This window comes from Gossypium arboreum, chromosome 11 (assembly GCF_025698485.1).
Source record: "Gossypium arboreum isolate Shixiya-1 chromosome 11, ASM2569848v2, whole genome shotgun sequence".
Lineage (NCBI taxonomy): Eukaryota > Viridiplantae > Streptophyta > Magnoliopsida > Malvales > Malvaceae > Gossypium > Gossypium arboreum.
Genome location: NC_069080.1, coordinates 18,988,589 through 19,060,677, shown reverse-complemented (window position 1 = coordinate 19,060,677; position 72,089 = coordinate 18,988,589). Strand labels below are relative to the sequence as shown.

General features: G+C 33.7%; 5 protein-coding genes and 1 long non-coding RNA gene across 12 annotated transcripts; 1 reads left to right on the top strand and 5 right to left on the bottom strand.

Moving 5' to 3' along the window:
* Positions 1 to 16,338: 16,338 nt before the first annotated feature.
* LOC108471630 (exopolygalacturonase-like) lies at positions 16,339 to 18,186 on the bottom strand. The gene is made up of 4 exons (XM_017773219.2): positions 17,896 to 18,186; positions 17,496 to 17,804; positions 16,896 to 17,411; positions 16,339 to 16,814 (listed from the first exon to the last, which is right to left on the bottom strand). The coding sequence occupies exons 1-4, from the start codon at positions 18,121 to 18,123 to the stop codon at positions 16,452 to 16,454; spliced, it is 1,416 nt and encodes a 471-aa protein (XP_017628708.1). The 5' UTR covers positions 18,124 to 18,186; the 3' UTR covers positions 16,339 to 16,451.
* A 1,101-nt stretch (positions 18,187 to 19,287) lies between these two features.
* Positions 19,288 to 27,167, bottom strand: LOC108471132 (uncharacterized). 4 transcript variants are annotated; one of them, XM_053020870.1, is made up of 4 exons: positions 27,039 to 27,167; positions 25,782 to 26,006; positions 24,241 to 25,438; positions 19,288 to 19,714 (listed from the first exon to the last, which is right to left on the bottom strand). In XM_053020870.1, the coding sequence occupies exons 1-4, from the start codon at positions 27,063 to 27,065 to the stop codon at positions 19,701 to 19,703; spliced, it is 1,464 nt and encodes a 487-aa protein (XP_052876830.1). In that variant the 5' UTR covers positions 27,066 to 27,167; the 3' UTR covers positions 19,288 to 19,700. The 4 variants fall into 4 exon arrangements, with proteins under 4 accessions (XP_052876830.1, XP_017628213.2, XP_052876829.1 ...); XM_017772724.2 differs by lacking the exon at positions 19,288 to 19,714 and adding an exon at positions 26,269 to 26,415 and having other exon boundaries at positions 23,867 to 25,438; positions 26,559 to 27,161; XM_053020869.1 differs by lacking the exon at positions 19,288 to 19,714 and having other exon boundaries at positions 23,867 to 25,438.
* A 9,085-nt stretch (positions 27,168 to 36,252) lies between these two features.
* LOC108472455 (thymidine kinase a) lies at positions 36,253 to 37,703 on the top strand. Its single transcript, XM_017773980.2, has 4 exons — positions 36,253 to 36,572; positions 36,657 to 36,801; positions 36,933 to 37,054; positions 37,135 to 37,703. Exons 1-4 carry the CDS (start codon positions 36,409 to 36,411, stop codon positions 37,427 to 37,429), a joined length of 726 nt encoding a protein of 241 aa, XP_017629469.1. The 5' UTR covers positions 36,253 to 36,408; the 3' UTR covers positions 37,430 to 37,703.
* Positions 37,704 to 40,521: 2,818 nt separating this feature from the next.
* On the bottom strand, positions 40,522 to 41,826 carry LOC128283607 (uncharacterized). Its single transcript, XR_008273994.1, has 2 exons — positions 40,953 to 41,826; positions 40,522 to 40,717 (listed from the first exon to the last, which is right to left on the bottom strand). It is a non-coding gene; the product is annotated as an uncharacterized LOC128283607 (long non-coding RNA).
* A 14,107-nt stretch (positions 41,827 to 55,933) lies between these two features.
* On the bottom strand, positions 55,934 to 59,227 carry LOC108471173 (probable serine/threonine-protein kinase WNK11). Of its 4 annotated transcripts, none has more exons than XM_053020804.1 (4): positions 58,803 to 58,937; positions 58,005 to 58,044; positions 57,230 to 57,733; positions 55,934 to 56,612 (listed from the first exon to the last, which is right to left on the bottom strand). In XM_053020804.1, the coding sequence occupies exons 3-4, from the start codon at positions 57,731 to 57,733 to the stop codon at positions 56,223 to 56,225; spliced, it is 894 nt and encodes a 297-aa protein (XP_052876764.1). In that variant the 5' UTR covers positions 58,005 to 58,044; positions 58,803 to 58,937; the 3' UTR covers positions 55,934 to 56,222. The 4 variants fall into 4 exon arrangements, with proteins under 4 accessions (XP_052876764.1, XP_052876763.1, XP_017628267.1 ...); XM_053020803.1 differs by lacking the exon at positions 58,803 to 58,937 and adding an exon at positions 58,223 to 58,423; XM_017772778.2 differs by lacking the exon at positions 58,005 to 58,044 and having other exon boundaries at positions 58,803 to 59,227.
* A 7,006-nt stretch (positions 59,228 to 66,233) lies between these two features.
* On the bottom strand, positions 66,234 to 68,059 carry LOC108470436 (uncharacterized). The gene has a single exon (XM_017771746.2). It carries the CDS (start codon positions 67,943 to 67,945, stop codon positions 66,404 to 66,406), a length of 1,542 nt encoding a protein of 513 aa, XP_017627235.1. The 5' UTR covers positions 67,946 to 68,059; the 3' UTR covers positions 66,234 to 66,403.
* Between the last annotated feature and the right edge of the window lie 4,030 nt (positions 68,060 to 72,089).

Genomic DNA, 72,089 nt, shown 5'->3' with positions numbered 1-72,089 from the left:
CCCTGAGGCTCAACTCACCTCTCGCAATATGAGTTGATTTTTTTTGAAAAGCAGGAATTGAAAAGCAGAAATTGAAAATACCTCAGCGTGCCCTGAGGCTCAACTCACCTCTCGCAATATGAGTTGATTTTTTTTGAAAAGCAGGAATTGAAAAGCAGAAATTGAAAATACCTCAGCGTGCCCTGAGGCTCAACTCACCTCTGGCAATATGAGTTGATTTTTTTGAAAAGCAGTAATTGAAAAATAGAAATTGAAAATACCTCAGCATACCCTGAGGCTCAACTCACCTCTCGCAATATGAGTTGATTTTTTTGAAAAGCAGGAATTGAAAACCAGAAATTGAAAATACCTTAGCGTGCCCTGAGGCTCAACTCACCTCTCACAATATGAGTTGATTTCAAACGAAAATTGAAAATCAGAAATTGAAAATACCTCAGCGTGCCCTGAGGCTCAACTCACCTCTCGCAATATGAGTTGATTTTTGACAAGCAGAAATTAAAAATACCTCAGGGTGGCCTGAGGCTCAACTCACCTCTCACAATATGAGTTGATTGATTTTTTGGGGGGGTGACAGAAATTAAAAATACCTCAATGTGTCTTGAGGTTCAATTCATTTCTCGCAATATGAGTTGAATTTTGAAAACAAAAATAAAAATATCAAAATACCAGAACCTGTCATCTGGTGGAACTCAAGTGTCTTTTCCTTTGATTCAGTACAGCTATCATCATATCCTCTTACTCTACTAGAGTACCTGTATATGTCATGCATGATGTTATCATGATATGCATATGTTTGTCTTAAATGTCTTTATGCCTACATGATTATGCTATGCGCCTTAGGCATGTTTGTCGTATGCCCTTTCTATCATGATTTTTGATGATCTGCGTTCATTGCTTCGACTCTTGACTTTCTCTTCAGGCCCTGTACCCGTCTTCAAGCTTCACGAATAATCTGCGTTTCTCAGATATCGCTCTTTTGCCCCTGGTTGAACTTTGTCCTTGCGTTGGGGCTCTTGTACTTATCAAATTCTTATCTGAGTAATGATTAACATTTCTTTTGTTTAGAGTATGTCATTTCACTATTTATCAGGTAAATAAATCATACAATGAGGTGCATGAAATTGGTCAAGTAGGGACAAAAAAAGGTACCTCACATTTATTTATTTCAAATGTAGCAAACGAAAAAGTTAACCAATGATAGTAAGAAAAAGTCTCATAAAGAGAAATGGGATCGCATTCAATGGATACAAATGCTCTAGATATTCAACACATGAACTCTTCAATGTTTCTTAATCAAGAATCTTTTCGAGCATGGCTTCTTGCGTAGAAGATTTCGAGCTGCTAAAAATGCTCCAAATACTGTAGTCTTGCTGCCTGACCCACCATTCAAAACGCCTTGCTTTTTAAACCCAGTGTTTGCCTCATTAGAATGCCCTTTTGGGTTTTCATCCTAATCTTTCGTGTTAATCAAGACGCCCTTTTCGGGTTTTTACCTTGATCCTTTTGTTCATCAAGACGCCCTTTTCGAGTTTTCACCTTGATCTTTTTCTCCTTTTTTTATTTTTTTTTAGGCATAATATTTTTTCACAGCATCTGAATTCACTGGATTGGGTAACTCCTTCTTATCTATCTCAGTGAGAATTAAAGCTCCACCCGAGAATGCCTTCTTTACAACATATGGTCCTACCCAATTTGGTGCCCATTTTCCTCGGAAGTCTTTTTGTATTAGGAGAATCTTTCTCAGCACGAGTTCTCCTTCGTGAAATTCTCTTGGCCGTACTTTCTTGTCATGGGCCACGATCATTCTCTTCTGGTACATCTGCCCGTGACAAATTGCCTTTAGACGTTTTTCTTCGATGAGGTTTAACTGGTCATGTCGAGCTCGAACCTATTCTGCTTCCTCTAGTTTCGACTCTATTAAGACTCGTAGAGAGGGGATCTCGACTTCGATAGGTAGCACAGCTTCTATTCCATAGACCAGAGAGAAATGAGTTGCTCCCGTAGATGTTCGCACAGATGTGCGATATGCATACAAAGCAAATGGTAACTTTTCGTGCCAGTCTTTATATGTCTCGATCATTTCCCCAATAATCTTCTTAATATTCTTGTTGGCCGCTTTAACAGCTTCGTTCATTTTCAAGCGACAGGGTGATGAGTTATGATACTTTATTTGAAATTGCTCACACACCTCCTCCATCATCTTGTTGTTCAGATTCATGACGTTATCTGAAATGATTCTTTCAGGCAAACCATATCGACAAATGATTTCCTTTTTCAAAAACCTACAAACTGCAGTCTTCGTCACATTGACAAACGAAGCGACTTCTATCCATTTTGTGAAGTAATCAATGACCACAAAAATGAATCGGTAGGGGAAATTGGCCCTATAACATTCATGCCCTACATAGAAAAAGGCCACGGAAAAGTCATAACATGAAGGGGCGAAGGGGCTACATGAATCTTATCGCCATAAATTTGACATTTGTGGCATTTTCTTGCAAAACTAATACAGTCGCTTTCCATCGTCAACCAGTAGTAACCGAGTCTCATAATCTTCCTGGCCATAGTGAAACCATTGGCATGTGTCCCACAGATTCCATCATGGACATATTCAAGTATTTTTCTGGCTTCAATAGCATTTACGCATCTCAAGAGCACTTGATCTTTTCCTCTTTTGTACAGGATGTCCCCATCAAGAACGAATCCCGCTGCCATTCTTCTGATTGTTCTTTTGTCGTTCTCATTTGCTTGTTCGGGATACCTTTGATTCTTGATATATTCTAAGACATCATAGAACCATGGTCGTCCATCTGGCTCTTTTTCAATACTGAAACAATGTGCAGGGACTTCATATATGCTCATTTGAAGAGGCATTATTTCTATTTCTCTGTTTGCTTTGAACATTGAAGCCAAAGTGGCCAGGGCGTCAGCCAATTGGTTTTCTTCTCGTGGGAAGTAATTAAAAGTTATTTCTTTGAATTATTTAATTAGTCCTGCCACTAGATTGCTGTATTTGACTAATTTTGAATCTCGTACTTCCCAATCTCCACGGATTTGGTAAATCAGCAATGCTGAGTCTCCGTATACCTCTAAAGCTTTGATGTCTCGTTCGATTGCTGCACGAAGTCCCATGATACAAGCCTCATATTTCGCTATGTTATTGGTACAGAAGAAGTTTAATCTGGCAGTGAATGGATAATGGTTCCCTTCTGGTGATATTAAGACTGCTCCAATCCCATGCCCCAATGCGTTCGATGCACCATCAAAGCTCATCTTCCATGACTTCTCTTTTGATGACTCACCCTCTTTTTCTGTAATATATATCAAGTCTTCATCAGGGAAATCAAACCTCAATGGCTCGTATTCTTCTGTTGTTCGAGTTGTTAAGAAGTTAGCTATTGCACTTCCTTTTATTGACTTTTGACTCACATAGATGATGTCGTACTCCGATAGTAAGATCTACCACTGTGCTATTTTTCCTGAGAGTACTGGTGATTCCATCATGTACTTTATTGGGTCCAGCTTTGAAATTAACCATGTTGTATGATACAACATGTATTGCCTGAGTCTCCGAGCTACCCAAACCAAAGCGCAACAGTATTTTTCAATGGACGAATACTTTGCCTCATATTCAGTGAACTTTTTGCTAAGGTAGTAGACCACCTTTTCTTTCTTTCCTGACTCTTCGTGTTGCCCCAGTACGCAACCCATTGAATTTTCGAACACAGTCAAATACAATATCAATGGTCTTCTCGGAGTTGGCGGTACTAGCACTGGAGAACTAGACAAATACAGTTTTATCTTATCAAAGGCCACTTGGCATTCCTCATTCCATTCTCCCGGGTTATGTTTTCGAAGAAGCCGAAAGATTGGGTCGTATTGGTTGGTAAGTTGAGCGATGAATTGGGCGATGTAGTTTAACCTCCCTAAAAATCCTCTGACTTCCTTTTGCGTGCGCGGAGGTGGTAACTCTTGAATGGCTTTTATTTTATCTGGATCAACCTCAATACCTCTTTCGCTGACAATGAAGCCTAGCAACTTTCCCGAGGTAACCCCAAACGTACATTTGGCTGGATTAAGCTTTAGTTGAAACTTTCTCAGCCTTCCGAACAACTTCTTAAGGTTCACTACATGCTCTTCTTCCCCTCGGGATTTAGCAATCATATCGTCGATGTAGACCTCTATTTCTTTATGCATCATGTCATGAAATAACGTCACCATAGCCCTCTGATATGTTGCCCCAGCATTCTTTAACCCAAATGGCATCACCTTGTAGCAGAAAGTTCCTCACATTGTTACGAAGGTAGTTTTCTCCATATCCTCAGGGGTCATCTTGATCTGATTATACCCCGAGAATCCATCCATGAAAGAAAACAATGAATACTTTGCTGTGTTATCCACCAACGTATCAATGTGTGGTAAGGGAAAATTATCTTTAGGACTTGCTCGATTCAGGTCACAATAATCCACGCACATTCATACTTTGCTGTCTTTCTTTGGTACCGGGACTATGTTAGCCACTCATTCTGGATATTTAGAAGCTTGTAGGAAGCCAGCATCAAATTGCTTTTTGACTTCCTCTTTTACTTTCAACAACATCTCAGGTCTCATCTGTCTTAGCTTTTGTTGAATGGGTTTGCATTCTGGCCTTAATGGAAGCTTATGAACCACTATATCTTCATCCAATCCTGGCATGTCCTGATATGACCATGCGAATACGTCTTTGTACTTGCGGAGCAAAGACATGAAATTATGCCTAGTGCCCCCTGAAATAGAGGTCCCAATCTTCACTTCTTGCTTCCTTTCTTCAGTTTCCAAATTTATTATTTCAACAGATTCTTGATGAGGAAAAATCTGTTTATCCTCTTATTCCACCATTCTTAGCAAGTCAAGAGACGAGATATAGTCTTCAGCATTTTCTTCAGCTTCGAATTCTCCTAAACAAACATCCTTCTCAAAATCGATTTCAGGACTCGTAACGGGTTTGTTCATGCTGTTGATATCTGAACACCTGAAAGTTGAATGGAAAAGGAAACTATAGAGGGGCATCCAAGTATTGGAACCAACAAACGAAATGTTATGGCATGGTATGAGAAAAATGTAAGGATAGGCTATGAAATGAGAAAATGATTATGAAATTAGTGATAATACGAAAGATCGTGACAAAATGCATCTTCACTGATATTCATTTAAATGATAAAGAGCGAATGCAAGCTCTTACAAAAGAATTCTATTATATCTAAGGACACAATAGAGGGTTAATGTTTGAGCATTACTCTGAAGATTTATAAACTACAAGAAGGTCCTCGGCAGTCTAATTGTTCAACATGAAACCAGGAGGACAAGGGCGTATCGTTGAAACATCTTTAATTGCCTCACTTCCTTTGTCAATAACGTTTATACTGACATTCTGAAGACCCCTTTCAATTAATAACAGCGTGCTCTGTGTATTATCCGGTCCGGGGTATATCATCCCTGCAGATGTAAATGTTTTTGACAAAGGAGGGTATGTCATGGGCTCCTATTCTATTTCTCGTGCTAAGGTTCTTGCGATCCTTCTTTCTTGATCTTTCTTCCATTGTTTTCTTCTTTGACACATGTAAGGCTGGAATCCCAAACCGTATCGGGCCTTGTGGTGCACTAGCTTTAAAGCCCTGACTATTCCTTGCTGAAATTTTCCCAAACCTTTCCTTGCTCGGGCTCCTCTCCCCACAGTCAGCTTGATACCCATCATGGTATTTCTCGACAGTTTTGGCACGGGAATCCTGTTTCCCTCAGCGACGAATATGGCATTGACAAATTCAAGAGATCGGAAGGAACACTCTATATCATCTTTACTCACTTCAATGTATGGTGTGTCGGTAGAAATAGATGCTACAATGTCTTCTTCTCCCTCGACAGTGACTAAACAGCCATCCATGATAAATTTCACCTTTTGATAGGGGGATGATGGGACCACTCCAGCAGAATGGATCCAGGGTCTTCCTAAAAGGCAATTGTATGATGGTGTAATGTGCATGACTTGAAATTCAACATCGTATATATAAGGGCCCACTTTTAAAAGGATCTCAATCTTTTCCATGACCTCACGCCTTGTCCTATCGAATGCCCTTACCGTGGAATGACAGGGCCTTAAATAGGACAGGTCCATTGGAATTCTAGAAAGCGTGGCCAAAGGCATGACGTTGAGAGCCGACCCATTATCGATGAGCACGTTCGGTATTATGTAGCCCTTGCAGCGAGTCGTAATATGCAGTGCTTTCACTGAGCCTCTACCATTTGGCGGTATGTCATCATCACTAAAAGAAATGAAATTGTCCGCGTTCAGATTATTCACCCACCTATCCAGCTTATCAACAGATATGTTGTTTGCTAGTAAGCTTGATTTAACACCTTCAACAAAGTGTTTCGGTGTGGCTCTGAATTTAACAGTAGAGATAAAACCGAGATTCATGCTGGTTGCTTTTTCAATTGTTCTACCATATTATACTCACTATGCTTGATGAATTTTAAGAATTCCTGTGCTTCCTCCTCGTCCACAGGCTTTTTAACTTCTTGTTCAAGCCTAGTTTCATGCTCATCTTCGATCACGTGCATCGGTGCTTTCCCTTTCTGTTTTAAGTCACTTTTTTTCTTTGTCGGCTCGACTTCTTTAAAATAACACCTCCCACTGCGGGTGAAATGACCTACTTCTCCAACACTTTCAATTGCGGTTTCGGACTTTTCACCTTCAGGTATGACAATGTTGACATCGTATTTTCACGGTATCGCCTTATCGTCCTTATAAGGGAAAGGAGATGGTACTTCGATTATCACTTTTGGTTTCATCGGTTCCTTCTTCGCGTCATAATAAATTATTAACGGTCGGTCGGTGCTATACGGGAAATCTGACGATTGATTGTCAGAGGCGCATATTTCTCCTCTATCGACCTCTTCGCTTTTATAAAAAAATCCCAATCTCCTTATTATCCATCATATTTTGCAGTAATCTCCTGAACTCCTCGCATGACTGAATGTCATGCCCCTCAATACCATGGAATTCGTAAAAACTTTGATCTTTTGCATTTCTTCCTTCGAATACTCTATTAAGATGACAGAGCACCCCCTTTTCAACTAGTACCTCCCAGATTTTTTGCAAAAGTGTTCTTATTTCAGAAACCCATCTTCTACTTTTCTGTTTGTCTTCCTCTCCCACTGCGCTCACATTCCCTTCGGTGTGGTTTGGGAATGGGTTCCCGGCCGTACCGCCAGCACCATCAAATCGCAGAATGCCCGCATCGATGAGTCCTTGAACCGTCCTTTTAAAGGCAAGGCAGTTTTCCGTAGAGTGCCCCTGGTTCCCAGCATGGTATGCACAACTAGCATTTGGATCGTACCATTTCGGGTATGGAGGCTTAAGGGGTGCTATGTAATGGGAAGATATTAATTGCTTCTCCAAGAGTTTTGGGTACAGTTCCCCATACGACATAAGAATAGGAGTAAATTGCAGTTTCTCAAGATTGGGTCTTGCTGGCCTTTGTTCGTTTTTAGGCTGGCCCTGGGAGGGTATAGTATTTTTTGGGAGTGCAGTGACTGGTCTTTGGTTGTTCGTGGCATATACAGGGTAGGATGGGTAAGGAGGTGGTGTTTGATAGTAAGGGTTTTGAGGAGGGAAATAGAAATTCGGAGGTAGATAATTTTGAGGTCGGGGTTGGTTTGGATATAGGTTTGGAGTGTAATGGCTTCCAGCTCTCACCATATGGGTTTCTGGCTCTCTTTTCTTTACGGGTGCTGCCCTTCTTGAACTGTAAGAACCTTCCATCCTTCCACTCTTTATAGCATTTTCAATAAGTTCCCTGGATATCACAATATCCACAAAGTATTTTGTGGCACTTCCTACCAACTTGTCATAGAATGGCGCTTTCAACGTGTTGATGAAAAGGACCGTTATCTCAGTCTTAGTCAGTGGAGGCTCCACTTGGGCCGAGATATCTCTCCGCCTTTGCGTATACTGTCTAAAGGTTTTTGCTGGTTTCTTTTCCATCATTTGTAGAGTCATTCGATCAGGCACCATATCCGATACATGCTTGTACTGCTCACAGAATACTGATGCCAAGTCCTTCCAGGATCGAATCTTTTCCCTACTAAGCTGGTTGTACCATCGAAGAGCTGATCAGACTATATCCTGAAAACAGTGTATGAGCAGTTTATCTTCATTCACATAGCCGGTCATCTTTCGGCAAAACATGATGAGATGCGCTTTAGGACATCTTGTCCCATCGTACTTTTCAAAATCTGGTACCTTAAACTTTGGAGGCAAAACTAAATCGGGTACCAAACTGAGCTCTTTAGCGCTCAATGCAGAAAAGACTTTAGTGCCTTCTATCACTTTGAGCCTTTTCTCTAGGCTCCTATATTTCTCCTTTGCATCGTGATCATTCAATTTCAACCTGGCTATCTCTGCTGGGTCATCCAAATTTGGAACGAGTGGATCAGCAGGGCTAGCCCCCGGGTTTGATACAAACATTCCTTGCCCCAAATGAGCAGGTGGCACCGGCCTTGCTCCAGGTCTGTGGGTTCCCCTTGGGTGTACCCTCTTTGTATTGCGTGGGCATGCGGTGGAGTGAATCCTAGGGGATAGAGCGGATCTTGACTGTGATTAACTCTTGACCGAGGTTTCTCGACGTCAAGGCTCTGCATGGGTCCCTTTCCCTTAACTAAAGCGGACATCATTTCCATCATCTTGGCTATTTGGTCCCTTTGCTCGAGCGATTCTTCTCGAGATCTCACCATTAAGTCTCTTGTCTCTTGCTGCGACTTGGCCAACTGCTCTTGTAATTCCCTTTGAATTCTTTCAACCCTTTCATTGAATTCAGCCTTCATTACTTTAGCTTGTCGGCATGTCCTATACGAATGACGTGGTTCCAATCTTATGGTATTACAACTGCGAATTGTATGTTTTAACCTCAGCGAACGATTATGGGATGCAATGAATGAATGAATGAATGTATAAATGTCAAATGAATGTTAGTCATGAAAGAAATGCAAGAAATTGGTGTTGATTTCAAGATAGCCCCTATTTAGGCATTTCATTCATCAAAAAAGTTTATTACAAAACATTTCGCCATTTTTGATTCGGACATTACACGAACTTCCTAGCTATATCGATATATTTCTTTACTCGCTCTAAGAATTCCGATATACTCGATCGTTGGCTCGGCGGAAATTGGCAACTGAGATTCTCTGCTTCATCTGATAGTTGTACTACGTACATGGCTACCCCACGAATTTCATTGATCAAATATCTAAGTTGCATTTCTTTTTCTTAGAGGCCCTCTTCGTAAGTACGAATGTCTCTATCATATTGGCTATTCTTTTCTCCTAAAGCCTCCAAGAGAGTATCTAGCTATTGTTGACGATCTTGCAGCATGTCTTCTAGATCTCGTATCCTCTCTTTTAGTTCTTGACGTTTAGATCGACTAGTCATTACCTCGGCAGATACAGCTTCATATTCGGCGTTCTTCTTCCTTAGCTCCATCATAGCTCGTGCAGCCTTTTCTTCTTCTTTCTTCACTTTCCCTTTCCAGAATTCCATCTCTCTTTTGATGTTGCTAATTTCCTCCTTCCATTCTGCTGATGACTTACCCAACCCACTGTTCTTTATTGTGCCTCTTAACTTTTTATTTTCCAGATGGAGGTCCCTTAAGTCATTTCTTACGACTTTAGCTTCTTTTTGTACTTTCTCGGTTCTGGATCTTTCAATCTGAACGTCGATCTTCAATTGGTAGTTTTCCTCTTGAAGAGCACTAAGGTCTCGAGACATCTTGGCCTTTTCTCGTTCAAATTCTTGTCTTGTCATTTCTAGCTCAAATGGCACTTCTTCCGAGAAAGGATTCTGGACGGTGTAATTTGTCGACGAGACGTGCTGACTATTCACCCTTTGCTTTCTCCATATGTCGTAATCTTGGGTAAGGGTATCAGGATATAGAGCTAATTCCATGAGATAAATTCTCTTCCAAGACTTTGCGGTATCTTAGACCCTCTTCATATATCCCTCGCTCGCAAAAGCAAACTCGGACTGTGCTAATCCTCCAGTGGCGGGTATGAATTGTCATGAAGAAAATTGCCTTTGGACTAATAGCGGGGCATATCCAACTCCTCCCCATAATCCGAGTAGTGGCACCCAGTCTTGATCTCCGACCTTGTATAGCAGAACCGAAGGGCGTATCCACGGTGCTCTCCACGTTATATCCTCAACGCGAAGGTTCTGGAAAACTGAGACCCAATATTGTTCAGTGACTTTCTTTGGCCATTCTTTCTTGAGATAAGCTTCCAACGGGGCAAATGTTTTTGAAAACATATGGAACGGTGTGCGCTCTACTTTCCAGAAGTGACTCAAGATTCAAACATTGAGCAACTGCGCGCATCCAATAAATCATCCTTCCCCTTTCCTCCGACAACTACTCAGGGATCTGAAAGTCTCGGCTAGGATAGTCGGGACAGGGTTGATTCCTTGTTTTAATCTTTCGAAGAAATCCACCACTGCAACTTCTATGTGTCCAAGGACTTTCGGGAAGATGATCAAACCGTAAATGGCCAAAGCAAATAGATTTACCCTTTTCAACATGTTGAGATGGTTCAGAACCAAATCTCGTAGAGAAGACCATGGAATGCAAATGGTTTCATTCTTCTTCTTTATCTATTTTTCGGCCCATGCGTCAGTCATGTCTGTCAATCTCACTAACTTTTTCTTGAAGGTCATCGACTTACGCTCCTTCACATATACTTTATAGAATTGCGCATTTTCAACATGAAGCAAAGCAACGTACTCCTCTATAGCCAGAGTCATATCTTCTCGATTGAAGGTAAAACATTGTAAGCCGGATCCCAAAATCTGACCATGGCTTGGATTAATCGTTCGTCTACGTTGACAGCAATCAAGTTGGCTATGTCCCCATATCTTTCAGTGAAAATGCCCCTAGTGTCTAAATCCCACTGATTCCAAACCCGAACTAAATTTCAAGGTTATTCTGGCGAACATTCACAGTTACGTGCTCGGGCAGATTGGCAATACATCCCTCCACTAGACTATCCCCTTTTTCTTTCTGAGTTTTTAGAAACCAGTCCCGAACCACGGCATTCTTCTCAGTTGTTTGTATAATTGACTCTTCCATTAGAAACTCATTTTTTTGGCAACCAATCTCTAGTCAACACCTTCCTAACATGATGCCTATAATGCATGATGCAAAATAAGAACACAGACAAATATCTTGGTTAGTACAACAAATATGAATTACGGAAAATCAAAATAGAAAGCGTAAATGTCAAAGAAATAAAAGGTAAGAGGCGTTTTTCCCATGTACTTATTTTGGTGACTATTAACGGACAGAGGTTCGGCATGGCTCTAATTAGGTGGCTCGTACAGTTCACTATATGCGGTTTCGGTTCTATACAGACACTCGAATTGTCCGTACTGTCATCTACTAAGATTAGTACGAAGCTTCGGTCGTAGCCCATCACAGGCTCACGAGTTCAATTCGAGGGATTACATTTACTTATGCCTATGCGGAGGGATAAGTTAACTCACGAAAGCATAAGTCATATGTAACCCGAAAGTATTCACTAGCCTGTGCGGAGGAACGAGTTAACTCACGAAGGCATATTATTTACTTTCACTTAAACGGACGGGGCCTAGGTATAGAGTTCATGTTATGCAAAGATACACGTGCACGGTGTGTGGGGAGAAACTCACAAACCTTTCATTTTATTTGAACAACTACTAAACTAAAACCATAAAACTTAAAGCTAAAAATCAAAAGGACAAAACGAGTTAAAAAAACATTTACAACATAATGCGAATGCATGACTTTTTGAAAACAAAATTTTGGGATCACGACCAAATATCAATTTGAACAAGGAATTTTGAAAATTTTGACAACACGCATTTAATTCGACTTGACTATAAAAAACGAGTCCCCAGTGGAGTCGCCAGCTGTAGCGACGTAAAAATTTAGCTTGGTCGCTAATTGTGGCGATTTTTAAAGACCGAAGTTTGGTTTTAAAAATAAAGAGGAGTCACCACCGATCTTTTTTCTAGGATCATCGGACACCTAATAAATTTATTTTTTTTAAACAAAAGGAAGGCCGAGTTTAGGTCTACATCAAAAGCCAGAGAAAAATTAGGGTTCGGGAGTCAGTTACGCGCGAGGAAGGTATTAGCACCCTCGCGACGCCCAAAATTGGTATATTGTAAAACACATGTTGTCTTGATTTTCAAAAATACGAGTTCAATGTAACATTTAGTCGTGATCCGGTTGAAACACGAGAAATTTTAATTTTTTTGATTTTTGAGAAGGACATACCGTTTTAACACAAGTCGATTGATGTCCACCCAACATAGCGATGAAATCGATGACTTAATATTAAATCGGTATGTTGCCTTGATTATTAAAATTAATTAGAAAACAAGAATAAAATTTTCGAAATAATGCAAAGCGAAATTGATATGAAATAAAAATAAATAAATGGAAGAGCTAGAAATATGTTGAAGCAAATGATAAATGTGACAATAATATTAAAAGCGGTAAAGATGTATGCGATATTAAGCGTAATACTAGAATTAAGCATGAAAGGAAACAATGAACGATATATACATAATGATGATATTAAGAGTATGTACGTAACATATATGAAAAATATATACATAATAGTAAAATAAAATAATAAGTGATAATAATGAAAATAATAGGTATAGTAATAAATAAAATGATATACTGAAAATAATACTAGATATAAAATATGTATGCAAGAATAATAAAATATATGTACTAATATTAATAATAAATATAGTAGGAATTAAATAAATGTAATAATAATATATATATACAATATGGTATTAAAAATACATATATATATAATAGTATTTAATAATATATACATAAGATGATATGGAAATATGTACATAGAATAGTATATAACAAATATAACTAATAATATTGAAAATATATATACATAATATATATGATATATACATATACATTAGAAATGATAACAATATAAAATGAATTTATTAATACGTTTCATAGATACGTGCGTATATGGGTATAAATAATAAGGATATTAGAAATACTTGATATGTAATATTTGAAATATATTCATAATATAAAAATATTTATATATAATGTAGTATTAAAATATATACACAATATATACGTATTAAGAATAAAAAAACTATTGATAATACTTCATAAACATATATATATACTAAAATATATATGATAATATATAAAATATAATATTAAAACACATGTTAATAATATATGGAATATATATATATATATATATATATATAAATATAACATTAAAATATTTGCATAATATATACATATTAGAAAAAACGACTAATAATAATGCCACAAAAGTATGTACATAAATATATTAAATACATATACATATATATAAAAGATTTTACATTAAGATATAGTAATAATGATAATAATAGTGATAACATTAATAATATTAGAAAAATAGTAATAATATTTAATAAAGTAATGAAAATAAATAAGAAAGGACTAAAATAGAACTAATAACAAAGTTTTGGGGCCAAAATTAAAATAAAGGTAAACAAGAGGATCCATTTGAATGCGCGTGCAACTGCAAAGGGGTAAAAGTGCAATAACCCCAGTTTCTTAAAACTACGTCGTATCAATGAGGATCCACTTGAATTTCAAGTGAAAATATGGGGTCGATTTAAAAAATTATGGGAACTTGATCGCACAACAATGAAAAAACGGAAGGGCCGAAAGCGCAAATAGCCCTTCAGCACAAAAACACGCGGATCCTAGCGGGTAGGGTCAGGTCAACCCGATCAGTGATGAAACAACGTTGTTTCAATGCTTAAGTGCAGGGCCTAAAACAACGCCGTTTCAGACCCCTATAAAAGTTAAAAAATTTTGAAAAAAACATCATTTCTGCATGGGGAAGAAAAAAAAAAGAAAGAAATTTATTTTTTCTCTGCAAGGGCTCCAGCACCGATCCTGGGTCCGGTCATCGTCCCGCCGTGGCTCCACTGTACGGTGGCCAGAAATTTCCCTCAGGTAATTTTTCCTCCCTTTTCTTTATTTATCTTTATTTAATATGTGTATGTGTTGTTTCTAATGAGATATAGATGATATATGCCAAGAAATTCAAGAAAAAAAACAAAAGAAAAGAGTAAAATCCAAACGGTAAATAGACCTTTAGATCGGTCTTTTATACTTTTTGCTGTAGGTTCGGGCTTTGTTGAAGCCTTTTGCTGTTATTTTCCTCTTATGTTTCAAAAGAAAGAAAGCAAAAAATCCCCCCCTTTTACAAATTTTCATTCGGTTTTATAGCCTATTTTGTCACACTGTCTGTTTTCTTTTTGTTGTTGTTACGTGTCCTTCTTGTTTTGCAGGTGGAGCAGGTGGTGGATGTGGCAGACGGCATGGGTGTTGCGGCGCTGAGGTGACTTTGTCGATGGGGTAGGTGGCTAGGGTTTCATACCATTCTGTTTTGGTTTTTCTTTGATGTTGGGCTAGGTCTAGATTTATTGGGCTTGATTATTGAGCTCCGGGTATGGGTTTGAAAATGGGTTAAGGGGTTTAGGTAATTGGTATTTAGGTTATGTTGTTTGGGTTACTTGGGCTAATAGTTGTAAATGGGTTTGGGATTTTAAGGTTTATTTGTAAGGGTTTTAATGTTGGGTCAAAATTGGGCCTCAACAATGGTTTTAGCAGTTAAACTTTTGAATGAAATGTTTGAAATTCTTTAAAATATTCTTGAATTAGTCTGATTAATGTTCATGGTCCATGACATTTTCAGAGCAGGTTGGGTCTAATTGGCAGTTGGAGGAATTATATCAGCATCTTTTACGGCATATGCTTCAGAGCATCTTGTAGTTAGGTCATTCTTGAAATGTTGTGAAGACCGAGACACCACGCAATCAAAGAGGGAATGTTTCTTATGTTGATTAAAGGCTTCAAAATTGTTCATGGTAGTTATCACCACTGACATTTTTCTCTTTAATCTTTCATTTTATTTAAGATATAATCACAACAATTGATTTGTAAAATATTGTAGAAAATTTTGTCGAATCATACAAACAAATTTTCTATATGAAGTGTTTGTTCCTTTCGTTGTAACATCATTCTTTCAGTTTCAGAATTAGTACTCCATAATTCAATATTTTCACACACATTTGAAATTAAGGAATAGATCCATGCTTTGGAGACACCACTAAAAATTGTTATACTGGTTGATTGTGTAATGTTGGTAGGTAGGCTCATAAGAAATAGTGGAGTCATGGTCATAGTTTATCATTGCCGTTATTCAATTCTCTCTTCTTAAAGAGGATTCAAATGTTGATGATGCCACCATTGAAATATTCATATTCCAAGAAAAGAAAAAAGTTATTTGGACTAATTATATAGATGCCCCTAAGTTTAGTCAAAAATCAAAAAAAAAATCACGTGTCAATCACCAAATGGACTAATGTACCACATCAAAATCCATTACTAGATTAACGGAATTTTTAACAAGAAGGATGCTATTTTAGATGACCTATTGTGTGTAATTATATTATCAAATAAAAGCTAAAGAAAAAAAAAATCAATAAAGACTATTTTGATCAAAATTTTGAGTATTGATACACATGTAATTTCTCTATTTACTTTTGTGATAGTTCTCTTCTTGAATTATGCTATTTATGTTTTTAATTATATTATTTATACTTACATTTTATTTATTATTGATTTAGGGCATAACGGGAGAAAAAATTTATTTTTAAAAAGTTTTGCGGTTTGGTCTTTAACACAGTGCAACATTAGTGAGCTATAAACCTCCATTTTAGGCCCATAATATGTCGATTCGAAGAAGATTGAAAATTCTAATTAAAGTTTTTTCACGGATGAAGCCCAGAAACATTAAGAAGACATCATAAACGACCTGGAAGTTTGATGCGAAAATTGCTAAAATATCTTGAAATTTTTTCTTTTATATAATTAATTATACTTTTATATTTTCTCCAATATATTATTTTTGCACTATAAATAGAGATTATCAGATTAAGATTGGAGAACTTAAACATAGTCACTTTTAATTTAATTTTATTTTCTTTATTTTATGAGTTTCTTTTTACTTTATTTTAATTTTTAATTGCAACCCTTTATCTTTATTATTTTACTTATTTATTAAAGAAATAAAATTATTATTAATCTCGGTGGATACAAACCTATTTACTGGTTTCTATTAATCTTAATTATATTTTTTCAAGTAGTTGTAGGTTTAACGACAAGTACCCGTGTAAATTACATGACAAAAATTGGACTCTTACGTGGTATTTATAAAAAAATAATCTAAATAAATAAAAGACTAAGAAATTAAAATAAATGTCTGGGGATATGTTTTCTCCCATTATTTACAAGAACAATTTCATATTCTACTCCAATATTTGATTAAGCAGTTGCACCGGGGCTTGCTTTGCCGCCGGGGCTTGCTTTGGAGGGCCCTGCTTGGCCACCGGGGCTTGCTTTGCCGCCAGGGCTTGCTTTGGCGGGGCCTGCTTGGCCACCGGGGCTTGTTGCGGCAGGGGATGCACATATAGGAGGGTTTTGCTTGCCACTAAGTTTGGGACTGACATTGGAACATTGGGATATGGCAGGTCCATCGGGTCCAGTGTAAGTAAGGTCAATGTCTGCGAGTTCCACACCTTCACATGGGAATCCGGCGCTGCAAAAAAGCTTCACAGCTTCTTTACCTGCAGCAGTGCCTCGGATGTTCTTGAAGCTAATATTGCTAAGCTTAATTCGTGATGGATTCTGTATTAACGCAACAATAATAATGCGTTAGATACCCATTTAACCCTTTCCACTCTATCAAAGATTTGGTGAAGTACATACCTTTAAATCGCATTGATTCCATGGGCAATATTGTTGGTCGATAATGATAGGATTGCTAACATTATCCATCGTTATATCTTCAAAATGCATATCCGATGCTGTGCCGGGATAAGAGGCTGGCCAACTTTTGATTCTAACACCATTCATAGTATTAGTGATGGTGCAGTTCGCGATTTTAATTCCGGCAACCGGTTCTTCACCTTGGAACTTTCCGAGACTGCCGATACTAATACCATGACCAGGACCGCAGCTAATTCCATTGACGACCACATTCTTAGAACCATCACCCAAAGAAACACAATCGTCCCCCGTTTTTATCTCCGAGTGCAGAATAGTGACTCCATCTGATCGCCCGATGTGAATTCCATCGGTGTTTAAGCTATGCTCGGGGTTAGTGACGGTGAAATGCTCGAAAGTAATGTTTTTGCATCCCAAAACATTAACATTAAACTGTTTGCTGTCTTTGGTGGTTATATCATGTATATAGGCGTTCGTCAGAAAATTGAATCTTATGTTCTGTCTCAAATCAGAACAGAGAAACATGAATAGTAGGATTAGAGTAAAAAGAACAAATTACTGCGTAGGGAAAGAAAACCTTACAATGGGAAATAAAGTACACTTTTTATTTTTATGACAGTCGTTCTTGGACCAAGCAAGGGCTCCTTGGCCATCGAAAATACCACCGCCGGACATCGTAAACCCTTCGATGTGGTTGAACATAACCCAGATATCGTCTTTGAAATGACTAGGATCAGGCGGAGCCTTTATGGTGCCTTGAACTTGAATATCGACAGGACCCTTGCATGGACCTTCCAGGACTGCTCGACTTAAAAGGAACGTCCCTGCAGGAATCACTATTTTGGACGGAGCTGGCGATGCGCATGCTTCTTTCCACGCATTCAGCAATGGCTAAACACACACACACACACACACACACCATTTAAAATCTATATATTCCACCGCTGACGAATAAAATGAAGTGCGTTTTATGCTTAGTTACCTGACTCAAATCTGTTTTCTCATCGGGCTTTGCTCCAAATTGGGCAACTACATCCAAAGTACCACCTCCTCCACCTCCCGGTGCACCTCCCTGCGCTCCACCCTGCGCACCTCCAGCAGATTGAGCACTTCCAGCAGGTTGAGCACCACCAACAGCTCGGGGTTTAACGGTTGAAGGGAAAAGCAATAATAATACTGAGATGACAGTGATAATCTCTTTTACACCCATAATCTTTTTTCTCTTTATTTATATTTTTAAATGAGAAATTGTTGTGGAGAAGCAGTGAGTATGGATTTAGTGTCTGTTTGAAACCATTTATATAGTGAAGTTGAGAAAGCTACAGCCAACCAAAGGCTTTCTAATTTTATCATTTTGATTAAAATTCGGACATTCTTAGCGGAATTGTTATTATGGAATACCCACATGAAACTACATTTTGTGAGAAATAGTTCATCAATAAATTATATTCTACATTTATAAAATTCATTAAGATCTCCACAAGCTGAATAAATATTGTTTTTTTTAATAGTGTAATGTTCCAAACTATTACATAGGCGAATTTAAGGTGCTTTCAAGGCCCTGGCCCCTAAAATAAAAATAGTGTGTTTGTGTGTGTATATATATATATATGTTTCAGTAAAAGATATAAATTTAGAGAATAAAAAAAATACAGGGTGGCAAAAATATAAAATATATGTGCTTTCAATTTTCTTAATAATTGACATATTTGAGAGAAATTTTAGATTAAGTTCAGGTGACGATATTTACGAAAAACTGAAAGAGTTTAAAAATATATATTCATTTGTAAAATGAAAAAAAAATGAAGAACGTAAATTTGTTTTTCTTTTTTTATCAATGTAAAGGTGTAGGGGTTAAATTAATTTTATCTGATATAATTATTATATATAATGTAGTTAAATTGCTCAAACAACGTTCCACCCTTAACCATGTTGGGTCTTCGGACTACCTTCATGTACAATGCTTAACTTGTTTTTAAACAGATTTCGTATATTCATGTTGAGTCTTCCTTTCTTTTTGTTTAGAAAAGAAAAAAAAAAACAGCAATCAACGGCGCAAATCATTAGCTCCAGGCATGGCCAAAGATCCCTACCAAACTATGAAACTCACCACCTCAGTGTGTGAGACATTCCTTCGATCGTCAAATCCCATAAATTATGTGTTGTTTCCCATTCCCTTCCCCAAAGGAGAAAAAGAAAATTCAATCAGAAACCCGTTAAGCTGGTTTACAACCTTACTCATAGGTAAATGCAGGAGGGAGTAACTTCGGATCATCCACATCCTCTCCTATGATTAATGATCGTCTAATTGGTGAACATGTGGAGGGGTATAATATGAGATTATTACAAACAAAAAACTATAACATCAAAACTCTGGTTCAAATCTTCCATTTCAGTATTTCATGAAGAAAGCAGCAGACTATTTCAATGTTTCACACTAATACCTCACGTACAATCTGACTGAAACACAAACTCAAATAATGGAAGAGAAGAAAACAAGGCATACTTTGCCACAACCGTTACAGAACACAAAACCTAGCCTCACATGAAATGCATCACACATTTCTGTTTATATCAAAAAAAAAAAAAAATACCAAAGCAGCTCTAACTCAAATCTCAAGCCTTGACACAAAATCCCTTCTTATCTCTAACTCTAATTTTTCTTCTTCAAAACAGGCACTCTAGTTAGCTCTAGATAACCAACTTTGTATTAGTGAGGGAATTCACAGATCACCTGCTTCACAACATATCTTCACCTACAGTATTGCCATAAACTGAAATCATCTTTTAGGTAGCGATTCCTGGATCCAATACAAAATAAAATTTGTGTAAGAGTAAAGAAACCAACTCAAGAATATGTTTTTAAAAACACCTTAGTAAAAAAATAAAAATGCAATTAAAACTCTTGGAAAAAAATTCTTGATTCCTTAATAATCCCTAAAAAAATTTTTTGATTAAATGTTACCCATTTAACTGTTAACAATGCTAATATGACATATTGATATGGCAAATGATGTTGATGTAACATGCCACATCAACAAAATTTTTTAAAAAAATCTATTGCACTAACGTAAGTAAAAAAAAATAAGGTCCAAATTCAATGAATCTAAATATATTATTATCCAGATTTATTCAAGATGAATGCAAAACTATAAAAAAACATTTTTAAAATTATAAAAATTAATAAAGGATTAAAATTTTAATATGTAAAAATTCAAATAAAATATTATTAATAATTTATAAATATTTCAAAAATTATAAAAAAGTTTCCGAATTTTCGAAATATCTTAAAAATTATAAAATATGAAACTGAAAGATGAAATTTTGTATACATTCATGTTTTATGGCTTGAAACATGAAACTGTTGTGTTTCATATTTTTTAATTTTAAGGTTTTTTAAAATTTAGAAACTTTTATAAATTTTAGCGTTTATAATTTTTGAAATATTTCTAAATTATTAATATTTTTATTTTTTACATATTTAAATTTTTATAATCTTTTATTAATTTTATAATTTTAAAATATTTTATAGCTTTTCACTCAAATAACTATATATCCATATTCAAATGCATTTGGACAAACAATTGTCTAAATTCATTTTAGATATATATATTTTGTCTATATTCATTCTAGATATATATACTTTTATTAATTTTTATAATTTTTACTTTTTTAACGTCAACATACCACATCAACACCACTTTTTTTTTTATTTTTTTACTGATTTGATATGCAATGTAAACATCGTTAATGATTAAATCGGTCTATTGATAATTTCCGTTAACGGAAAAACCTAATTAATTTTTTAGGTCATTAGAGGCTCAATAAGATGAACTTTTTACCTATAGACTTAATTGTATTTTTATCTTTTTTTCTAAGGACATTTTTCACGCTTAATCCTTTTTTAAAACTATTGAGAAACATGTTTTGTTAATTTCTAAGTAACAAAGATAGTATTAAAGCAATCACAAGTGCATCAGAGATTTCAAACTTAAATTATGATGGAACTAACAATGGTTTCCACTTGCCAGTTGGTGAAGCTCATTTATTGCAATGATACACATCAGAAGGCAATCTAATTATGAAACTCTGCACATAATAAACCAATAATAGACTTTGAGCCTATGACCCTTTTCATTAGCCAACAAGCAAATTCTTGTAGAATTCCTGCTCATCAAAAAGATCCAATTCTAAAAGAACTTTAGAATTGCCAGCCCACTTTTTCAATAATATGCTTGATTCTATTCCTGGATTAGATTCTCAAGTAGTTTCTTCCCTAGATGATCATGAAAGAATCTCTCTTTTCCCTTTCTTTTCAAAACCAAATGTCAAAATAATCCTCTCTTTTCTTTTCTTTTTTTCCCTTCTTTTGTATCCAAGGAGTTCAATCCTTCAAATCTATAAATCTCCGATTGTTGCTGAAAGCCAAAAGTGAAACTTTAGAACATTCCACCTCTGTGCAAGTATGGTTTACATTTTGGCTCCTCTAATGATCATCCCAAATATCAATCTACTTCTTCAGTCTAATCATACTACTTTTAGCTCATTTAAATTGTCATTCAAAGTAAATTACAGGGCTAACAAATATGCATTGATGTCCTACATCAACTGATAACTTTCATTCTACTTTTGTTAATACAAATTTCATAATTAATATGTGTAAAGTAAAATCAAACCAGCAATCCTCCACAAAATGAACAAAGTGCAAATTCAAGTTGCACCCAAATACAGGTAACAATAATGATGATAATAATAATAATAATTGGTTTGATGTTTTTCTAGTGGCTACCTAGCATCTTTTGGGTGTTTTACAACATTTGTGAAGACGAGTTTTCTAAGAGACATAAGGCTACTTCACAGCGCTGGAGCCTTCAAAACAAGGCAATGAAAAATTTTTCACCTTAAATGAAACAAATGATAATGTACATTTAGGTTTTTCTTAAGAAGAAAAAATGTATTATTAATTACTTGTTAGCCCAAGTCTTCCCCAATGCTAATTCTTTTAAAAGAATACAGTAACTATTAAGCTTACTCGATGGATGTCCTTATCCTAAATTTGACAGGGCAGCTCTATTTCTAAAAAGCACACCTTTTATACTCCAAGACAAATGTATTCTTCTTCTATTGAATTAAAAGCATGGGTTCTAAACAAATATAACTAGAACAAACAGAAAAGATACTTGACTAAGGCATCCCCTTATTTGTCTTCTACCTTTTGAAAAGATATTAGTTCGAGTATATTATACAATGGATAGATACAAACTAATGCTTTTTTTACAACAAAATATACTGTATCTGGCTCTCTTATTAGTACCTCCCACGTTTTTGTGACCTTAAATTAAATAAATGAGGAAGCAAGGAGTAATGAAAGAGTCCCATAAGCAAATTATGGGGTCTCACAGAAAAAGGAAAAAAAAAAAGAAAAGACTAGATACTAGTGACAAGTCAGGAAAACAGAGTGATACACCTCTGTCAATATCAAAAGAAAATTGGTTGAAGTTCATGATCCATGTCATAACAGAAAAAACAATGCTAAACCACACTAATGCAAGGCCCAAACTCGACTCATTCCTATTTTCCATTCAATTTCTGACATCCTTCTTTAAGCACTTCACCAATTTTATGCTTACAAACCCGACAACACCATAATCAAGAGGAAAGATTGTAAAATGGGCATTAGACCACCAAATATGGTTAGAACGAAAGGACAAACAAAGTTTTAGGGTAAATTACAAGAGAAGAGGGCAAAGGTAGCACTTAGAGGCATGTGAAAGTTTAAAGGAGAGAAGTAATTTTCCAAGGCAATCATGTAATTGTTAAGATTATATTAACGTTAAGATTTGTAGGTGCCATGAAAAATGAATGTGACAGAAACATAGAACTCTTGCAACCAGTTATCAGGGAATCGTATCTATGTGTGTTAGTTTGTATGGACTGATGTGAACGTTACATATTTTTTCAAATTGCTTAGGCAAAACCCGAACAAGTAATTTGACTTTTGAAGTTAATAGCATGCAATCACTACAAAATGTCTGTCCAAAATAATAAATTGACATATTCACAATAATCGTATCTATAAATCAAATATCAAAGTGCAACTATTATGGAACTTCCACTTAGAATATACCAGAACTTAATATGCTCAAGCAAAGGTGAAACTGAAATGTCTAGTGAAGAAGTTTGTAAATCATTAATATGCTTTAAACTTTAAAAAGACTGAGGAGATATCAAGGAATGAATGATTGATCACAATTCAAGTAATGTCAGGGCTAGAAGATCATAAAAACATAAGATAACCAATAAGCGGCTGAAAAGACTATGAATGGTGTGGAAAAGTTAGAAGGACAAGAAAACTGAAGAGAAGGTGAAAAAGAGATATACAAATAGGAGGGAAAGAGAATCACATGGAAGAATGAGTAGAGAGAGAATGTAATTCAACAACTGAATATCTAAACAATGCACCAACACAAACTCTTTAAGAAAATTATAAATTTAAGCGCATATAGTTTAATACCTGTAAATCCTCACATACATACAAAATAATGAAAATAAAGCTAAAAGTGAAACTAATTTTAGGAAAAAGTTGTGCATTCAAAACCCTCGAACCAGGGGCTTGGAAATGGAAAACACTAAGTAATTGACAGCCAAAAATAACCAACTCAACTTGTCCAAGGACAAACACTTTAACAACAGAACTGCTAAACAATAAGATAGGTCAGAAGTGTTCAAGTTTGTTTATGCTATTGTTACATTAAGATAAGTATCTTTGTAAAAGCCAACAATTACTTTCATTGACCAATATTAATATCATACCTTAAATTTTTAGTAGCATTCCTGACTCAACAGAAAACTTTGTTATCTTTTTTTTTCTGTTCTTAGAGATTCAATTTATCAAAAGTTACCAAATTATTCCGAGACGTCACATGAACTGTCAATTGTAGATGATATACACATTTAATATACACAACTACACTCAATTAATTAATGAATGAATCATATGGTCATTATGTACAGAAAGTTGTATATCAATCTTGACAGAGAAGGTTCTTCTAAAACTAGCAAGCACGTCATGCAGCTACTAAGAAATGAAAGATCATATCACTAAGAGGAATGGTGTTGCCAAATTAAGACCTAACCCAAATATTAGCTAAAAGAGTCCTCGTACGAAACTATTTTCTTTCGTTCTGCTTCTGAAACACTTAAAAAAGATTGTGCTACTAAACTCCTATTAATATCAATACTGATTCTTTAAAACATTTACAATGAATTTTTCTCAAGCTGAAAATTATTTATAGAGAGATTTTAGATGCTAAGTATGAAGTCTTACCTCTATTTGATTGTCTCCTATTAACGCTATAACCACCAACATACCCAGGAGAACTTTTACCCGAAACATCAGAAGCGGCACCACCAAGTACATACCCAAAGGAACCAGAATCATCTTGCTCAGATGTTGATGATCTCCAAGTGGTATCCCCATAAACTGAAGCACCACCATAAATATCTGCAAAGGCTCCATCATAACCACCATTTAATGCTACATATGATGATGTTGGTGCCACATTGGTCCCACTGTTTCTCCCATACCCTGCGGTCCCCAACCCAAAGCTATTATCACCAGTTCCATAGGCAAAATTCGCACTATTGCTAGAAACATTATTCCCTCCAACTTGACTAGAAATTGCAGAACCCCAATTAATTCCACTATTTCCAAAGGAACTTCCTCCTATACTACCACTTCCAGATCCCATATATGCACCAGAACTAGCAGCATTTGTGTTATAATTGAGCCCCCCATTTCCCCAAAGATTACGGGTCACTGAGCTGAAAAAGGAAGTATTACCTCCAGTAGTCCCACCACATCCAATAGGACTACCAAATCTATTGTTATTGCCAATATAGTAAGGGCTCAATCCCCGCCCATAGTTCATATTACTAGTAAAGTTTGCACTATTTCCAAAACTTGGGTTCAACCCTGGCTCAAAGTTCATGCCCATTCCATAACCAGAACCGAAAGGAGGAAACACACTTTGACCACCAGCAATTGGACTAAATCTACCATCCATCCTAAGTCCATAGCCACCAACACTACTTGGAGTATATCCCTGAGTGTAGCCATTAAGAAAGCTGTTAACTCTATTCAGACCATAGTTATATCCACTAAGGGGACTACGACTGGGGCCAGGAGATAACTCTTTGGGAACTGCCCGTTTAACCTCAACCATTTTACCATTCAGTTCATGGAAATTTTTTAGCAACACTTTCTCCACCGCCTCCTCTAAATCATAAGTGATGAATCCAAAACCCCTAGGCCTTTGGGTGTTGTGATCATACATCACTACAACATCTGTGATATTTCCAAACTGATCAAAGTACTTCTTAAAGTCGCTCTCTGTGACTGTAGATGCTAAACCACCAACAAAAATCTTTTTTGTGCGACCTGGGCCAGGTGAACCATGGGTGCTACTGGTGCTTCTACTCATAATGTTCTGGTCATCCCTAGGAACTGCCTTTTTTGCTTCCACCTGAGCACAGGTAACTAAATGATGAAAATAAATCTTAAACAGCTCAAATTCTTTCAGCTAAAAATAAGTAATTATACCAAATTAAGAGAACTACAAACATAACCAATAGCAATCGCAAAGAAAAAGATAAAAAAAGAGGAAGCACAATTACTCTTGGCTCAATTTTGAAATTTAGTTGGACTCAGAACCGGAATTTTACGAATTCCTGCAATTAGATATCTGGTTCATAACACCAATAAGGAATTGAATCTTCACTTCTTGCTTCAATAAGCTAATAGCACCAATGAAAAGTACATTGGACAACATTAATCTAAAACGTAGTGCTTAAAGATCAACAACTTACCATCCTACCATCGATGTTGTGTTTCTCCAATATAACTCTCTCAGCAACAGCTGGGTCAGAGAAAACAACGAAACCAAAACCACGGGCACGCCCTGTGGTCCGATCCTTCATGATCACTGCCTCGACCACCTCACCAAAGGTACTGAAATACTCCTTGAGACGCTCTTCATTGGTGTCCCAAGATATCCCACCAATAAATAGCTTACCATTCCCAGACATCGTTTTCTGCAATATAGAACTAGTTCTGTCATTACAAAGTCCAATCTATCCGCAAATGCAAATCAAATGCTAACTTCAACATAAAAGGCCAAATTCCATACTGGATCCAAAGTAATCCATGAAAATTGCATTGCAACAACAAGGACCAATCAAAAACCAATAGCATACCATTCCTTCTTGGAAAATCAAATTAATAATAAAGAATCAAAATTGCGCATTTTATTGACTAAAGCCATCCAATCACAATAATGCAGATACCATTCACTACCTTTTATTTTAACAACAAAAAGTGTAATTCGACACAGAATGAAAATTTTCTGAATGAAAATTTTCTCTCTGATTCAAAATTTAGAAACAAACAGATCCTTCCACGATCAATCAATCGACCAATCCAGAATTTAACTTCACCAGGAATCTAGAAATGAGAGGGCCAAAAAAAAAAAAACAGATGGACGATCAATCAGAAACTTGATATAGTTTTATATATTTATTGGAAATTTAAGCAGAACATAAAATCCAAACCCAGATTCGTCGCAAAAAAAAAAAATAGAAACCCACCAATCAAATGAAACTCAAGTGCCAAAACTTGCAAAAATCTATGATCTGTGAGGAGGCTTGATAAGAATAAGAATAGAGGAGGTTAATTTCATCCCCTTTCTTCTCTTCTATTTTCCTTGCCCCCTTCAAATAATATGTTCTCTTGTCAATTGTGTCCTTTCTTACAAAAAAATCTAATCCATTTTTTTCTTTGCAACCCAGAATTCAAATTTAGTAATTGTACAAATTTACATTCAACCAATAAAAAATAGGAAAAATAAAACTTTATGGAGAAAGAGAAAAATGGAAGCTTTGCAAAGATTCCTGTGAGGAATATATATAGCGAAATACAGATTGATTTTCTTTTCTATTTTTATTTTGTATATTTTACAAATTTTCTAGGAATTTTTTTTATCTAATAAATTTGGCAAGAGGAGAGTTGCTTGTCCTCCTAGTTTTATACTTATTGGCGATGTTTTACTCTACGCCGCATCTTCATACCCCTCGATGGTTCTCCTTTGCATGCATGAAAGTTTCCAACCCTATGCACTTTCACTGTGATATTGTGGCGTAGTTTCTAATAAATCAAACCCTCTGATCTTCATCATATCTTTTTTCATTTCTTTCGTCAATGGAATTTAGTAGAGACCGTTGATATGTTTGATTGACTCTGATTCTGGTGGGGTCCTTAGCCTAACAGTTTTACCATTTTCTTATGAAATTAACACCAACACATTTTTCATTTAAATCTTATATCTCTAGTCGATTGAGTCTTGATTTAGATATATATTATTGTCCAGTGGCAAAGTCAAAATCGAATGAAATTTTAATTTTTAATAGTTTATATATTTATAATTTTTAAAGGGAATAAAGTGCAATTTTACTTTTATTAATTTAAATTTTTTAAAAATTTTAAAAGGCCTAAATAGTAATTTTCCATTTTAGGGGGGCGAGCCCTGTCAACACTCTTAAATTTGCCTCTGTTATTGCCAATGCAAAAGGATGTGAGTCGCGACGTGTGTTCTGCCTCCTTAAATCCTATGAATTTCAATTCACAACTCTTAAAGCAATGTTCATATGGTACCTAAAAAATAAAAAATAAAAAATGGTCCACATGGTCTGGGGTAGACCACACGACCATATGACCCACACACCCCTATACACGACCGTGGGAGAAGAGAACAATACACCCACATGAGCACAATGGATCATGGCCTGTCGAAACAGTCGTGTGGTACACACGGTCTAGATATACGAGTGTGTCATGGACCGTATGTGTAACGCCCCAATTTTCGGGAATTCTGTGAATGTTGACAAAATTTCATGCTTTGATTTTGTCATTTGTGAGTGAAATTATGAAATAGGACCTATGTGAAAATGTTTGAAAATGCTATAGGCTAAATTGAAGTGGCCAAATAAATAGGAGTGCAAAATAGGAGGATTTGCATGATAAACCTCCCATTTTACATGAAGTGGCCAGCCATCATGTTGTTGTAGACAAAATGTACACTTGATATCCATAATTTATGGTACCAATTGATACAAATTGATAATGGGTTAGGTAAATGTTTCATGACAATGGATTAGGTAAATATTCCATGATAATAGGTTAGGTAAATGTTTCATGATAATGGGTTAGGTAAATGTTTCATGATAAGAATTTCATGTCTTTTGTATTAAAGAATTAAATGGATGAAATATGAAGTTTTATTAAAAGAAAAAGGGGTGAAAAGAACAAAGTTTTGTCCATCTTTGTTCATCATAGCTGAAAGTTAGAGAAGAGAAAGGAGAGGAGAAAGCTCTTGAGTATTCGGTCATTAGGAGGAGGAAAATTGAAGGTAAGTTTTTGGTACCTTGCTTTTATTTTGAGGTTCATGAGTTCTTCTTGATTCTACCTTAACTCTTGAAGTATATTTTGATTTTTGGTTGTGTTGTGAGCATTTGGTCATGAATTAAAATGAAGGAAATGGTTGTTGTTTCATGTTCTTTTGATGAAAAATGGAAGATATGTGAAGTTGAGCTAAACAAATGAGCATGCATGTGCCTTAGATGCTAAAGGGAAAAATTGGCTAACATGTTGTGCTTTAAAATGATGAAATGGAGATTATGCTTAAGTAAAAATCATAGATATGTGATGATTGATTGGTGATATACATGTTTAAATAACATGCATGCAAGATAGGTGTATGAAAGAGTGATTTGGTAATAAATCTGCTTGGGACAGCAGCAGTAATGTGACTTTGGAAAATCACCATAAATTGTGGGAGATGAATTAGAAGCTGAATAAATTATGTAATTAAAGCTTATTGAGTCTAGTTTCTAATGAAATAAACAAGAACATATTTTGAATTCTGTACAATGAGAAATTTGATTCGTAATGAAGAGTGGTCAGATTAGTCAAACAGTGAAACATGGGAAACTTTGAGAAAAATCTGGTATTGATTGGCTAAACCAAAATTCTTAAAATTTTATGGATAGAAGATATATGAGTCTATTTTCAGGAAAATTAACGGAACTTGATTTGGAGTTTCGTAGCTCCATTTATAAATGATTTAGTGACTGTTGCTCAGGAAGACAGCTTGCAGTGAAATTATGATTATGTGGTAAACATTGACAAAAATTTGTTAATGAGTTGCTAATTGTTTTCTTATAAGCTTACTATGATCTGTAGGTGTGGTTGGCCGAATATTATAAGGGGTTAATACGTAGTTCGTATTTGAATAGTTAGATTAATGTGTTAGTAATCCAATTGTAGGCGGTTCGTGTGTGGATCTCGTCAGCATATCGTCGCAAACAAGTGTGTAACTAACACCCTCTTTCTTAGTCTAGATCGGCAAAAGTCGAAAAGCCGAAATACCGAAAATCGATATTTTGTAGATTTGCGAGTGTGCGAATGCTCGTGAGGTAAATCGATTAATGTTTTTGGTAAGCTGCAATGTTTGGATTGCAAAGTGCATGATTTCTGTGCCCTCGATATTTTTGGGCTTAATGGGTCAAAATTGGAATGATGGGCCAACGGGTCCAATTCGGTAAGAACCCTCGATGCGTGATTCGTTAGTACGTGAAAGGTAGGAATATGCATGAAAAACCCTAAAATAGATAAATTATTGAAATACCTTTAAAAGTGGAAAATTTACGCTTTACCCTAGTAGATAAATTACCGAAATACCCCTAGGGTTAAATTGACCTAAATGCATGTTTGATTGTTGTTATTTACTGCATGCCATGTTATTATCTGATGCATGGACTGGGATATTGACGGAGAAGTCTGAAAGTGGCTTGTCCACGTCTTGGAGGCTTTGCCTCAATTCTTTGATAATGAGCAAAGCAAGGCCAAGCAAGCGTGGAGTGTTAATTTGGGTGGGTTGAGCTATTCCCACATGGAGTGTATGGCTGGTGCGGGTGGAGTGTAGTGGTTGGTGGGTTGAGTAGTCCCCCAAATGGGCTTGCATATGTTTACCGATGTTGCATGTATTTTGAAATGGGCCTATGGGCCATATTGTTATCTGAATAAGGGCTAAGGCCCGGTTTATTATAATCTGAAAGGGCTCGCCCAAGACCATCATTACTGAATGGGCTTAGGCCCAATAGGCTTGAGCTGACTTGGGCTTTGAATGGGTTTTCCTTACACCGAGTTTCCCCAAACTCATCCTTTTATTTTCATCCACGCAGAAATCCCCAACCATAGTGGGCTTGGAGTGTGAGGAATTGGAGTGGCCACCCGTTCGAAAGTTTGATTTTCTTCCGTGAACTGGACATCCTTTTAATTACGTTTGAGGTTTTGGGCTTTTAAATGTAATAAGGCCGCTTATTTATTTTTGATGGTTTTAATATGTATTACTAAGATAGGTAATACTTATTTTAACTATTGAAATTGGATAGCTTTAGGCGCATTTTCAAAAACAACAGTTGATTTCAAAATAACACGACAACAAGCAAAGCTTCCGCAATGAAAGTATTTTCCAAAATTAATCACTTTTCCTAAAAATGACTTAATCAAATCGGTTTCTTAGAAATATCCATGACGTTAAGGTGTGGCAATGGCAGTATGCATGTCTAGGATTGGATCCGAAGGGAGCTTGGTACTTAAGTAGTCCGATGGACTCACCACCTCTTTTCTGGTTTCCTACCTGGTGCACAGCTTCCATTCACTTTAACCTATAATGAAATTAATCTTTTGAACATCAAGTGCGATTTTCTGGACTTAGAATGGAAATTTTTTTTTTACGTTTTTTATGTGGCATGCCGGATCCGGCCATAACTTCTGGGCCGGGTTCGGGGTGCTACAGTATGAATACTGGAGCCAATTTTTCAATTTTCTTTTGACACACATGGTTTGAGTGGATTCATATGGCATGACGACATGGTTGTGTGGTGCACATGGCCTATGCACACGGGCGTGTCCCAGGTCATGTGAACAAACAATTTTTAAAAGTTTTTTATAAGCCACACGGCCTTAGTGAGATACACGCCAGCCTACATGGCCATGTACCCTTTTTTTAAAGCTAGATTATTTTATTTCTATTTTCTTTTGTTTCTTTCCTACCCTATTTCACTAAACTCAAACTCTAATTGCCGCTTTATCTTCGCCACTATCACGTATCCAAAAGTCTCCTGAACTATCTTTATTTTTATTTTATTTTCCAAACTTATATGTTTATTATGCATTTTATTGTTATTTTTTCGACTATTTTTCTATTTATTTTGTCATCTTTTTACCTTTTTTTTTTGTTTACTTTCTTATTTGTATGCTTGAAAGTACTTAATTTAAGATCTCCTATGTTTCCGGATTTCACTATTCCGGCGAAATCATTCAAATTCAAGGCAGTTTTAATTCTCTTCCTCACTTATGATATTTTGCTTATTGTGTTTACATTTATTTGTACATTGAGGTCAATGTACATCTTAAGTGTGGGGAGGATTTTATATGTTTATGCGATACAATCCTTGAATTGTTTTCTGTGTTTAAGTAATTTTCTCAAACCTAACATTAAAGTTAAATTTTTTAAGTTTGGAGTTTTTATTGATTCTATTTGGGATTAATTTGTGAACTTTTATGCATTGTATTTTTTATACTTCAAGACACAAGAGAGTCAAGCATAATAAGTCGTTTTTTAGAAATTATTATTTTAGGTTATTTCCCTGAATTGAAACATTATTTTGAAATTTTAAATTTACAAGTTTAACATCAAAACTATATTTTTTTTGTGAGCTTTTGAGCCTATAGAGCATCTATTATTTTGTACTCATTTTATTTTTGGTTGTGAGTATGTCAACTTGATTTGTTATTTTAGAACTTGCTTCATTTATGCATGTCGAGACCACATTATTAAATTGATATACTGAGATGATAGAGGAACTTAAGATTTAACCCGCTTAACATTTAAATAGCTTACCCGTTGAATTAACCTCTAGTAAACCCTGTTGATCCTAACACATTTTTTTTTTACTTAACAACCATTTGTGTTAACTCGTAAACCACACTAATTTTGTAAATCATTCTTTTTAATGACTTCCTTTTTGTCGAGATTTGATTTGGTTAGTTGCCTACTTATGCTTTATCATTTATATTGCTGAATTTTCTCTTTGTTCTAAAAAATATAAAAAAATTTAAATTGAGCTTGAATCATTAGTCTCATCTTTTGTATAAAAGCTCATACTCACTTTTCAATTATTTTTGGTGTAAATTCTTTTAATTCAACAACTAATTTTTTTATTTGGTAACTTATCAACTCGACTCTCGATTGTAACTAACTTTTATGACATTTTTCGCACCCTTAACCTAAGCCCCATTACAACATTGTAAAGACTTCTTGATTAGTGTGTTATCTCATTTCTATAATGGTGAAGATTTGATTTTCAAGCAATCCTATGGTAATAACATTTCTTGTTCAATTGTTGAGTACACATTACTTGAACCTTAAACACCTTGAGTGCTTTGAGTGAACCTTAGTGAGGGTGTCAATTCTTGCTTAGTTTGAATTTCAGGTAATTGTTGAGATAGAGGAAACACTTATGTTTTTATGCTTTAAAAATTTCTGTTTGGATTACTTGTACTATATAGTGTCATTTTAGTGTGAATTTCCAATGCATGATTATTTATAGATTATCCTAAAATATGATTTTTTTAACAATAAATTGAGGGAAGTTAACTTGAATGTGGGTTGAGAATTTTGCTTGAGGACAAGCAAACTTTGATAAGTGTTAAAAGTAACATGTTTTAATAGTCTTGTTCTTAATTCATTTTTTGATGATTATTCAAAGTTAACTTGAATTTTATACTATTAGTCCTTTATATTCATATTTTAATGCTTAATATAGCAATTAGGAGCAAAAAGAGCGAAAACCGGAGCGTTTGAGTAAGTTGTATGAGCCATACAAGGTGAATCATTCTACACAGTCAGACCACATGCCCGTGTCAATTTCGCGAAATTGTACACCAAACAATTGAAAATCACAATTTTTAAGTTTTTCGAGCATTTTAAGACGTATATATGACAAAAATAAGAAGATAGGAGAGAGCCAACATAGAATATTCAATAAAACAACTCAAAAAACACATTTGAAGCAAATTTCTGTTAAGATTGAAAAATTCCAATTGATTTTTTAGGAAGTTATCATAAGTTTCTTTATTTCTTTCAGTTATGGTATATCTAGGATATTTTTATTTTCAAGCATGAAATACTTAGGGGAGATGAAACCTATGATGAATTATGTTATTTGATTTTTATTTTACGCAATAAATATTGAGTTTCTTGTTCTCAATTATATATGATTAATTCTTGGTTTGATATTTCTAGATTATTGATCCATGTTTGACGTGTTTAAACTGATAGTTGAATAAACTTTGTTTAAGAGTAGATCTTGATTGCAGTCGTAAACCAACTAAAATTTCGACAAAGGTAAGTGCACCTAATAGTATAGCTACGGTAAGAAAAAATATCGTTCTTACGAAGACTAAAAGTACTAGTAATTACTGTCTTTCTATTATTTAACCGACAAATTGGAGTGATTGATTGAAAACTAAAATTAACTAAAGAACACAACGAAGAACAAAGTAGGAAAATAACCGATTAACAACCAAAAAGCAAAATAATACCTACGAAAGAATTCACCTAGACTTCATCTGTCATTATCAAACTAAATTATGTTATTTCTTCCCTTAGAATCTTGATTCATAGAAATCTCTAAATTATGTTAACATCTCTCTTTAAGGCTAGAGCAATTTACTCTAGATTGATTAATTGAAAATTATTTCTAATTAAAACCCCTATTATCGCATTAACTCGATTTATGGATTTCCTTATTAGATTTGACTCTAATCCGGTAGATTTATGTTGTTCTATTTTTAGGATAGCATGCAACTCCACTCAATTACTCTAAATCTTGAAACTTGCTCGGATTTTTGCTTGTTTTTCGCCCAAATGCTCTCCTAAGTATAGAAACATGAATTTAAAAGATTAGAAGCATAAAATTTGTTATTTTAAATCGAATAATCATCCAAAAACACATTAAGAATGAGGCTGAAATATGTTACTTTTGGAATTTATCAATTTTGCTTAATTGAGTGGAGTTGCATGCAATTCTAGAAATAAGACGACATAAATCTACTGAATTAGAGTCAAATTTAATAGGGGAATTCATAGCACGAGTTAATGTGATAATAGGGGTTTTAATTAGAAAAAAATTTCAATTAATCAAACTAGATTCAGTTGCTCTGATGCTCGAAAGAGATATTAGTATAATTTAAGGATTTCTACAGATAAAGATATTAAGTAAATAAATCCCATAATTTAGATTGGTAGTGATAGATAAAATTTAAGTGACTTTTTTATTGGGTATTGTTTCATTTGTTGGTTATTAATCGATTATATTGTTTTGTTATTTGTCGTTCATTAGTTAATTAATTTACTTAATTTTAGTTTTTAATTTATCGCTCAAATTATTTAGTTAAATAATAAAAGATGATAATTACTAATACTTTTAATCTTTGTGTGAGTGATATCTTACTCTGTAGAACTACACTATTAATATAAAGGTTCACTTGTCCTGTTCTAAATTTTTAGTTTCTTCATCTTTTGTAGCAATCAAACAAAGTAAATTCCTTGGATCATCACCGTGTTTAAGAAAACAAGCAAAATAGTTTTTTTTTTCTTTTTTTTTTTGTATTAATAAAGAAAAGTTGTAATAGTTATGCAGGAGAAGAAAATGGGGCATGACGCAAGAGAGTGTTCAGGACATTGCAAGGCCATAGTGGAACGGGTAGTAGAGCGAATTTGTGATGAGACAGAACAATGGTCCCAGATGAGATGGAAGACCTGCATGCATCTCGTGATTCTTGGGAAGATGGAGCACTTGATTCTAACTATCAGATTCAATCTGCTGTAAGCTTTATTTCAGATTAGCTACTGAATGGCTTCAAAGTAGGAGTCCTGTGAACTTTGAATTTTGCATCATGGTTTCTTTTTCACGAGGAAATATGTTTCGCTTATTCGATTTGGAATGAAAATGGAAGCTCCATGCATTTTGTTTGACTCACCTGCATGCTTGAATTGATGTTATGTATGTTTATGTATGTGTTAGATTATATGATATACAGTATTGAATCAATGTTGAACATGCGTATCTGTAGCCTTTATAAATCCATGGGGTTGGTGACAATGGTGAGTCTGTCAATTAATACACAATGCTATCGATAGTGCAATGAAGATGATGGTATTTTTCCGATGCCTCCAACAAGGTCTTTTTTTTTCGACAATATAACATTTCATTTGCAAATAAATCTTCACATTGCATTTTGGGTCTCTAGTAATAATTAAATAATTAGTTAGTATTTATATAAAAAATTGGTTAATTAATCATTAAATAATTAATTAGTGTTTATAGATATCCATTAATGAAATAATTGTTAGTTAAATTTCGTTTTAGATTAGAGAAAATAAAGCATTTCCAATTAATAATGTTTATTGGTTTATAGCTAGTACTCAAATTTAGTTCTTAAATTAATTAGTGAATTATCAACACATTTTTTTGAAAAATTACTCCCAATATCACTAAATTATTTGTGAGTTTAACTTTTGATTACTCAACTTTAAAAGTTACAAAACGGTCGCTGAATTATTCAAAAGTTTTTTTTTAAATCGCTAATCTATTCATAATATTTTATTTAATTCACTGGATTGTTAAATCTATTTTTTAAAAGTTTGACTAGTGAGTTTCGAATGACAATATAATGACCGGTACGATGGATCAATACTCATCGATAAGTAGAAGAACATACTTTAGATCTAGGTTGATTTGATAGTTAATGCCGAAGATCGGAAAAGAAATTTGTTTTGGTTTTGATTTATAGATTCATAACATTTAAAGTTATTTCATGAATTAAAATTAAACTATAGAAAATAAAAGACGAGAGAGCAGCAGGTGATACGAATAAAAAAAACTTATAATAGCAATTTTAATAATTTAGTGATTTAAATAAAAATTTTTAAATAATTTAACAATATTTTATAATATTTGAAGTTAAAATGAACAAAATATAAAATTAATGAAATTTATCCAAATATTTTTAAAAGTGGTTATGGGTGTGTTTTATTGGGGTTACATCACAAGAACAAAAAGGAGGGAGCGGGGAGTTAATTAGTTATTTTAATATTCAAATTGGGTCCACGCAAAAAGAAAATAAAATAACCCTCTCAAGCACTTCTCATTCCCTCCAATAATGACCCAATTTTACCCTCCAAAAATTATTTCAATTTAAAATTTCGAGCCATTTTTCTTTCCTTTATATTTCCAAGTCAAAGCCATTATTTCTCAACTACCACTTCTCTGATCTCTCTGTGTTTTTCTTCCTCTAAGTTAATCCATTTCGATGGCCTCTTGTAAGTCTTCTATTGCACTAAACTCAACAGATCGCGTCGGATCTTCCCATCCTCCACGTGTTTCCGGCGAGATCCACGTCATCATCGGCCCCATGTTTGCCGGCAAGACTACTTCTCTCCTCCGTCGGATCAGATCTGAACGCAACAATGGCCGGTACTTGCTCTTCTCTTTTTTAATATTCTTTACGTCTCATCCTTTTTAGTTTATTGGTAAATTTTATTTTGGGCGATTTTGTAGAAATGTCGCAATGATAAAGTCGAGCAAGGATACAAGGTACGCTATTGACTCAGTGGTAACTCACGACGGAGTGAAATTCCCATGTTGGGCATTGCCGGATCTCACTTCTTTTCGACACAATGTCGGAGAAGATGCTTATGAAAAGGTAAATACCCGCACTTCAACTTTATCAACAAATCCTCCTTTTTTCTTTCCCCCATCAAAATGCACATTTTATTTTTTTTTCTTTTTTGAAAATTTATATATATATTTTTTGGATGGGCGGGGTTGCGGCAGCTGGATGTGATTGGCATAGACGAAGCACAATTTTTCGAAGATCTGTACGATTTCTGCTGCAATGCTGCAGACAATGATGGCAAAACAGTAATTTTATCTGGCTTAGATGGGGATTATTTGAGGTGATGATCATTCACAATATTTCTTTGGCAAATTCATTTTATGTATATAAAAAAGGTTCTAATTTAGAAATGATATTCAGAAGGAGCTTTGGGTCAGTTCTGGACATAATTCCGCTAGCTGATACAGTAACAAAGTTAACCGCAAGATGCGAAGTGTGTGGGAAAAAGGCATTTTTCACATTCAGGAAAACAGCAGCGACCCAAACGGAACTGATCGGAGGGGCAGATTTATACATGCCTGTTTGTCGACAGCATTATGTCAATGGACAAACGGTTGTTGAAACTTCGAGGATTGTTCTTGAATCAACAAATATTGTTCATCATCAAACAACTCAACTATCTTGCCTTGAAGCAGCAGTACTTCAATCTCAGTAATGGATAAGTTATTCCTTTTAAACATCATAAATAGAAATGTGCGGAATGGGGTCATTGGTCGGCGTAGTGTATTTTTACCATGTTTCATAATTCGTCATAGCTGTCGTGCTTGTACTATTGAGTTACCTAAGTTATCTGGATTTCACTTCTTATTATGTATAGTATAGATAATGATTTTACAAGGACAGTTTCTAAAGTACTTTGGTTTTTGTTGATTTGGTTTTGTTCCTGAATCTTTTGATAGTAATTTACAGATATGATTACCTGGCATAAATCTAAAGTTGGCTTTGGCTCTCATCGAAGTTTATACATATGGGGTATACTGAATTATCAATTAAGGAAAAAAACAAACTTTTCAAAAAGAAGACGGTCATTTTCAAGTGAATTGAAGGAATCGACAATACAGTAGAAAGTCTTATAACATGGCAATAGGATTGTAGGTATTTTTTTAAAAAAAAAAAAAGTTAAAAACTTTTCCATTGTGTTTGAATGAGGCATTTCAAAGGAAGATTCATTTCAATAGGGCTTTTAAAAATCCAAAAATAAATTTCATTATTTGTTGATTTAAATAGAATTTTTAAAAATTTTGAGACTTTTAAAAATAAATTTGATTTTCAAATTTAAGTTTCAGCCTTATTTTTACTTGTATAAAACAAAATTAAAAATTAAATATTGAAATGATGTGTTAATATAATTATTTATTAAAATGGAGTGTTTGAAAGAATTTAAAGGGAGAGATGGGTGGCACTCATGTTTTTCTAAACACAATAATTGAAAATCATTACAAAATGATGTATTTTTTTTTAAAAATAATTTTTTAAGGTTGGAGGGGGAGAGATAGACGGCACTAGTATTTTTTAGTGTAAAAATACCGTCTAAATAGTAGAGTTTGAATTTTGTACCGTTTTTGTTAGTTTTTGAAGAATGCCAATCTCTCTCACTCCACATTCAAAAATATTTTTTTCATATTAGTGCTGCTCATCTCTCCTTCTCCACCCTTAAAAAATTAATTTTTTTTAAAAAAAACATATCAATTTGTAATATTATTTCAATTATTGTGTAAAAAAAAAAAAATAGGTGCCACCCATCTCTCTTCCTCCACTCTTTAGAATTGTTTCAAATATCTCATTTTGGTAAATAATAATATTAACATACCATTTCAATATTTAATTTTTTAATTTGTATTATACAAATAAAAAGCCTAAGTTTAAAGAGTGAAGACTCTTCGAAAGTGTTTTTCTAAAATCTTGCTAGAATCATTAGCTTAGTTTTATTTAATAAAAATATAATCAATCTCTTCTAAACCAAAAAAATAAAAAATAAAAATCAATCTACTTTTCTACCTTCATTCTTTTGAACCATAATTAGTTGAAACCGGCAATCTACTATTATGCAATTTAAGCTTTGAATTAGGTGACCTTTTTTACTTAGATAATAAAAAAAATTAATTAACTATCAAAACAGTTTTCCCATTACATTATTTACCAAAATGGTATAAAGTGAATAGTATCGAGGGGTGACGGCACCACTATTTTTTTCTCCTCCAACAGCCATTCATTAGGCCAACATTAGGCCATAATTGGACTAGGAAAAAAAAACACATTTAAATGGTGGAGGGACAAGGGGTGGTGGCACCGGTATGCAAGTTGAAAGAACACCTGGTCACAATATAGACCATATACGGTCCGTAAAAGAAAATGGCTAATTTAAGGAGAGGAGGGTTGTTATTAGGTGACACCTAAGGAAGGAGGGTTGGGGAGTGGTGACACCACTTTGGCAGTCTGACCGCTTGCAGCAAACATGACCCTGCGGTCACGGGGTGATTCTCACCCCCTGAAACAGTCGTTTCAGCCCCAATTTTTTCCCTTAAGGCATGTATATGCCTTCAAACAGATGGTCCCTCCCCTTGTATTGAAAAAAGGAATTTTGATTTTGTAGAGAGGGTGTGTTGAGAAGAAAGGAAGTAGATATGTTCGTGTTTTCCTTTTCTAATATATATATATATATATATTTTTTTGTTTTTTATTTACTTAACAAATGGTGATGTTGTGGTGAATTTTTTGATAGTATGGTTTTGTAGAAACAGTGTTGGGAAGAAAGGAAGCAGGTATATTGTGTTTACTTGTATTATTATTATTTTGTTTGTTATTTGCTTAACTAATATAAACAAAATTATTATCTACTGAAATGGTATGACAAAAATATGTGATTTTTCTAATTTTTATTTACAAATATTATGTATTTGGTTGTTTTTAGTTAATTAATATTAAAATTCTTTTTTAATTTTGAGGAATTTTATGTAATTATAATTTGTTTGAGATTTTTAAAATTAAATTTTTACATGTTTTAAATTTTATCTGTTGAAAATTATCATTTAGGGTATGTTTATTTAGGGCATGTTTATTTCACTAAAATGACTTCTAAAAATAATTTTAAAAATAACTTTTAAAAATAACTTATTTTCTTGGAAAAGTTAATATTTTTTGAATAAATCTGTGTAAAATATTTTTCATTGTTTGATAAATTTTTAAAAATATTTCATAAAAATTATTTTCAATTAAGCAAACATATATTTGAAATTTTTTATCTTTTCATTATTTAATTAAATTTATTTTATAATTATAAATTTACATTTTACATTGTTTTGTATATATTAAAAATATTTTACTAAATTCAGGTTCATTACAACGTTATTTTTAACTACATAACTATCAAGTGAGTATTTTTATTTAAAAATATGACATCAATAAAATTGACAAAAAAATTAATAAAGTCATTAATTAGACTTCATTTTCAAATCATAAAAGTACAAAAATTAAATTACAAATTTGTGAAGAGTACATAAACTTATGACATCTTTTAACCTTTATACTACAAAATATTTATTATTAATATAATTATTATTGTAATAAATATTTATTGTTAAAATATTACTATTAATTATTTTTAATAATATGTGAAGAATATTATTTAAAATTATTAATTTTAAAATTTATTATTGAAATAAAATTGAAATATTAAATTTTAATAAATTATATTAATTATATTAATAATTTATTATATGATTAAATATAAATAATTAAATATGTATATTTAATAATATTGAAAAATATAATATTTTTATATTAATATTTTAATAATTTTAAATATATTTAAAATAAAATAAAATAATTAAATATGTGCCTACTTTCAGTAACCTACACTATCGAAGGATGCTGGCTTTTCCTACTTGTCGACGGTGTCAATCTGGAGCAGAAATAAGGGAGCATCTGTTTCGTGAATGCCCTTCTACAAAGGAAACATGGGAGCAGTTAAAGTATTTTTTGGCCTATTTCAGATGAAACCTCAAATATCAGAGATTGGTTAAACAGTACTTTTGAGTCTAGATCTATGACTAATTGTAGAATGATAGCATGTGTTTTAAAATAGATTTATTCATGAGGGGAAATCAAATCAAGTGCTCAAATTGTTGTTTTTGTGAAAAACTATTTAAAGGAACTTGATAGTTTGCATAGTTATGTACCTGAAAGAAGGGTGTGTGTGGACAGATGGGTTGCGCTGATGGGATCGAGGTTGAAAATAAACTTTGACGCAGCTTTTAACAACCATAAAAAAGAGTTGTGCTTTGGGTTAGTGATTCGAAATGAGGAAGCAAGGGTCATTTGTTCAAAAACTGTAATGAACACGAACATATTGTTCGTCTTTGCAGCAGAAGCAGTGGCGTGTGTTCAGGCGTTGAATCTTGGGTTACAACTTGGTTTGAGAGAGGTGGAGACTGAGGGAGACTCTTGGTCGGTAGTTCGGAAGCTGCAAGAGAAGATGAATGACAGATCGTAGATTTCAGTGTATATCAACAATGCTTTGAAACTGAGTTTAAGATTCAGTTTATGTGTCTTTCTTTTTACTAACAGGGAGGCTAACAAGGTAGCCCATTTACTAGCATCTGAAGGAATTAAGAAAGGAGAGTCTACTTATCTGTCGAGTCTGGTCCCTTCTGGCGTTGCAGAAGTGGTGGCTGAAGATAGACGGTGGATGGATGAGGCGAGAGAGTCAAGAGAGAGGGGAAATGAAGAGGTAGGTGGGAGTGCTTTTTGAAGAAATTGAATTTGCTGTGAGTTTCAATCTCAATTTGGGTGTTATCTCCAAAGTGCCTCAGGGTTAATGGAAAGGGTGGATTTGATGGATGATTAAAGTATCTGATATGTTGTTCCTCCCTATGCGTTTTTTGTTGCTTTCAAGAGGGGTTTTCTTTTATTGGAATACAACTAGAGTGAGAAGACTCTAGAGCTCCCCTTTGACGTTCTGCTGGATCTCTTTCGGGCTGTTGTGTTGTTTTGATTTTGGTTTATTGTTGATTTCTGTTTGGGCTTTCGTTTATTTTTTTGGGTTTCCTTAGTCTGTTTTATCTTTGGACTTGTCTTTTTAGTCTTCTGTTTTATTTGCTTTTGGTTTTGTTTTTAGGCCTGTTTTGAATAAAAATCCAGAGAATATTTTTCAAAAAAAACAACAGGTTTGATTTGAGTTAATTTTTGTATAAAAATAAAATTACCTATAAATGGACTATTTTCTGAAAAATGGCTTATGTTTTTCAAAAGGGTAAGCCATTTTACAAGAAAATAGACTTATTTTACATTGACTTGTAAACCATTTTTCATTGACCAAACTGTTTTCTGTGAAACAAACATAAAAAGATGCAGAAAATATTTTTCATAAAATCTTTTATATGTAAACAAATAGACCCTTAATGTTATTTGAATTTTTTGAGAGTTTGGTTTGTAGAAATGGTGTTAGGAAGAAATGAAGCAGGTATTTTGTGTTTTTTATTTATTTTATTTTATTTTTTGTTATTTAGTTAACTAGTATAAAGAGAATTATTATATATTGGAATGGTATGACAAAAATATGTGATGTTTTCTAATTTTTATTTGTAAATATTATGTATTTGTTTGTTTTTAGTTAGTTAATATTAAAAATTCTTTTTAATTTTCAAGGTTTTTATGTAATTATAATTCATTTGAGATTTTTAACATTAAATTTTTACATGTTTTATATTTTTGTGTTGAAAATTTATCATTTAATGTTATTTGAATGATTTAGAGATTACATGTTAAATTTTTGTATGTATAATAAGATAATAATTTTATTTTTGTAATGATAATATTTTTTTTGTGAATAAAACAATTTAGTATTTTTTAACGATATTATTGTGATTTGCATGCTTTTGTATTATATTTATGTGTTTTGCTAATGATTGAAAATGTTTAAACTTTATTTTTTTTAAACTGCAAATATCCGAATGTTACGCAATGACCCACCTCGATAAAACAACGATGCGTTGGGTTTTTGTGACATTATCGTTGAATAGCCGTATGATGTCGTAAAACCTGAATATGTTGGCATTGACTCAAACATCGATATTGGCATTGATGAGGGCATTGTAGTTAACATTGGTCTCACCATTAGTGTCGGTACATGTGTCGACATTTATGTCGACATCAACATCGGTATGGGGGCGTAGAATTCTAAGGACGGAGGTGCCTCGAAAAATGTACATGTGGGAGGTGTAGATGCAAGGTGCTGCGGTGGTGCATAGTGTGACGCTTGTTGGTGGTACATGTGGGAGTTGTAGATGCAACGTACATGGAGTTAATGAAATGAATAAGAATAAGTGGAGTGAATTAACCGAGATATGGCGTAAACATTGGTGGTGCTTGTTTGGTCAAAGTCGGGGACAAACTCGTCGCGACACCTCCTCTGGACCTACGTTGTTGTGGCGGTCATCGTAACCTCTTTTGATGAAGTTGCCTACTCTTCGCCTCCACCGGTAATAGATATGGTTTGTTGACGACTCTGAACTAAAGCATGTACTCCAAAAAGGCCACCGTGTTCGATAAGAAAAAGGGTTTACAGGTGGGTAAGAATTTCATCCTACTATCTCAAATGTCGATGTACTCCTTATTGTAATCTCGCCAATTCTCGTCGGTCTTCCCTCATAGATCTAACTTGTTTAATGCTTCCATGTCTTGCGGTGGCTGTAACATTCCGAAATAGGGCCTAAACGGAACAGTGGTTGTGAAACCACAAATTCAGGGTAAAATATATATATATATATATATATATATATTATTATTTTGAGGTTCATGGTATGATTACATGATTGTGTGAAAATTTCGTGATAAAATTCTATGCATAAAGTGCTTAAATTGAGGTTAGGGACTAAATCAAATAATTTGCAAAACTTGCATTCTAGAAGTTTTTAGTATGAAATTATTTTGGAATATTAATTAGGAGATCTTAAATGGTAATTTGACCAATTTTAAGTTCATGGACAAAATTAGGACATGGAAGGAATTTTTGAAAGTTTAGTAAGGAGGGGCATTTTGGTCATTTGGTTATTAACATTAATAAAAAGGTAAAAAAGATGATAAAATTGTATCATCTTCTTCAAGTTACCAGCAGAACCTTACCTCTCTCCATAGCTGGGGTTTCTTCAACTTTCAAGCTTCATAGTAAGTGATTCCAAGCCCCGCTTTTAATGATCTTTACGTTTTGAAGTCCCTAGCTCGATAAAGCTTATGCTAGCAATAATTTAAGTTAGGAATCAAATTTGGAAAAATACCCATAGGTGAAATTTGTGTATTTTGATGTTTTATGATGGAATATGAGGTTTTAAATTATGTTAGACAACTTGTGCTACTTGGTTTTAAGCAAAACGAGTAAAAAGACTTAATCGGTAAAATACCTATAGTCATAAGTACATGTTAGTGTGTGAATTTGATGTTGCCATAGAAGGAAAAATGATCAGCATGTCATAAAACATAAGAAAATAGGATGAAGTTTAATTTACGAGCCTTGGGGCAAAAGTGCAAATATGTGAAAGTTTAGGGCAAAAAGTAATTTTTCCAAAGTTTGAGTAAAGGGTTGTTTTGATAAATGTTGATATTAAATAAGCTAAATTTGCTATTATAGATCAAGAAGAGAGAAATTCGAGAGTTGATCGGGAAAAGAAAAGTAAAGGACTAAATTGTAAAGTTTAGTCACATTTTGTATCGAGGTAAGTTTACATAAATAAATGCAATATTCTTTTATTTTACATTATTATTTTCAATTTCCAGCATTTATATATTTATGTTATGAAAATATTTAAAGTCGAATTTAAGGTGAAGTGACAGAGGAAAAGTGTTAGAAAGCCGGTTGAACCCTAGGAATGTTAGGATATTAGGGTTGTGAGCGAGCGAACGAAATGAGCCATGTAAGTCCATATTAGAAATATGGCTTTGGAGACAGGATTGAGCCATGTAAGTCCATATTATATATGGCATTGGAGACAGGAATAATTCATGTAAGTCCATGTCAAAGACATGGCATTGGCGAGATATTGATGAGCGAGGAACGACCCTAGTATCCTTAGTATTCCGAGTGGTTCAACGGGTTAGGATACGAGTTAAATTACAGTGAATTAACAGCAAAGGAAAAGTAGATTATACTTATGAAAAGGAAAGGTCGGTAAGAAAGAAGGTAAGGGAATAAAGAAGAAGATAGAAATTGAGAAATAAAGAAATTTATGATGTTAGATGATATTATGCATAATTATCCATTATGTTGAATGTTGTGATTTATTTGCTTGTAAGCTTACTAAGCCTAGTGCTTAATCTCTTTATTTTCTTCTTCTTATAGTACTTATCTAGCCACTCGGGATCGAAGGAAACATCGGAGGCCGATCACACTATCAAAGAAATAACTCGGTATAATTAGGCGTTTTGTTTTGTGTATGGCATGTATAGAAACTTAGCCACTTTTGGTATAATATGAACAATGAATGATGTGTAAATACTTGCTAGTGATTAGCTAATAAAATGGCCGATGATATGCATGTTAATTAATATGTATGATTGAATGGTGATTATCACATGAAAATTATGAAAATGTGAAAGTAACCTAAAACAGATTCAAGTAACAGCAATGATGTAACTTTGAAAAATCACTAAAATTGCATAAACATAGTTTGAAGATGAATAATATATGAAATTAAATCTTATTATGTCTATTTTCTTATGGAATAAGAAAAATAGGTAAAGGTATTATATTTCATGATATATCTGAGTTTTAGTGAAACAGGTCAGAGCGATTTCTGGAACCCCTGTTTCAACTTTGAAATTCACCATAAATTGTAAAAACTAATTAGAAGGTATACTTTATATGGTTATAATCCTTGTTGAGTCTAGTTTTAATAGAAACAAATGGCTTAGTGATATGAATTTTGTACAGGAAGAAACATGGTTCGTAGTAACAAGAGGTTAGTGCAGTTGAGTTTTGAAACAGGGGAAAGTTTAACTAATAAACTGTACTAATTGGCCAAGTCAAAAATCTATGAAAAATATTAGTAGATAGATATATGAGTCTAGTTTCAGGAAAAATTTACAGATCTTAATTTCGAGTTTCGAACTCAAGATATGAATTTTAGGCGACTTCTGACGCAGAATGGCGATACATTCGAAATGCTTAAATAAACAATTTAAACCTATTTAAGGGATACAATAAGTTTAGTAATGCCTCGTGCTCGATTCTCGCAACATCTCGGGTAAGGAGTGTTACATTTATTGGTATCGAGCAGGTTTAGTCGGTTCTCGGAGCAGTTAGTGTGAGAAAAGTCTAGCTATACATGCCATACTTGTATTTTGATAGTGTGACGACTCTGACGATTTTTTAAATATTTTGTTTTATAGTAATGGATCCGGGTGAGCCGGTGATGATGATGTAAAAGTAATGCTTGCTTCCACGAAGGGCGCGCCATTTGAGAATAGGCGAATGTGAGTTAATCGGGGAAGAGTGACTCGAAAGCTCTCTTCGAGCTTTGAATGATTTGTTTGCGAGTTCGTTAAATGCGAATCCGGCAGTTAGACCTCCACCCCTCATGATTCTCGGGCTACCCATGTAGCTCAAGCTCCCCAATCACAGTGCAGTGATAAGAGAAAAGCCACCATTGATAGAATCAGAAACAAGGCGAAGAGTTCCGAGCAACAAAAGATGATGATGCAGAAAGAGCAGAATTTTGGTTAGAAAATACTATCAGAGTCTTTGATGAGTTATCTTGTACACCCGAGGAATGTATGGAATGTGTAGTATCACTTCTTAGAGACTCAGCCTACTATTGGTGGAAGACACTTGTATCAGTTGTACCGAAAGAGAGGGTTACTTGGGATTTCTTTCAGGAAGAATTTCGTAAAAAGTACATCATCGAGGTTTATTGACCGAAGAGAAAGGAATTCTGGAATTGAAACAAGGCAATATGATTGGTGACCGATTATGAGCGTGAATTTGTCGGGCTCGATAAATATGCTCAAGAATGTGTGTCCACAGAGGCTATCCTGTGTAAAAGGTTTGAGGATAGGTTAAATGATGATATCCGACTGTCAGTGGGTGTCCTAGAAATAAAAGAGTTCGTTATTTTAGTTGAGAAAGCCTGTAAGGCAGAGGAGCTATTAAAAAGAAAAGGCAAAGTTGAGACAGAGACACAAGATACAAAGAAGAGACAGATGAACAGATCATTTCAGGCTACATCCAAGAGGCCCAGAGAGTTTTCTACCAGATCTAGCTTTTAGGCAGGGCAATCTAGTCAGAATAGAGGTAGCAGATTTAAGGATCCGAAGGCTCAGACCACCTAGACTACGAGTGTAGGTAATGTTAGACAGGGTAGATCAGGGTGTCCACGGTGTGGTAGACTTCATTATGGTCCTTGTCGGGCAGGCGAAAATGTTTGCTATAAATGTGGTGCTCCAGATCATTTTGTACGAGAATGTCCAGAAGTGGCTAGCCGAGAGGTAACACAGAGTGCTAGATCCGAAAATGCTCCTACTAGAGGCAGATCACCGAGGCAACTGGGAGTAGGAGCAAGTAACAGAGGTACCTCTAGAGATTCGGCTGTGAGACCAGATGTTAGAGCCCCTGCAAGGACTTATGCTATTCGTGCACGCGAAGAGCCATCCTCCCCCGATGTGATTACGGGTACATTTTCTCTACATGATATTAATGTCATTGCTCTGATTGATCCGGGTTCAACTCATTCTTATGTTTGTATGAAATTGATGCCTAGTATAAGTATGCCTATAGAATCTACAGAATTTGTGATTAAAGTATCGAATCCATTAGGCAAGCATGTATTAGTAGATAAGGTATGTAGAAATTGTCCTTTAATGATTAGAGGCTACTGTTTTCCGGCCAATCTCATGCTATTGCCATTTGATGAGTTTGATGTGATTCTTGGTATGGATTGGTTGACTACACATGATGTGATAGTGAATTGTGGAAAAAAAATCATTGAGTTGAAGTGTGAAAATGGTGAAATTCTTCGGGTTAATTCGGAAGAGTCGATAGTTCATTTCCTATAATTTCTGTATATGCGCTCGAAATACTTGAGAAAAGGGTATGAAGCTTATCTTGCTTTTGTGTTGAACACTAAAGATCCGAATTGAAAATTGAATCGATTACGTGGTATGTGAGTTTCCGATGTGTTTCGGAAGAACTACCAGTTTGCCTCCTGTTAGAGAAGTTGAGTTTGGTATTGAGTTGATTCCGGTACCACGCCCATTTCTATTGCTCCTTATAGAATGGCTCTATTGGAATTGAAAGAATTGAAAGCTCGATTGCGAAATTAACAGATAAAGGCTTTGTAAGACCCAGAGTTCACCATGGGTGCACCAGTGCTATTTGTGAAAAAAAAGACGGATCGATGAGATTGTGCATAGATTATCGGAAACTTAACAAGGTAACAGTAAAGAACAAGTATCCATTGCCTAGAATTGATGATTTGTTTGATCAATTGAAGGGAGCTACTGTGTTTTCCAAGATAGATTTGAGATCCGGATACTATCGATTCATGAGTTAAAGAGTCGATGTCCCAAGACGCTTCCGGACTAGGTATGGTCATTATGAGTTCCTTGTGATGCCATTTGGCTTGACTAATGCTCCTGCCATTTTATGGACTTAATGAACCGAATTTTTAGACCATACTTAGATAAGTTTGTAGTTGTGTTCATTGATGATATTTTGATTTATTCTCATGATGAGACCGAGCATGCGAGCATTTGAGAACGCTTTACAAATTCTAAGAGATAATCGGTTGTATGCCAAGTTCAAGCAAAAGTGAGTTCGTTACGAGAAGTTGGTTTTCTTGGACATATTGTCTCGGTGAAGGTATTAAGGTTGATACGAGTAAGATTTCAACCATTGTTGATTGGAAGCCTCCTAGAAATGTATCGGTTAGAAGTTTTCTTGGTCTTGCGGATATTATAGACGATTTGTGGAGGATTTTCCATGATAGCTACCCGATTGATTTAGACTGCTATGGAAGGATGTTAAGTTTGAATGGACTGAGAAGTGCTAACAAAGTTTTGACAAGTTAAAGGCATTGTTGACGGAAGCTCCTATCTTAGTACAAATAGGAACCGGTAAAGAATTTGTGATTTACTGATGATGCATCCTTGAATGGGCTCGGTTGTGTACTCATGCAGGAAGGAAAGGTAATTGCTTATGCCTCTAGACAATTGAAGCCACATGAGAAAAATTATCCGACACATGATTTAGAGCTAGCTGCTATTGTATTTGCATTGAAGATTTGGAGACATTATTTGTATGGTGAAAGGTGCCGGATATTTACCGATCATAAAAGCTTGAAATACTTGATGACTCAAAAAGATTTGAATTTGAGGCAAAGAAGATGGTTGGAATTGCTTAAAGATTATGAGTTAGTGATTGATTATCACCCAGGTAAGGCAAATGTAGTTAAGCAGGGAACTTTTATTTACATTGCGAGCTTTGAATACCAATTTAGCCATGTCAGATGATGGTTCTATTTTAGCTGAATTTAGAGCTAAACCAAGATTTCTTGAAGAGATTTGTGAAGCTCGAAAGATGATAATGAGTTACAAGCTAAAAGAGTTCAATGTGAGTCGGGCATAGAATCGATTTGGATTGGTTCGATGGTTGTTTGATGTTTAGAGACGAATTTGTGTACCAAAGAATGATGAGCTTATTCGGAAGATTTTACAGAAGCACATAGCGCTTCTTTATCTATTCATCCAGGCAGTACAAAAATGTATAATGATTTGAAGAAATTGTATTGGTGGGTAGGAATGAAAAGAGATATTTCAGAGTTTGTTTCTAGATGCTTGATTTGTCAACAGGTAAAGGCCGAACATCAGGTACCCTCAGGATTATTGCAACCTGTGCTAGTTCCGGAATGGAAATGGGACAGAGTTACTATGGATTTTGTGACAGGATTGCCGTTAACACTGAAAAAGAAAGATGCAATATGGGTTGTGATTGATAAGCTAACTAAGTCGGCTCATTTTATCCCAATCCGTATGGATTATTCACTTGACAAGTTGGCCGAGTTATACATTTCAGAGATAGTTAGACTACATGGAGTGCCATTATCGATCATTTCGCATGAGAGATCCAAGATTTACTTCACGGTTCGGAAGAAGTTACAAGAGGCTTTAGGTACGAAGTTGAGTTTTAGTCTGCTTTTCACCCTCAGACCGATGGTCAGTCAGAGAGAGTTATTCAGGTACTTGAAGATATGCTTAGATGTTGTGTATTAGAATTTCAAGGTAGTTGGGAAAAATACTTACCATTGGTAGAGTTTGCCTACAATAATAGTTATCAGTCAAGTTTGAAGATGGCACCTTATAAAGCTTTGTATGGACGTAAATGCCGCACACCTTTATATTGGATGAGCTTAAAGAAAGCCAGATTCTGGGGTTGATCTAGTTAAAAAACGGAAGAAAAGTGAAAGTTATCGAAATTGTTTAAAAACAGACAGACGGTGTAAGTCGATGCATTTAAAAGAAAAGAGATCGAATATCAAGTTGGTGACAAAGTTTTTTGAAAGTATCCCGTGGAAGAAAGTTCTCGATTTGGCAAGAAAGGCAAACTAAGTCCACGTTTTATTGGACCGTTTGAAGTGATTGAGAGAGTCGGACCATTAGCATATCGGTTAGCTTTACCGATTGAGTTAGAAGATTCATAATGTATTTCATGTGTCTATGCTACGTCGTTATCGTTCAGATCCGTCACATGTGATTTCTCAAACAGAGGTTGAGATTCACCGGACATGACTTACGGTGAAGAACCCAGAAAGATTCTAGCTCGAGAGGTAAAGCAATTAAGGAACAAAAGTATTGTACTTGTGAAAGTACTATGGAATAGATATGGGGTAGACGAGGCTACATGGGAACCTGAAGAGGCTATGCGAAAACAGTACCCATATCTCTTCACAGGTAAGATTTTCGGGACGAAAATCCCTAAAGAGGGGGAGAAATGTAACATTCCGAAATAGGGCCTAAACGGAACAGTGGTTGCGAAACCACAAATTCAGGGTAAAAAATATATATATATATATATATATATTATTATTATTTTGAGGTTCATGGTATGATTACATGATTGTGTGAAAATTTCGTGATAAAATTCTATGCATAAAGTGCTTAAATTGAGGTTAGGGACTAAATCAAATAATTTGCAAAACTTGCATTCTAGAAGTTTTAGTATGAAATTATTTTGGAATATTAATTAGGAGATCTTAAATGGTAATTTGACCAATTTTAAGTTCATGGACAAAATTAGGACATGGAAGGAATTTTTGAAAGTTTAGTAAGGAGGGCATTTTGGTCATTTGGTTATTAACATTAATAAAAGGTAAAAAGATGATAAAATTGTATCATCTTCTTCAAGTTACCAGCAGAACCTTACCTCTCTCCATAGCTGGGGTTTCTTCAACTTTCAAGCTTCATAGTAAGTGATTCCAAGCCCGCTTTTAATGATCTTTACGTTTTGAAGTCCCTAGCTCGATAAAGCTTATGCTAGCAATAATTTAAGTTAGGAATCAAGTTTGGAAAAATACCCATAGGTGAAATTTGTGTATTTTGATGTTTTATGATGGAATATGAGGTTTTAAATTATGTTAGACAACTTGTGCTACTTGGTTTTAAGCGAAAACGAGTAAAAGGCTTAATCGGTAAAAATACCTAATAGTCATAAGTACATGTTAGTGTGTGAATTTGATGTTGCCATAGAAGGAAAAATGATCAGCATGTCATAAAACATAAGAAAATAGGATGAAGTTTAATTTACGAGCCTTGGGGCAAAAGTGCAAATATATGAAAGTTTAGGGGCAAAAAGTAATTTTTCCAAAGTTTGAGTAAAGGGTTGTTTTGATAAATGTTGATATTAAATAAGCTAAATTTGCTATTATAGATCAAGAAGAGAGAAATTCGAGAGTTGATCGGGAAAAGAAAAGTAAAGGACTAAATTGTAAAGTTTAGTCACATTTTGTATCGAGGTAAGTTTACAGAAATAAATGCAATATTCTTTTATTTTACATTATTATTTTCAATTTCCAGCATTTATATATTTATGTTATGAAAATATTTAAAGTCAAATTTAAGGTGAAGTGACAGAGGAAAAGTGTTAGAAAGCCGGTTGAACCCTAGGAATGTTAGGATATTAGGGTTGTGAGCATGCAACGAAATGAGCCATGTAAGTCCATATTAGAAATATGGCTTTGGAGACAGGATTGAGCCATGTAAGTCCATATTATATATGGCATTGGAGACAGAATAATTCATGTAAGTCCATGTCAAAGACATGGCATTGGCGAGATATTGATGAGACAGAACGACCCTAGTATCCTTAGTATTCCAAGTGGTTCAACGGGTTAGGATACGAGTTAAATTACAGTGAATTAACAGCAAAGGAAAAGTAAATTATACTTATGAAAAAGGAAAGGTCGGTAAGAAAGAAGGTAAGGGAATAAAGAAGAAGATAGAAATTGAGAAATAAAGAAATTTATGATGTTAGATGATATTATGCATAATTATCCATTATGTTGAATGTTGTGATTTATTTGCTTGTAAGCTTACTAAGCCTAGTGCTTAATCTCTTTATTTTCTTCTTCTTATAGTACTTATCTAGCCACTGGGATCGAAGGAAACGTCGGAGGCCGATCACACTATCAAAGAAATAACTCGGTATAATTAGACGTTTTGTTTTGTGTATGGCATGTATAGAAACTTAGCCACTTTTGGTATAATATGAACAATGAATGATGTGTAAATACTTGCTAGTGATTAGCTAATAAAATGGCCGATGATATGCATGTTTATTAATATGTATGATTGAATGGTGATTATCACATGAAAATTATGAAAATGTGAAAGTAACCTAAAACAGATTCAAGTAACAGCAATGATGTAACTTTGAAAATCACTAAAATTGCATAAACATAGTTTGAAGATGAATAATATATGAAATTAAATCTTATTATGTCTATTTTCTTATGGAATAAGAAAAATAGGTAAAGGTATTATATTTCATGATATATCTGAGTTTTAGTGAAACAGGGTCAGAGCGATTTCTGGAACCCCTGTTTCAACTTTGGAAATTCACCATAAATTGTAAAAAACTAATTAGAAGGTATACTTTATATGGTTATAATCCTTGTTGAGTCTAGTTTTAAGAGAAACAAATGGCTTAGTGATATGAATTTTGTACAGGAAGAAACATGGTTCGTAGTAACAAGAGGTTAGTGCAGTCGAGTTTTGAAACAGGGGAAAGTTTAACTAATAAACTGTACTAATTGGCCAAGTCAAAAATCTATGAAAAAAATTAGTAGATAGATATATGAGTCTAGTTTCAGGAAAAATTTACGGATCTTAATTTCGAGTTTCGGAACTCAAGATATGAATTTTTAGGCGACTACGATGCAGAATGGCAGTACATTCCGAAATGCTTAAATAAACAATTTAAACCTATTTAAGGGATAGAATAAGTTTAGTAATGCCTCGTGCTCGATTCTGGCAACAGTATCGGGTAAGGAGTGTTACAGTGGCGGCAAAAATTTTTGCCTTCACCCAAACTATCGCATCACTTGTTCCAATTCATGCATCTCTACCGTTGTGTACACTATCAATGGCACCTTCGCGTCCTACATACTCTAAATGGCCAAAAATTTCGACGAGATGCATTCTATAATAGTCGAATCGACGTATAACATCCATTCAGATTGTAGTGTGCAATTGTAAATTCTATTATGTCTGAAATTTTAATTTAAAAATCATTGCGTAATTATTATAGGTTTGAAAAGTTAATAACTAACCTCGATTTTTGATGGTTGATCTAACAGCAGCCGGATATCTTCAAGTTGCTCCGGTAGTCCCATGTAACTTGGTTCATGGTTCCACTTATTCAAGTGATATGTTAATTCAAACATATAATAAACAAACAACATTTACTATACTAACTATATATTATTATCAAATGATTTTTACCTGTCACCAATGGGAACGTATATGGGTTGTTCACTCAAGGACGTAGAAATGGTAGTTGCCACCACGCCTATGACTACAACGTAAGTGGACAACCTTCGATTGACATTTTATCCAGTTCTGTTGCCCAACACAACTCCCAGTACACGTTGCTAACACGATGATCCCCAACTCAGTTATCTGCATTACTGAGTTGTAGTAGTCACCTTATGTGTACCAAAATTTGAGATTTATCGCGCATTAGAATGCCCCTGATTAACCTCAGGATGAATGCTCGGGCGTATTTTTCTTTGACGACCTCGGGCGTGTTAAGAGGAAGATCTTTGAAATTGGTTTCCAATCACTTCATATCTATCTGACCACCTTGAAACTTGTTCGACACCTTCCCCAAAAATGTCTCATAAAGATCATCTTTATCGGGAATGACCGCTAACCCCATGACGATTGGGCCATCCACAGGTAAATCGAGTTGTAAAGCTACCTCCTCAAGTGTGATTTTACACTCGCCACATGGAAGATGAAAAATGTACGTCTCAGGCCTTCATCTTTCCACCAACATGCTAATGAGTGTAGGATCGATTTTGCAGCTCTCGAGTATACGAGACGCGTGTAAGAATCCCGCGTCTTGCTTGACAAAGTTATGTATGAACTCCCCAAAACATGATCATCCGCTTATTTATATTGACAAAATAAATTAATTTAAAATATTTTAAAAATAAAAAAATTTAAATTTAACTTAATTAAAAATAACAAAATTTAAAATTTCATCTTACCATTACCGCTTGAGCGACGGTGTGCTTGTCGTCGAAATGAATCAGAGAGCTTTCCATTTGTGAAAATTAATAAAATGAATAATATACGAAGTAATTAAATAAAACTATAATATTTTTAAACAGGTTTATCGAAAAATATAGAACAAAACTTGAGAAAATTGAGAGAGCTGAGAGTTGAGAGAACAGAGAGAATTGAATTTGAGTGAAAAGAACAAAAAATGACCTGATATTTATAAGGAAAAAAATTTACAGTTGGCCCTTAAAAAAATTTACCATTGCCAACATTCAAAAAGCCGTTGGGGAAATGATAGTTGGAGGAAAGCACGTTTAGCTCTCTCTAAAATCGGCCCATTTCCCTAATTTAAAAAAGAAAAGCCAATTACAAAAAATGGCATATTTCCCTTATTTTGTCGTAAATATGTATATTTTAGAATTTGTTGAATTATTTCCATTGTTGAGTAATTTTTAAATTTTTTATAATTGAGTGCCTAAAACGAAAATTTACTTCTGACTAACAATATAATTTACCTAAATATATTTGAGGCATAGTGAATTGAAGGCTCAAGTTAGTTTGCAGTAAGGTGACTTAAATAATCAATTTTGAGCAATTGAGGGAAATGGGTAACCAAAGTGTATACTTGGGTGAATGTAATTTATACGTCCCGATTGAATAAAATTAATTCTTTTACTATACTTGCACTACTAAAAAGAATAAAATCAAATCAAATATTAACGGTTATTTTTAAAAGGATATCATTTATTATTTAGTAAGTTATATTTTAGAAGTTCTTTATGATTTGTAGATGAAATATTTTATTTGGAGTTCAGATACAAATGATAAAAAATAAATTTGATGTCTTTTTACATAGTAAATATTAATTTTGTTTTAATTTAGTCCTATTTAATTTTTACTAGTATTTAAATTAAATCAATCTATTTAATAAAACAAAAGACTAATATGATCCGATTTGGCAGGAATCTCCATTATATATTTAGAGATAATTAGTAAACATTGATGTAGTTGATTCTCTCATTCTTGATTGATTGTAAGACCAGATTGACAACCAAATTCACCTATGCTTTAGCTAAAAAAGGGCAACAATATTACTAATTTCGATACTGATGATTATGTAGTCTAATATACTGAAATTTGATGCCTTCACTCGTTAACTTTCTCTTTGACGATGCAGGAGTTAACTAACAAATTTCGTATATATCAAAATCCCATTCTTTAACCCTAACCATTAAAATCATGAATGATTTTGGTCAAAGCCTTATAATTGCTGGAATTGCCTAAACCTTGAAGCCAGATTTAACAAGTTAACGGCACTTGATGTACCATACCTTTGTATTCACAGGAGGAAGTGAAGTTAAATATTAAGATAAAAGTAGTGCATCACCCACAATCCACAACAACAAATCAAATAGCATTAAAGAAAGCAGTGCACTTTTCACCAAAAAAAAAAAGAAAAAAAAGAAAGACAGCAGTGCACTGTTATCATTGTTTTTTTTTTTGGTACATGCACTGTTATCATTGTTCAGCCTACCAATTTGTACATTAGCATTTATGGATATCAGTTGGGGAAGTAGTTAAAACTAGGAATAAGGCATATATGAATTCACTTACAACTAGCACACTGTTTAAAAGAAAATTAATCGCTAGTTTTTAGGCAGCAAACTTCACTCAAAAACCCATCAAGTGGACACTGACTCTATCTCATCATCTTTGAGGTCAGAAAAGAAGGGGTCCTTGAGAAGTTCAGAAGCTGAAGGTCTTGCCCTTGGCTGGGCTATGCATTTCTCGATAAATGCCTTCACTTCTGGATCTGGGACTGTGTTCAAGGCTCGGGGTCTCACGCCAGAGGTGACCTTCTTGTATATTTTTGCAACACTGTCACATTCGCTATAAGGTATCTCCATTGTCACCATCTCAAGCAAGCACATTCCAAAGGAGTATATATCCACCATCTCTGTGTAATCTTCCTCGTAAAGCTCCGGTGCCATATATTCCGGTGTCCCTATTATGGAATGTGCACAATGGCTTCTCCCAACTATTGCCGCAAGTCCCAGGTCGCCAATTTTCACCTGGAGATAAAATTAAAACAATTCAAGTTTGCAGTTCTCCTTTCAAAATGTCTCAACAACTTCCCCGTTATATCCAGGAACTTCCACTTCAAAATTTTTAACTTTCTTCTAGGAACACAGATGAAAATATTAATTAGTTTGTTTGCTCTTAATCCCTAAAAGAATTACTTAAAAGTTACTATGGGTAACTGGTAAATGAAGAAGAGAACTCCACAGTTGACATCCTTCTCTGCTATATGTCACTTCCTCAAATGACTAGAGGAAACAATATGGATCCAACATTGCCTGCGTATACATCTTTTCTTGGATCTGTTTTCCCCCACACAACTAAAAACCATTAGGTGACTCAGCAAGCTGCTTAATAATAAAATGGTTATCTAAAATTAGATTGCATGGCCAAAAGGCCTTAGCCTTCAGCTGCTAAAATATTTTTGGTTATAGATTACTTCAGTGCAATTTGGATCCAGTTTTTAAGTCCTGGAAAGTTAGAACAATTTAGTTGCCTAAATAATCATCTATGAAGTTGTAGTTACAAGGAAATAACATGACAGCGGAGGTAATGTCTCATAAAAGTTGGAAGCCAGTTTTACACATCAAAAGGGAATAAGTCCACTTACTTGGCCAATGTTCCCATTGATGAAGATGTTGCTGCAATTTAGATCTCTGTGAATAATGCAAGGGTCATGTGTATGGAGATATTCCAATCCTTCAAGTACCTGCTTTGACCACTTCTTCAAGGCCTTAATGGACACGTGGCGATGCTTTTTCCTGTAAGATCTCAAGTTTCCCGATGTGCAGACCTCAGTGATAAAATTTAATGTGTTATGTTCTCGATCCCTCCAGACACTGTAGCAAACAATGATATACTTGTTTTTCAACGTTCTCAGCAACTGTACCTCGGATTGAAGCCTATTGATAAGCACAGGGTCTTCACTGAAGTTAGTCAATTTCACTTGATTCCAGGCCACCTCTATACCTTCCTCCTGATCAAATGCCCTGTAAACCTTCTTTACTGCACCCGCACCAAGCAAATCATTATAGCGCCCAAAGCGACCAGTGGGATCAACCTCAACAAATGATTCTCCCTCTCGGTCAGACATATTTGTGCTAGCAGCCGGCATCTTCAAAGATTAGAAACAAGAGATAACATTTACAGATTAAACTTGCAAAAATTATTATCCAAACAAAGAATTTTCCAAAAATAGTTCAATCTCGGCAAAACATAACATGAGAAAAACCCTGATCAAATTGAAACAAAATCCAACATTAGCAGTAAATTAAAAGGGGGGAAAAACATGCCAATTAGCAACGACAAAGTAATTCAGAGAAGTACAGAACTGGAACAATAATTCAGTGTCAGAGACATGTTTGAGGTTAAGGCATTGATCATACCAAAGTATTCAAGCGGTGAATTTTGTTCTTTGATTCAGAACTGAGATTGCATTATCAAACGTACAGTATGATTAGGAAAAAGTAATCTTCTATTGAAATATGGGTAAAAAAAACATGCAATTAAATTTTCTTTATGACAAAATCAATATGATTGGAGAAACGGAAATGAGAAATGACTAGAGCTTGAACAAAAAGAAAGAATGAAAAAGCATTAGTACCATTGAACTACTTCAATTCAATATCCAGAATTTTGCACCAATTAAAAAAATTCTGCAGAATAGCAGCCTAATTTATTCCTAAACTCATAGGGCGTTCTAGAAGCATGCGAAGTATAATTAATAAAAATAAGAATAAAATTGAAATAATTGATTACAAGTGCATATTAAAACAAAAAAAGGAAGGAAAAATAAAAAGATATAATGCTGTGTCAAATGTAGAAAGAAAGATCAACAAAAGAGACGCAAATTAAGCAATCAAAGTTGGAAACGGAATTCGAAAAAAAAAAAAAAAGAATGACGCCAGGTTATAAGCAAGAAACGTGAGGAAGTAAACAAAAAAAGAAAGAAAAGAGTTACAAAGAATTCAAAGGTTAGAATAGTTCCAATTCGTGGATAGGATTTAATCAGTCCAAATTTGATCCAGGCCACGGAAGCATCTTTAATCATCTCCAATACGTATTTCTTTTTTCCCGATTGATCAAACGTAAATACTAAGAAAATACAAGGAATTTGAGATGCACGCATAAAGTTAAAAGACAAAAAAATGGGAGGGGGAGCAGAGAAAGTGAGAGAAAATTACCTTGGACGAAGAGAGGAAAAAAATTTAAACAAGGTGAAAGCAAAAGTTGTTTTGGGTAAGGAGTGAGGTGAGAGAGAGGAGTTTCGTTTGCTTTGCTTTCCTTTGAGGTGGGAGTTGAGGAGGGTGCAGGGTGAGGCAGGTATTTATAGTTGCCGCGTTTTGCATAAGCAGTATGTTTAAAAAATGGAGGGTGAAACGATGGCGTCCGGGGTGGTGGAAACTGAAAGGCGAATAAGTAAAAAGAAAGACGTGGAGGTTGTTAAGGTTGGGCGCGCGTCGGGTAAAATCCCGAAGGGAAAGGAAGGTCAAGGGAGGGATGCTGTTCGAATCTTTTTCTGTTATGCCATTTACGGAGAACCAGAAACCTTCCCTCCTTACTCACTAGTCTACAGTCAACACTCATTTTCGCCGCTTTTTTTATTCTCATTTACAATTACAGGCACATACAAAAAAATATTTTCTTTGTTTGATATTTTATCTCAAAACTAATATTTAATGAAAGAATCCAAGGGACTATATGTTTTGAAAGAGTCCAACCCACTATTTTATTTTTATACAATAATAATAATAATTTAGAAGAATAATCATGGATTTGAACTTAGGGTAATTTCTAGCAATACAATCTTACAAATATAAATATATATTTACTTTTTACGTCGCAACCAAAATTCTATTTATCATTTACATAGTTATATATAAAAACATTAAGATTTATCATAATTTAATAATAATATAAAAACATTAAGTATTATGTGAGTTGAATTAATTGTTTTATTTTAAAAAATGGTGACATAAATCAATTAAGTGGCTTATTTTGAATCGAATTAAAGAAATTATGAGATTAATTTGTTTTGAACCAAAATTTTCTCACCCTATTGATAAAGATGAATCAGTTAGACCAATTAACTTAACCATTCATATAATTTTCCAACCCAAAAAAGGGGAAAAAGAAGCCCCACTTTTTTGCTAACTATTGCCTTCAAAAAGCAAGATAAAATAAAATAAAATGAAGGTGATAGTGATACATAGTACAAACCAAAGTCAAATTACACAAGAAAAGAAGCTTCTGAATAGCAATATAGCCATTGCTTTCCGTGGTTGGGGAAATTAATACTGTGAGAACATAAAAGTGAAATAAAGTGGAGAAAAAGGAAAGTCACAATTTTGTTCACAAAAAAGAGAAGAGACAGAGAGTTGTAGAGCTGAAGTGGGTGTCTACTGTGGAAAGCTGGCTTCTCTCGTGAAGAAAAAGGAAAGAGAGAAAAATTATAAATTCATGAAATAGCCGTGGGCGAATCACCGTCAGATAACACTTTATAAATCTCAACAACGTCATGGAAAAGCGGTGCAACTGCTAGGATTAAATTTGGTCAACTTGGTAGTTTATGCATACATCCCAATCAGAACCTGGCTACGATTGTGGGATCTTTGAGGAGTTCCATCAAGGTATAGATGACAGGTTCATCTCCTTTGCCTTTTGCCTTTTTGCTTCCCACGTTTGGAACACCCAAAATAGCACCCTAAACCACTGAATTTTGAGAATAAAATTGTTGATTCGCTTTTGATGGTGGTAACAATTTACAGGCAGGCTGGTATTTCACGGGGAAACAATGAGACTCCACAGTCCTCACCTTAGGCGTGAGCAATTAAATGGAAATATCAAAGAAGTTAGAAGTAAGCCTACAAAAGTATCAGATAAACTATATATGGAGGCATTGCCTCATCTTCTGGGTGTGATTTTATGAAACATGATACATTGGATTTCTTACTCGACCTTATGGCTTAATGATTTTCCTACGACTGTATCTTGTATTCTTCCAAACCTCCCACTTCCTAAAGCATATCTACCAGATAAATGCCTGCATTTCACAATACTATTACATTTGAATTGATAATTTTCAATGAACTTAAAAAAAAAGAGTGAAATAATTTAAATATTTGATAATGAAATTTTGACATTGTTATACTCCAACCCCAATAATGATACGTGATAGAACTAAGAATTACTTGCCCAGACAAGTACCCATAGGTGGCCTTCTGTTCCACACCTTTCATGGTGGTTCTCTATCTGATCATTCATGATTTGATACTTGCGAACCTATTCAAGCCAACTGAGAGGCCACTTATTCCAAATTTGAAGGACGTTAAATCTCAAAAAGGGTGAAAGTGTTTCAAAGAAGTCCCAATTTTGTAATGAATTAAACTTAACCTATGATCTAATTCTCATAAAAGCATTGTTGTTTTTGGCAAGTAGATACCAAAAGTGATTTTTCAATAAAATAATCAAGAGATATAATAAATTTATAATGTTATAAATAAAAAGTTATGATCAAATAGTCTTAAATCAAATCAATCTTAGAGCTAAACCTAAATTTTTTTTCTTTTCCTATTGTTTGCAAATATTCACAAATATTATAATAAATTTAAATTTTCAATTAATATATCAAAAGAAAAACAAAGAAAAACAATAGAAAATAAATATAATATGTAAATAGTATTATATACAAATGAATAAATACACATGTAAAAAATAAAATTAGGAGAAAAATTTTTCTTGTAAACGGTATAATATATAAACGGTAATAGCTTTTTTAATATTTATTAATAGGGTAACACCTATATCAATATAAAATAAAGTTAATTTAGTTTTAAATTTTTTTAACTTTTCAACTACATGAGAAAGTAAATTTCCCATATTTTATTATGGAAATCACATTTTCATGTTGATGGAAAATAACTCTCAAGAGAAAGTTAGATTTTAAGAAAAGTAAATAAAATTTGACATACTAAACATTGAAATTACTATCCAACTAGTTAAATTTTTAAGAAAGTGATCACTCTCAATCATACCAAATACTACCTTAGTATAAACTGCCTAAATAGTCACTATAGTTTTTTAGCGAGTTCCTATTTTGGTCATCGAAAAATTTTTTTTTTGTTATTTTCGCCACTCTCGTTAGTTGAATTTCTAATTCTAGTCACTCTGTCATTAAAATGTATTTGGTCACTAAACGGAATGCCAATGTGACTTTTTTTTTTATTGGTATAATAATAAATTCAGTCCTTAATATTTTACATATTTTATCAAATTGATTCTATTTTTAAAAATTCAATATATTTCGTTCTCAATGTGTATACATTATCAACTCGGTTATTATTCTAAATATTAAAAAATAAAATTATAAAGATAAAATAACTCAACCATTTTTATGAAATACAATTAAATTATGAAAACTATAAATTATAAAATTATAAAACTAAAAAAAAAAGAAAGGTAGGAGTGGTGTAAAAAAGGGGTGTGGCTTGACATGTTGACGACATCCTTTTTAATTTAAAATGTTTTTTATTGTTGTTTAACAAGTTAGCGTCATCACTTTTTTCAATTCATTTTCATAAATAAATTTTTTCCTACCTGAAATTCGTAAATAACACATTTTTTCGTATTATTTAAATAAAAAAAAACCCTCATTTTCTCCTCCCTTAGCCGGACTTCGACATTTGCTTCTGGTTGGAAAAAAAAAAAAAAGACATTTGTTTTTTATTTACTTTTAAGCACTTCAAAATCCTAAACTGGGTTTTCCAGAAAATAAGGAAAAGTGTCCATTTTCTTTCTTGGTTTTTCCTCATATTTCACTATTGGTGCTAACAAACATTAGGCTTTAATTTTTATTTTAGGTTGCGGAATAGGTTTTATATATTTTCTTGTTAAAAAGATGTGAGTTTTACCATTTGTTTGAGTTTTTAGCAAAATAAATAAATAAATAAATAAATTGAAAATGAAAATGAAAATTGTAGTGTGAAATAAGACAATAAACTAATTAACTAGAGAATAGGTGAGGCATATGTCACCGTTTACGTATATAAGCTCATGATAAATATACGCAAAATGTCTTATAGAGGTCAACTAATTAAATAGAGTTTATTTAACCGACTTGAACTGGCTCGATTCGTGGAATATAAGAAAAAACTCACTTACTAATAGTCTCAGTGATCCAATGAAACACTCTAATAAAACTAGAGTTACCAATATAATTATTAGAAATCCTAAAAGATAAAATTGTATAGAGATTAATTACCTTAGAATTATATTGTAAATAGGTATTAATCTCAATGGTTGATGTAATTCGATTTGTACCTTTAAATTAGGAGAGCTCAACTATTTATGATCAGTCAATTGTATTTATAACACTTAATGTGTTGTTATTCTCTTTTGACTTTTCTATTTAATATAAGTTTTTTCTTTTTTTTCAGAGTTTGACTTAAATGAATTTAAATATAAAAAATAACCTAAAACCACGAATTTTATCGTACTAAAATTGTAGCCATATGACACAAACATAATCAATAGGATGATTTGTTATTGGGAGAAAAAAGAAGGTAAAGTTGGAAAAAGCACCAAAGCTGAAACAACGATCCATTGTCTTTTATTCTGCTATTTAGTGAAAAGACCAATCTCATATTAATTAATTCATGACGAGTACACCGGATTTTTGCCCCTTTCTTTGTAATCCTTACCCCTTTTTACCTTGTAAATTTTAAAATTACTTAGTTACCCATCACCACCAAACTAAACTCGCAATTTTCTAATTATGCCTTTACTAGGTACTTTCACTACTTCCATATCCATTACTACTTTTTAGTGTGAAATTTGGAAAAGAAAATTCAATTTTTTGGAAAATTTTCAATAAATGTAAAAATATAGGATATGCTACCATTAAACTATAAATCCATATTACAAATTAGTAAAATTAAATTATTACATCACAACATAATACAAAGATATTCGAATAAGTAAAATTAAATAACTACAACATAAATGGAGTAAAAACTATAAAAATTCAAACAAAGTTAATTAACTCGGACTAAAATCCACTCATAACATAAGCACATGGTAAAACTTCGAAACCCACATATATTACGAATAATAGATTTTAAACTTTAATATTCAAGACCTCCGTTTTCCCAATAAACTAAAGCCTCATCAGTAAAATAAAATTTAATTTGAATTATAATGTTAGATATTATTGAATTAGGTTTGATTTTAGGTCAATTATTATTTAAATATATTCAATTCGGTTTAATTTCTAGCACATAAGTTCAAAAACCGTAATTAGAATCAATTTGATTATTTTTTGTTAATTTATAATTAATTATAATATTTTATAATATAAAAACAAATGCTTTATATTTAAATTAGAGAAAAAAGCTTTAAAATAATATATTAAAATATTTTAAAATTGATGGATCCAACCAATCCAAAACGATAAAATTGGGTTTGGTGCCAAATTGATTTTGGAAAAAGCAAAATAAAGTGAGGTAAAATCATTTTTTTTCAAAACCAAAGAGAACCAGGATCACATCCCTGTTTTCTTTTTCCAGAAAAATCCAGGTCCTCGAAGATCATTCTGAAAAGGATCACTATGTTCCGTTGGGGACTTAAGGCTATCAAAATCTGTTCAAAACACTCCATCCCAAATATATTAATAAAATATGCTTAAATTACAAATTAATATCTAAATTATACTATTTTTTTTAAATTGATATATCAACTTTTTTTATTATTATCACAAGTTATATCTAAAATTATTTATCGTTATCTAAAATGAAACCTAAATTATATTCTGTTACCTAAATTATCTTAGCCATTAAATAAAATCTCTTAAGCTATCATTTTTTTGACATGCGGCAATTTTAATTAAAAATCCAAAAAAGTTAAATATTATGTCCTTTAGCTTCTTCTTTTTAAAAATTTATATTCGTTTTTTCTTATAAATATTTGTAATATTTTTCTTATAAATAACTTTCTCCATTCTTCTCTAATAGTTAATGTTGAGTGAACCTCTATAATAATATTAAAAATTTAGATAAATCATGAAATCTATATACTGAAGAAGTTGAGTAAAATAATAATAAGAGGATTGCAAAGAAAATGACTTTTTTATATAAATAATATAAAAATCATTTAATTATGAAAATAAATTGGAAAATAAATTATTTACGAAAATAGATTGTTTTCAACCGTGCCCAATGGTTCCGCCACTATGTCTATTTTATCTAAATTAGACATTTTTTTATTTTCAATTTATCTAAATTCAAATATGCTAGGTAATAAATTGAAAAATAAACTCTTCTCATTATTTATTTATTTTAAATTCAAATATGCTAGGAATAAATTGAATGTTTAAAGTTAGATAAATTTGAAGAAATTTTTTAGGGATATATTTGGATAATTTTAAATAAGAATTTTATATATTTTTTAATTTAATTTATTTTAGAAAAATAAAAAATAAAAAGGATTTATTTTTATTATTCATATATTTTAAGGGATATTTTTAACTTTAAAAGAGACAAACCTAACATACAAATAGATCAAAGGTTGAAAACCATTTAATTTGATTCGACCACATTCCTTTTTCGGCCAATCTAAAAAGGATAATTGCTTAATCAAGTCCTTAAACGTTTTATATAACAACACTTCAATCCGATAACATTAATGTGTTAAGCAATGATTAAAGCATGATTGAGGGAAAAGCAAGTTGATGCCGCCTAACATAGTAGCAACGCATTTGGATACGGTTGAAAATAGTCCATTTTCGTAGATAATTTTTCTCCTAAATCATTTTCGTTATTAATTAATTTTTTTGAATTAGTTAGTGTAACGTGTTTGATTAAAAGATTTTTTTTTCCTAAATGCTAGGATAATTTAACTAAAAAATATAATTCAAATATCCGTATGGGTAAGAAAATATATTTGTAATTTAAACCAGAGAAGGATGCATCGCTCCTGATCTACCTCACGGGCTCCTCTCCTATCAAATATACTAGCCTGCCATTCCCATATCCATTACTAGTTAACTGCTGCTTTAGCTATGCAGACATTAGTTCAAGTACCATTTAGGGATATCTCATTCCCTTCCTCTATATGCTCTTCTAAGTTCTAAACACAATGCCAATTCTGCATCACCGTCAGAAGATAGTGGTGGTTCCTTGCAGAGCATCAGAAACCTAAAACCATGATCTCGTTACATCCAGACCTTCAATCACTTTTGACATTAACACTATTTATAGTAGTCAATAGCTGTCCTCCCAGCTATGTAAAACATTGGGTCCGAATTCACTACCTCTCTGAACAGTTGTGCTTAGCCCAGAAAGTGCCTCATTCATCTCTTCATACAAAAGGGTCAAGTCATACATCAATCTTTTGAGATTCTCAAATAGACTTATGTCGCATAAGATGCTATTCTAATCTTACAGAACAAAATCATGTAGAGCATATAGGTACTTTCATCTTTATACCCTTTGCCATGGGCAGTAACGGAGCCATCCTATCCCATTTCCTAATATATATCCCAACAATCAGAGAGCTTTATGGATTATAATCATCCAAGTCAATGCCAGATAATAAGATTTTATGTAACAAAATGGAGCACATTTCATATTTGAATGTCTTATATTTTCATTAAAAGAAAAAGAAAAAAACCAAAACTAAGATGATAAAAAACCCTGAAATGGTAGTACATACATCTACCGTTTAAACACAAATGGGTACAAACAAGTCAGTAGCATCAAACTATAATACCATTGGTACTTTAAGACAACTATTACCATGGAGGATTAGAACCCTCCCTTACAGAAGGTGATCTGGAATTCATGCTGCCATCCCTTCCAAACCTTGAAACACTTCTTACGCTTTTAGGAGTAGACACCCCAGGGCTTGCACCTCGATAACTGGCACGAAGAGTTTCATCCACTGATGAAGAGGACTTTGCAATTGCACTTCTTACAAATTTCTGGGCAGCAGGGGAAAGCGTACGTACACTTGGACTAGCACTACCCCCTCTATAAGGTGAGGGCAACGGTGGCTTCTTAAACATCTTTGACCTCTCTCTCAATTTCCGAGCTGCATCCCTTGATAAGGAGTGTGCCTTCACATCTCTGGCAGGAGGACAAGGAATCTTAAAATGAGGCCCATCACCGCTACCACCAATATCAATTGGTGTATCCTCAGCTTCCAACCTCAAAGGTGTCCCTTCGATTTCACCCCACGTAATAAAGGGGGATTCATCGACACCTGGTGCAGGTGAAGGTGTTCTTACAAAACTATAACCATTCTCGGCTTTCTTCCCAGATTCGACATAAAACTGATTTGGGGTCTTCCTCAAATCCTCCAAATCATACTTTTTGCCCTTATCCTGATCCCTACCTGACATAGGCATTGGAGTCGCACCGGCAACAGGAGTATATAACACCTCCACGGATCCATCATCTCTTGGCCTAGAATCCATCACTTTACCATGAAATCGTGTGTTACCACGATTTATCTCCTTTGTCAAACCCTTCAATCTTATTGCTCGTTCCTCCTCAGTCAACGGGGCCTCACCCCGATCAGCAGGATGATACATCAGTAAATTCTTGGCCGTATATTTCCACCCTTCCAATGTGCTCGTTGGCTGATCAGACGTTCCATATCCATCAGTGATCCTATCCCTATTCACATCCTCGATTAATTCAACATCCCCCTCCGTATTTTCGCTCTGGGTTAAATACCCATACTTCTCTTTCTTCTTCCTGTTAACCTTCTCTAAAATCTTAGAAAAACTATCGTTATCCTCGCTCGTATACCTCCTAAAAAACTCATCTAAGGACAAATTCGTATCAACCTCTTCCTCGCTTTCCCTACAATCACCCTCACCGGATAATCCCCTACCTAAAACACTTGGGGTTTGGGGGGTTTTGCCATCAATTCCATCAAAAGGAGTAAAATTCCTCGTAAAAGTAGAACCAGGGGTTTGCGTTAGGCCTCTACCCTCGGAATTTGCATTATTTACCTTTTTGCCGCGGCGCTCGATGATCTTCAATTGGGCATCACGGATTTGAATCGGATCGCCGGTCTTGACGGCTTCTAGCCAATCAAGTCGGTCTCGGAGCTTGGAAATATCGGGGAAGAAATCGCGTTCAACGATCTTCTCGATGGCGGCGACGTAGGAATCTTCGTCGAGGACGCGGGAGCGTTTCTTGGTAGGACCACTTGGGGTGATTGAGGAAGAAGAGGTAGGAAATCGAAGAGCGTTGTCAGAATATGGAGACGGAGACGGAGACGGTGACGAAACGTGACGGGGAGAGTGGCCTGGAGATCGAAGCATCGTGTCTCAGAAATAGGGTTTTCAGAGAAATTGAAATTTGGTTTTAGGGATTCCATTGTTTTATCTCTTATCTTTTATTTATACAGCAGAATGCGTCGCTGGCTTCCTTCTGTAAAATATAATTTCATTTTTAAATACGTTTCGGTTTTAAATTTTAATTTAATTAATTTTTATAATATTATACAAATTACAAATAATTAAAATATTATTTCAGATAAAATGAATACATGGGGTATCAAAATTTATGTAAAATAAACTATTAATATGCAAAAATATATTATAATATTTACACATAAAATTTATTAGGGGTTACAAATATTACATTGTGTAAAATTTGTCGCATAAATATTTTACTGAAAAAATACAATGAATGAGGAAATAACATGAAAATACGGTACAATAAGAAATATCTATATTATATATAATCTCTTTCATTGAATTCGTATTGTCTAGTAATCGAGTCTTAATTTAATTATAAATTTATTAAAATTTTATTTATTTTATAAAAAATAAATATTACTTTAAGTTGTTTATAACTATAATAAATCTAAAATAATATATGAATGTGTTAAATTTTATCATTTCATTTATATTTAATTTTAATACCATAATATAATAAACATAGAATAATAACAAAACCGTTATTCACATGCAAGAAAGCGTCACAATTTATTTTTAATGGGTATAAATGTTTTTAAAGTGTGATAAAAGGAGGATATTATGTTGATGTTTAATGAGAACTAGTTCTAGTTGTTTTAATTAATATCACTTCAACTTGTTTTCCAGTGATTCTAAAGTATTTTAATGCTTTTAACTTGTTTACATTGAAATGAATGGTTTGTATAATATGATAAATGTATGATGCTTGAGTTGTTATTAAAAGAAAAACTAGTTTTAGTTGTTTTGACAACTAATATAGTACTCTTCATTTGGACACGATAACTGAGTTGGATGTGGGGTACAATAATTATAAATGTTTATTAAAAATGTAATTAAATGTTAATTTAATCATTCTCAATTTTATTGAACATAATCAAATGTTAATAATCATAACCATAATATTAGAAGTCTTAAGAACAATAATAATAAAAAAGAACACAGTAAGTAAAAAGAGATGAACACTTAAATTCTTTGAAGTTATAGCAACAATAATAAATAAACAATGAATTCATGAGAGGCTGACATTGAATTAGATTTAAACCAAAGTCATATTTAGAATTTAGAAGCAATAAGTTTTGTTTTGGGTTTTAAATGGGTCTATATATTGAACTTATATGTTCAAACAATATTGGGTTTTTTTTTTTTTTAAATTTCCAAATGTTCTTTTTTTACTTTTAGGTGATCAATGGAATAAACTTAAATTGAATTATGGTTTAATGATATTATCTAATCGAAATTGAACTGAATCAAATGGAATTGTCAGCTCAACTCGATTTCTTGATTTCGTCAGCTTTATTATTGATGGTCACTAAACTAATTAGAATTATGACAAAGGCAAATGCACCTATCAAACAATAGTATAGCTATGGTGAGTAAGGAATATTGTATCCACGATGACTAAAAGTACTAGTAATTACTATTTTTCTATTATCTAGCTAATAAATTGGGATGATTGTTTTAATCTAAATTTACTAATCTAAATTAACGAAAAACGCAACAGAGAATTAATTAGGAAAATATTTGAAGATAACCAAAGAGAAAGATAATACCCAGGAAAGAATCCACCTGGACTTCACTTATTATTCCGAATCTGAATTAAATAATTTATTCACTTGTGTCTTGATCCGTAGAAATCTCTAAATTATGTTAATATCTCTTTCGAGAGTAAGAACAACTGACTCTAGGTTGATTAATTGAAATCTCTTTCTAATTAAAATCCTTATTGTTGCATTAACTCGATCTATGGATTCCCCTATTAGATTTGACTCTAGTCCGGTAGATTTATGTCGTCCTAAATTCTTGTATTGCATGTAACTCTACTCAATTATGATAGATCTACTCTTAAACATGGACTTTTGCTCTACTGAAATAAAAACATTAAACATGAATTAATATCCTTAAAATATTAAAGCACAAAATAAGCATACATAATTGAGAACAAGAATCAAGTATTTATCATGTAATTCAGAAATTAAATAATAAGATTCGTCATAAGTTTCATCTTCCCTAGGTATCTAGAGAATTTAGTTCATAATCTGAAGTGAAAACATCTCAAAATCAAAAAAACTACAAGACTTAAAGAAATTCACTAAAACTTCAAAAGAAGTTAAAAGGAGATCTTCAATCTTGAAGGAAATCTATTTCTGAGTTGGCTTCGATGGTGTTCTTCGAGTAATTTCTTCAATCTTCTCTGAGTGTCCCCTTTAGATCTTCTTCTAATTGATATTTATAGACTTTAGAATACTTAGAAAACCTAAAAATTGGGTTTTGCTGCGTGTTTGGAAAACAGGGAACGATATCGACACGGGCTGGCACATGGGCGTGTGGCCAGCCCGAGTGGAAATGCCTAGGCCGTGTAGATACTGAAAACAACTCTTTTTGCCCGATTTTGGCTTATTTTTCGCTCCTTCCGCTCCCCTATGCTCACCTATAAAAACATGAATTTAAAGGATTAGAAGCATCAAATTCACGAATTTACATAATAAATCATCCAAAAACGCATCAAGAATGTGATTAAAAATATGTTACTTTAATGGCTTATCAAATATCCCCATAGTTAAGCATTTGCTTGTCCTCAAGCAAAATCCTCAACTCATAATTAAAAATTAATCTTTCTCAACTTATAATTCTCATCAATAATGTTTCGTCATAATTTACAAATAATCATACATTGATAATTTAACTAAAAGAGTACTAAAGATTCAAACAATCCAAGTCGAATATTTTTAAAGCATGAAAACATGGTTATTTCCCCTCATCTAAGTAATTACCTTTAATTCAAAATTGACAAGAATCAACATCATCCCTAAAAATTCACTCAAATCACTCAAAGTGTTTAAGGTCCAAAAATAAGCACTCAATAGTTAAACATGAAAAGTCATTACCATAGACTTGCATGAAAATCAAATCTCCACCACTATTAAATGAGATGATATACAAATCAAAAGGTCTTTAAGAGATTGTAATGAGGCTTAGGTTAAAGGTTGTGGAGAAAGGCTGAAAAAGTTGGTTAAAATAGAGATTAAATTGATAAATTACCAAACTAGAAAAATAAATAAATGCTGAATTAAAAACAATTACATCAATCGAAACCTATTCAAGAATAACACGAGCTTCTTTTCAAAATATGAATTTAACTGTTCAAGCTCAATTAACATAGAACTAAATAATAATCAGTATATATGTATTTTTTTATTTTTTTTATTTTTTATTTTTGAGAATAAGAAGAAATAATTCAGCAACTTAAATAAAAGGCTTAATCAGGTAATTAACCAAATCAAATATCGATAAAAAATAGAGTCAATAAAACAGGAAAAATTCTCAATGAACAAAAAAAATGAGTTATGGGTTAAAATTAATGGGTGAATCAAGAAACGGTGTGTTAAGCTCAAAGGGGTTCATTAAGGGTTAATTATGTAGGTAGACTTTTTATGAGATAAGTGGGTTAAAACCTAAGTATCTTTATCATCTCAGCATATCAAATCAAAGGTGCGGTCTCGACATGCATAATCGAAGCAAGTTCTAGAATAAAAAATCAATATTGACACACTCATAACCAATAATAAAAATGAACAAGAAAAATGTATGCTCTAAAGGCTCAAAATCTCACAAAAAATTATGGTTTTTTATGTCAGTCTTGCAAATCTAAAACTTCAAGATAATACCTCAAATCATAGAAACAACCTAAAATTTTGAATTCTAAAAATTAACTTATCATGCTTGATTTTTTCATTTCTTAAAGTTTAAATCAACCAATACACAATTATCAGCAAATTAATCTAAAACATATCAATAAAAATCACAAATTAATAAAAATTCATTCTAATAATAGTATGAGAAAATTACTTAAACATAAGACATAATTTTGGGATTTTCTATTAATTGTATAAATAACCTCCCCATACTTAAGATGTACATTTTCTCCAATGTACAAACATAGATTATCACATATAAAAAGAATGTCATAAGAATGGGAGAAAACTGA

Excerpts from the sequence above, each read along its gene's own strand:
- LOC108471630 (XM_017773219.2), bottom strand. The coding sequence starts at position 18,123 with ATGGGTGTAAAAGAGATTATCACTGTCATCTCAGTATTATTATTGCTT. Across the intron at positions 17,805-17,895 it reads AGAAAACAGATTTGAGTCAG|CCATTGCTGAATGCGTGGAA; the intron begins GTAACTAAGCAT and ends GTGTGTGTTTAG. Across the intron at positions 17,412-17,495 it reads AGTGTACTTTATTTCCCATT|AACATAAGATTCAATTTTCT; the intron begins GTAAGGTTTTCT and ends GATTTGAGACAG.
- LOC108471132 (XM_053020869.1), bottom strand. The coding sequence starts at position 27,065 with ATGCATGCAAAGGAGAACCATCGAGGG. Across the intron at positions 26,007-27,038 it reads CAAAGGAGAACCATCGAGGG|AAAACGATGTCTGGGAATGG; the intron begins GTATGAAGATGC and ends TCTATATTGCAG. Across the intron at positions 25,439-25,781 it reads ACAACATCGATGGTAGGATG|GTGGAAGCAAAAAAGGCAGT; the intron begins GTAAGTTGTTGA and ends ACCTGTGCTCAG.
- LOC108472455 (XM_017773980.2), top strand. The coding sequence starts at position 36,409 with ATGGCCTCTTGTAAGTCTTCTATTGCACTAAACTCAACAGATCGCGTC. Across the intron at positions 36,573-36,656 it reads TCTGAACGCAACAATGGCCG|AAATGTCGCAATGATAAAGT; the intron begins GTACTTGCTCTT and ends GCGATTTTGTAG. Across the intron at positions 37,055-37,134 it reads TTAGATGGGGATTATTTGAG|AAGGAGCTTTGGGTCAGTTC; the intron begins GTGATGATCATT and ends AATGATATTCAG.
- LOC108471173 (XM_017772776.2), bottom strand. Across the intron at positions 56,613-57,229 it reads TCAATGGGAACATTGGCCAA|GTGAAAATTGGCGACCTGGG; the intron begins GTAAGTGGACTT and ends TTTTATCTCCAG.
- LOC108470436 (XM_017771746.2), bottom strand. The coding sequence starts at position 67,945 with ATGCTTCGATCTCCAGGCCACTCTCCCCGTCACGTTTCGTCACCGTCT.